Source organism: Coffea eugenioides, chromosome 1 (assembly GCF_003713205.1).
Source record: "Coffea eugenioides isolate CCC68of chromosome 1, Ceug_1.0, whole genome shotgun sequence".
Classification (NCBI taxonomy): Eukaryota; Viridiplantae; Streptophyta; class Magnoliopsida; order Gentianales; family Rubiaceae; genus Coffea; species Coffea eugenioides.
In genome coordinates, this window is record NC_040035.1 from 25712854 (window position 1) to 25784942 (window position 72089).

The 72089-nt window shown below is 37.7% G+C and overlaps 2 protein-coding genes across 2 annotated transcripts; both read left to right on the forward strand.

Moving 5' to 3' along the window:
* Nucleotides 1-17449: 17449 nt before the first annotated feature.
* Nucleotides 17450-19565, forward strand: LOC113769370. Its single transcript, XM_027313829.1, has 4 exons — nucleotides 17450-17623; nucleotides 17888-18013; nucleotides 18091-18888; nucleotides 19332-19565. The coding sequence occupies exons 1-4, from the start codon at nucleotides 17450-17452 to the stop codon at nucleotides 19563-19565; spliced, it is 1332 nt and encodes a 443-aa protein (XP_027169630.1).
* Nucleotides 19566-23293: 3728 nt separating this feature from the next.
* On the forward strand, nucleotides 23294-25176 carry LOC113777865 (premnaspirodiene oxygenase-like). Its single transcript, XM_027323121.1, has 2 exons — nucleotides 23294-24272; nucleotides 24356-25176. Exons 1-2 carry the CDS (start codon nucleotides 23370-23372, stop codon nucleotides 24965-24967), a joined length of 1515 nt encoding a protein of 504 aa, XP_027178922.1. The 5' UTR covers nucleotides 23294-23369; the 3' UTR covers nucleotides 24968-25176.
* The last annotated feature ends 46913 nt before the right edge of the window (nucleotides 25177-72089 follow it).

A 72089-nucleotide genomic window follows, 5' to 3' on the forward strand; every position in this document is an offset into this window, starting at 1 on the left:
AAGAAAACGTGGGTTCTACAATATCAATCCAAGATGGAGGTGATTTTTTGAGTTTATCATACTGGGATTTGGCTGTATTACTGAGGTTAGGGATGAAATCTACTACATAATTTAGGCAATCTAGAAATCTTTGGAGTTGCTATTTATTAAGAATTTAGTCAGGGAGTTTTTTAGCAAATTGGATTGATCTTTCAATTGAGGTAATGGTTACTTGGTGGATATAATGACCAAGAAACCTGATTTTTGTTTGGAATAGACTGATTTTTTTTAAGAAACTAGCTACATGGCCATTTTTCTTTGTAACATGGAAGATGTTTAGGTATTTGAAATGTTGATCAATGTTTTCTAAGAAGACTAGAACATCATTAATGTGGACAATGATAAAGTTGAATAAGGATTGAAAATTTTGTTCATGATCCTTTGAAACTTAAAATTCGCATTTTTGAGTCCAAAGGGCATGATATTCTATCCATAATGTTCGAACGGAATAGTGAAAGCCATTTTGTATCTATCAGAGGGATGGATTAGAATTTGTCAAAATCCTAATTTCATATCAAACTATGATAATATTTTAGCTAGGTATAACCATTGAATTTTCTATTTGGATTGGATTTCAAATCCATCTAAGGACCTCATTAAGTGCCTTGTAGTTGATCACCAGTCCTAGCACCCCTTATTCAAATTTTGGTTGGTTGTTGACATGGAATGTCGAGCAACTCTATGGTGACTTGCTAAGACTAATGTCCTTTTCTGATTGTAAATCATTTATCTTTTCTTGACAATGCTTCAAGAGTTCTTGATTCATCTGAATAGGTTTGGCCTTGGTTTGGGTATCTTTTTCATTGAAGTCCTTCTCATATGGGAGATAGACCATGTGCTATTATCGTTCCCAAAAGGCATATGGAATTTCAATATAGATTTCTTTCTGTATTTTTTATTACAGTGTTTAAATTTTTTGTTTGACGTCTGATCGTTGAAGCTGCTTTTCTATCCTTTTGAAGGAAATTTCTTCTTTCAAGAAATTGATTTGTTTTTCTCTATATGTCTGCTTTTCTTTGAGAGACAAATGGTTAAAGATTTTATGAGCTGGGGTTCTAAAGAAAGGAAGGAAAGTGTCTCCACATGTTTCCATAATGATCCCTTCATGGGTTGTTCGATGCCGAATAAGCGGAAAAAAGAATGTTGATCCAAAAATCACATGTTTGTCAAATCCTTGGCAAGAAGAAATGTTTTTGGGACGGACATGCCTAAAAACTGGACTTCTGGATTTTAGACTTCAAATTGAGTACTTAGTTTTAAGCCAATTACTCCCCAAAGTCTGTCCCTGGTTTTCTTCAAAATATTTCATTAAGATTAATGCCTTTTGGATACAACATAGGTCAGCACCTCTATCAAATAAGGCTTCTATTTCTAGGACGAAAGTCTTAGATAGTTACTGGTCTAGCTAATTTAGATAGAAATACGTTTAGGATGTCTATGTGGTTGTAGGTGTTGAGGAGTCTTGGATCTTTGACTAATGAGTTTGAAGTTGTTGAGGATTTACTCACGATTTGTTTAACTTGGTTCAGGTAGAATAATTTTTTCATAGGATAGGGAATATTTTCAATAATATCAAGAAGAAGATCCTACTCCTTATTTAATACACTAACTATTAGAAGCTCTTGTTGTTCCTCTTGCTCTTCATCTTCATCAGAGGAGGTTGAAGAAGTTAGAATATGATGCGAACATAGGACCCGATGGTTCATGTTCAAGTCATACAAGGCATTGGTCCATTAGAGTTCATCAAATCATCCATTGAAGTTGGCCAAATCTAGATCCCTTCCAGCACTTTAGTGTGTTTATGTTAGTTATTAAGTGTGTTGTTTGTGTTAAATTAATTCCAGCCGTGTGTTTAGTTAAATTCCAGCAATGTTACTTGGTTAACTAGAGTTAGCTTAGAGTTATTTGAGTTCATTGGTTAGAGACTAAATGGCTAGGTCATGTTGACCATAGTTGAGCCGAATTAGAGTTTGGGTATAGTTAAGTAAGTTCTAGTTTTGTTAGGTTTTTGAGTTTTATAAAAGCTATAAATAAGCCTTGTTCCAATGTTTTTTAATCAATGGAGATGACATAATTTCAAAACATCATTTCTTGAGAGTTGCTCTCGTAGCTCAACGAGCCTTTCTTGAACACTTAGAATCATCTAGTGATCATTCGACTTATAAATCAAGTTTACCATCCTTGATTGTTGGGCCTTCTAACGTTCCTAGGGTTCTCTATTTCATAGGATTGAGGGTCGAGATAGTATTGAGATTCCAATCATAGGGATTAAAGGGGTCCAAGTAGGAAAATTCCGCCAATTCCAAGCTTGTGATAATCACCATCAATCCGGGGTTTGTTGTCGCGAATTTCGTCATCAACAGGATTCTATCAGAATATGATCGTCTTTTAGTTGATTTGCATAGTCATTGTCTTGTTTTGATTCTCCACCACTTAACTCAATCACCAGATTAGGCAGCTAGTTTCATAACCTGTTCATCTAAGTTTAATGCCTTGGTTCTTTTGTTGAGTTTGCAGAATCTAGCAATATGCCCTAAATTATGACACTTATAGCAAACAGTATTGGGTAAGGCCAACTTAGTGTTCTAAGAAAGTTAAACTATAATAGGAAGAGGCAGTTATTTTTTTAGGTTTGTAAGAAATTTTCTCCTGATATGGAGATGAAGTGATTTTCTTGTGTTTGTAAGTAGAATGATTGGGTAGGGCTTCGTGTTTTTTTCTGGGTTTCATATGGTAACTTGGAAGACCAAATTGCTCACAGAAAGATTTTATATCCTGCATTCTTTGTGCTCTATCTTTAGCAAGTTGCCTCAGCATTTTATTTTATCTGCATACCTTCAAAGCAACTTATTGGATTGGACTTGTGAATTCTCCATAGGTGATTACTTCCTATGGGACTACTCCTTCATATTGGTTTCTGAGTTCATCTCGAACTAGGTCTCTTAAAGATTTTGAAAGACCATCCAAGAACTTCTTCTTCCAGTAGGCTTGATTTCTGCCTAACTTTGCATAAATTCTAATTAGGAATGTATTTTTATACCATTGAAAGTCTAAGAGGTTCTTGCATTTAAGATTGTTCAGCAACTCCAAGGATTTATCCCTAAATATTCTAGAATCTCCGATAAAAGTTCTTGTGATTGTAAAGATTAAGATTGCCACTACGTCTAATATGGTATCTCTGTCTCATAATATTAGTTTTCCTTCTTCGTCCAGTTTGATTGCTTCCAAAATATTATGCTTTTCTTTAGGAGTGAAGTATTCACCCGACCATCCTTTAAGTTCTTGAGTAAAGCTTGCTTCAAGAATGTGTATTGCAGTTTGATCTATTCATCCATGTGTGACTGTATGCCATGGCTACCATTGTAATCTATTGAAGGATTGTGATCATATTGTATTCAGAAACTCCATCTATGCTCCATTTATACATGTTTGCATTAGAGGCATTTTGCATGATGTTTGGTTTTTCTTCCATAAGGACATTTGGATAAGTAGCTCTAGAATAATATAGTTTTTGGGGTTTCTGTGACGCCCCCACTTCTCCCTAAGGCGAACTAAAGGGTATCCGCGGAACGCCTGCCCAGCTCTCGCCAGGACTCAAGCAATTTCCATTAAAGCTTATAACGCTACTAGAAGTCGATAACCAGAAAATATACATACAAATAGTGCGGAAGCGTTCAAGCTTAAAGATTTTAACAATAACCCAAACCTTACATCGGGTTTTCATAATACAGCCCAAAATATACAATAACCAAAAGTCTATATAAAAGAGTTGGAACCCTATTACATGAGTACACAAAAGAGAAATTCCTCCGAATCTCACTCCATGCACAAATCCTGTTAAGGAAAACAAATCTACAGGGTGAGCAAAACACTCGTGAGACCAAGAATACACATACAGGCACGTAGTTCAAGTAATACCCCCAAATTAATCAATTTACAACAATAACCATTCAATAAAGAGCACTTTACTGAAAAGTAAATAGAAACAATTCAAGAATATGGGAGCTCTCAGGAGCTATTTTCCACTTGCACGATCATGAACCTCCACACGTTGACACTCCGTCAACCGGGTAGGTTTAATTCGTAGAAACATCACTTACACTACCCCTTCTCAACCTTACATACCACACCAGGCCCGCAATACATTTATGAGGCGATACTTCAGCGAGTATGCCAAGCAAGACCTCTCAATAGGTCGAGTTTATGAAATCTCATGGTTCACTGAGGAGCTCGACCAAGCCCCTGCTGGCTCGAGTTCAAGGCTAGCCAATAAGAGAGTTCGGGCGTCCCCCACTTTTACACTTTTGTATCGAGGAGGTTCACTCCAACGACTTATGCAATCACAGCATAAATAATCACTTAAGCACTTCACATATATTCACTTAACCAATTACTTAAACAAGTAAGCACTTCACTTCACTAACTCAAGTTCACTTCGTTTAAATGAGAATGAGTGCGATAAAGTACACACTCGATTCAAAGGTTTAAAAGTCCAAATTTATATAACACTTATCAATTTGCAGATATTTCACATAATTTACACACTTGACACTCACCAGTATAAGCAATGAGGAAGAAATGTCCCTCGGAGCTTTAGGCGTTCACTGTGGGATCCTCTTGATGGTCCTCGTGTGCGCCTGAGCAAATAATAGTGAATTATCATTCACACATCCCAATTATCAAGGAAGATCGTGCACGAGTACAATCTAGGGGAAATTTCATGATAATGAACCTCAAGTACTCGTAAATCGAGGTTCAAGTAGAGTTTCTTAAAGTATAAGAGCAATCGAGTCTTTTGTCTTGGAAATCAAGCATAAACGTTCAAGTACTATCGAAGGAATAAGGAGTACTTGAAAAAAACTTCATTTCCTTGAAGTGCGGAAAATTTCAGTTTTTGATATGATATTTTGAAAAAATCGTATCTCACATTTCACATGTCAAAAATTGGAAAACTTGGTACCGTTGGAAACTTCTTCCAAGGTACTAAAAGTTCCTAGAATACACTTCTCTGAGATTTCAAATGGAAAACATTCAAAAATGAGCTCAAAATCGCTGTTTTGGTTCATAAGGCAGATTTAGGTTGGTTTTTGGCCAACTTTGAAATTTTGGCAAAATTCACTTGATTGGAAATAGCCTTTAAAATTTGGAAATCTACTAGAGTTGAAATCCAAGTTTACAACAAAACAAGCGGAACGAGAAACGGAGTTTTGAGCACTAAGATACGGCAACTCAAAGTTACCAAAATTCCCTTGTAAAATAAGGATTTTCCAAACTCGAGTCATGAACTTTGGTAATTTATTTGAGCCATGAAACGGCCTCGGAATAACACCATAATTAGCAGTATAATACTACCATATAAGGGTTATCCCTCTACCAAATTTCATGGAGGAATAACTTCGGAAAGGTAGTCAACCAAACAACCAAAGTTTCGAAAAATCCTAAGGCAAAACTGCCTTGATCTTTTTGTTTTCCATTCCAAACATTTGGCCAAGGAAAATCCTTCAAACATGATTCATTTGTGTAGGATAAGCCTAAGGAACATTCATGGTACATTTGGTAAGTGTTTTAATTCCAAGAAATTCAATTGGCAAGTCCACACCAAGTCTAGCATCAATTCTGTCCAAAATTTAGGGTTTTCAAGAACAGGGCAGGTTTCGTATTTTGATCAAAAATCACTCAATTCAACTCGGAATTAAGAATGGTTGGTGGCGTTGGAAAATAAATTCATAAAAATATAATTTCACAGAAGAAATCATTTTGAAATTCAGCTCACAACTAGCTCAAATTCAAGCCTCAAGTTGTAGCTTCTGAACTTCGTTCTAGGAAAACAGAGAAACAGGACAGTCATCTTTAAACTGTTGGTACGGGGTACTCGGGTGGAATTAGGGGTTACATTTTATACCGTTGGAAAGCTGGGAATATCTTATTTCAAATACCACTGACGCCACTTGATTTTGATGTCGGAGCACAGAGTTATGGCCGAAACAAGAAGGCTGTCTGAGCATTACGGGAAAATTTTTCCATGTTTGCTAGCTTCGTGAGATTAATCCATTTGACCAACCAAACCTCAACATTTTTCGATGAAACTTTATACACCATCTATAAAACATATAAACATCATATACAAGCAATTAAAACCTCAAAATTCCGCATAAAGAGGCACGATCATAACAGGGACAGAATTGAAAATTTTTCATCCATGCACTCCTTGAAGTTTATACTAGCTATGCACCATTAATCTACCAATTTGAGCACTAAATCAACATTAAATCCATCATCAAACATCATATCAGCCATCAACCCAAGAGTGGGAGTTCATAGAGCCCACATTCAAAATTTTCTATCAATTTAAAGCTGCCCATGAGAATCAAAGAGTTCATGAGTGTAATCTATCTTCCATAAATCAAGAATTAAGTGGTTGATCATTACTTACGTTTGTTGATGAGCTAAGCAGAAATTTCAGTCCTTCCCTTGGCCAAGAAAACCGTGGTTTGCAGCTCTCCTTTGTAGCTTAATGTAATCTCCAAGTATTAAGCTAAGTGTAGTTCAATTTTGGTTGAATTTGGTGAAGGTTTGCGCAAGATTTAGAGATAAAAGTTTGAGAAACTTTGAGTTGTTTTTGCAGCTGATGGTTCAGCCACCGTGAGAGGGAAAGAGAGAGTGTGTAGTGCTGAAATAAAGCTTCTAAAGTAAGCTTAAATGTGTGGCCACAATTCACCCGAAAGTCAACTCTCTCTCGCGCGTGTATGCGCGCATTTTTGGCTCGATTCCTCTCGAGTTTATTTCACTAGTGCACTAAACCTCCAATACACTTATTTTCATATGAATATTATTCACTCTTAATTGTCCTAAAATAATGGTCTAAAGTCCCTCAATTAAATCGCGCGTGTAAAAACGCGTATCTCTAAATTAAGCGCGTTAAAGCGAAACTTTCAAAAAATTCTTATAACGATAGTACTAATAACTATCACTTAAGTATTTAAACATAAAATACCTATCTTAAGTCCATTATATGAGTCTCCAATTTTCCCAACTTATGGTATTTCCAAACCAGCTAAAATCCCAAATCGCGTATTCACTATTTTCACTTAATGAGTTTCCAAAAATTAAATTTTTAAACGAGTCACTTTAAAAATATAACGATGCTATAAATCCATGTAATTAGGTCTAAAGAGGTTAGAAAATAATAATCAGAGTAAATGGGCAATTAAATATTTAAATAAACTCGAAATGGAATTTTAAAATAATAAAAATTTTGTGAGACATCACATCCTCTCCCCCTTAAGAAAATTTCATCCTCGAAATTTACCTTGATTGATGAACAGGTCTGAATACTTTTCTCGAATTGCTTCCTCGACTTACCAAGTCGCTTCCTCTAGACCGTGGTTCCTCCAAAGAATTTTCACCAACGGTATCTATTTATTTCTCAATTTTTTCACCTTCCTATCCAAAAGTTTCACCGGTTTCTCCTCATAGGTCAGGGTTTCATCAATTTCAATACTCTCCGGTTGCAAAATGTGAGAAGGGTCTGGATGGTACTTCTTAAGCATAGATACATGGAACACATTATGAACTCGGGATAAACTCGGCGGCAACTCCAACTTGTATGCCACATTCCCCACACGTTGGATAATCTTATAAGGTCCTACATACCTCGGTTGTAACTTCTTTCCTTTCCCAGACATCAAGCTCGCTTTCAGCGGTGTGATTTTAAGAAACACTAAATCTCCAACTGAAAATTCCAAATCCTTCCTCCGATTATCTGCATAGCTCTTCTGACGACTCTGCGCGGTTTGAATCCTTTGACGTACCAATTTTACCTTCTCATTCGCTTCCTCAATCCAGGGCACTGTGGTCGGGTCTAAGATCTTCCGTTCACCTACTTCATCCCAACAGATTGGAGACCTACATTTTCGACCATAGAGCGCTTCATACAGAGCCATTTGTATAGAGGAGTGAAAACTATTATTATAGGCAAATTCCACAAGAGTCAAAAACTTACTCCAACTTTTCCCAAAATCCAAAACACAAGTCCTCAACATATCCTCAAGAGTTTGGATTGTCCTCTCAGATTGTCCATCGGTCTGAGGATGATAAGTGGTACTGAAATTCAATTTAGTCCCTAACACCTCTTGCATCTTTTGCCAAAACCTTGATACTAATCTCGGGTCTCTATCAGACACAATACTCACAAGAATTCCATGTAACCTGATGATTTCATCCATGTACAACTTAGCTAGATTCTCCAATGGGTACTTCAGATTAATCGGCAAAAAATGAGCCGATTTGGTCAGTCTATCTACTATTATCCAAATAACATCATGGCCCCTTTGTGTCCTAGGTAAATCCGATACAAAATTCATAGTAATATTTTTTCATTTCCATTCAGGTATCTCTAGGGGTTGCAAAAGTCCCGATGATTTTTGATGTTCGGCCTTAACCTATTGACAAACTAAGCAAGTCTGAATAAATTGGGCAATTTCTCTCTTCATATTCTCCCACCAATATAGACTCTTCAAGTCTTGGTATATTTTATTTCCTCCACGATGTACCGTAAACTTCGATCGGTGTGCCTCTTCTAAAATCTCCTTCTTAAGTTCCTCATCGTTTGGCACCACTATCCGATTCCGAAACTTCAAAATACCATTCGATCCCAGGTTAAAATCCGACTTTTCTCCTTTTTCAACTTTTTCTGACCATTTCTGCACTTCAGTGTCCTTTTCTTGAGATCCTTTGATACGTTCCAACAAGGTGGAATTCACTACAATATTTCCCAAAATTACTTTCCTCGGTTCCAGTTGAGGATTCCAATAGCTAACCGTTTCCAACAAATGAAGTTCCTTAATCATCAACCCCGCCATTTGCACTTGACGACTCAAAGTATCGGCCACTACATTAGCCTTTCCTGGATGGTACTTGATCGCGCAGTCATAGTCTTCCAAAAATTCCCTCCATCTACGCAGCCTCAAATTCAGCTCCTTTTGAGAAAATAAGTACTTAAGGCTTTTGTGGTCTGTAAAAACCTCAAATGTCACTCCGTACAGATAATGTCTCCATTTCTTCAAAGCAAAGACCACAACCGCTAACTCCAAGTCATGAGTCGGGTAATTCCCTTCATGCGGTTTCAATTTCCTAGAGGCATATGCTATCACTTTGTCATTTTGCATTAAAACGCATCCCAATCCTTCCCTAGATGCATCTGTGTACACAACAAAACTATCATTCCCATTGGGTAGAGCTAACACTGGGGCTTTGGTTAAACGTCTTTTCAATTCCTGGAAACTCTCTTTGCACTTAGGACTCCAAATAAACTTTCCATTTTTCTTGGTCAACTCAGTCATGGGTCCAGCAATTTTTGAAAAATCCTGGATAAATCTCCGGTAATACCCCACTAATCCAATAAAACTCCGAACCTCGGTAGGATTTTTCGGTCGTTTCCATTTCGAAACAGCTTTAACTTTAGCTGGATCCACTTTAATCCCATCCTTAGAAATTATGTGTCCCAAGAAAGTCACTTCTTTTAACCAAAACTCACACTTGCTAAACTTAGCATATAACTGGTGTTCCCTCAGGGTTTGTAAAACAATCCTCAAATGTTTCTCATGATCTTTTACATTCTTAGAATACACTAAAATGTCATCAATGAAGACCACCACAAATTGATCTAGATAAGGCTTAAAAACCCTATGCATTAGATCCATGAAAGCTGCAGGAGCATTAGTTAACCCAAATGGCATCACTGCAAATTCAAAGTGTCCGTACCTCGAGTTAAAAGCAGTCTTGGGTATGTCTTTCTCCAAAATCCTCAATTAGTAATAACCCTGTCTCAAATCCAACTTCGAAAATGCTACCGCCTCTTGCAATTGGTCAAACAATTCATCAATGTGGGGCAATGGGTACTTATTCTTAATTGTGACATCATTCAAACCTCTATAGTCCATACATAATCTTAAACTCCCATCCTTTTTCTTTACGAACAAAATCGGGGCTCCCCACGGGGAATCACTCTCTTTTATAAAATCCCTTTCCAACAAGTCCTGCAGTTGCAATTTCAACTCCTTCAATTCTGCTGGAGCCATTCGATATGGCATTTTCGAGATAGGTGTCACTCCCGGAATTACATCAATCTTAAAAGCTATTTCCCGTTGCGGGGGTAAAGACTCTAACTCTTCAGGAAAAACATCTGGAAAGTCTTTCACTACAGGCACGTCTTCCAAACTCACCTTATCACTAGGGGTGAAATAAGAAAAGCCAAATACCCTTGAGTTCCTTTGCTTAAAAATTTTCTAACTCGAATCCCTGAGATAAGTGCAGACGAAGCCAATTTACCCCTTACATCCAACTTTAGGGTTGTCTCCCCTGGAATGCACAATTCTACAATCTTTGTTCGGCAGTTTAACTGGGCATTATAACGGGTTAGCCAATCCATTCCTAAAATCACATCATATCCCTTAATTGCTAAACTTATCAGGTCGGCCAATAATTTTCGCTCCCCAACATAGACTTCACAGTCTCTATACACCAGGTTAGCAATTAAACTTTGATTTCCAATGGGTGTTTTAACCTCCAAATCATACGGTAACTTAATTGGTTTCAAATCTATCCCATTCATAAAATTAGGATTTACAAAAGAATGTGTTGCACCCGGATCAATTAAAACTCTAGCTAAACGATGAAAGATCGGAATTGTACCTTCAACCACTTCAGTCGCTTCAGGAATTTGTTGATAATCCAGTGCATAAACCCTAGCCGGTACTTTCGGTCGATTTCCTCCGGCACTGGTCTGCTTAGAGGTTGATTTTTCTGGTCTCTGAGGGTTACCTCCCAACTTTGGTGCCTTTGGACAACCTGCGAGTTGGTGATCAATACTCCCGCAATAGAGGCATTTCCCTAACTTCCTCCAGCAGTCACTCTCAGAGTGGTTAGATTTACCACAGTATCCACAAGTAACTTGAGGAGTCACAGCCGAACCAGTGGAAGGCGCCCCTCTAGCCTGAGCCGGTCCACTGCGACCTCCTCTGGATAAAGCTCCCCTAGAAGCTCCAGTGGCCCTTATTCCTCCCATTCCTCTTCCCATCTTGGAAGGGTGTGCACTTTTACTAGCCTGCCCAGACGCAGAGCTAGAAAAATTCTTCTTTCTATTGTGAAAGTCCCTCACTTGCAGTCTTGCACTTTCAACCCTTTGCGCCTTTTCTAAAGCCTCAGTAAAAGTAGAAATTTGGGCTGCAGCCAACCCCTCCTGAATTTCCACAATAAGTCCCTGTATAAACCGTCTAATCCTCTTCCGTTCATTGACTACCAGTTCAGGAGCGTACTTAGAAAGTTTAGTAAATTTCCCTTCATACTCTGCCACACTAAGGGTCCCTTGTTTTAATTTGATAAATTCATCCTCTCTCTTTTCTTGAATCAAGGGTGGAAGAAATTTTTCAGTAAACTCCCTCGTGAAATTCTCCCAAATCCAAGGGGTTTGAGTTCTTTCCCATTTTCCTTTTATCAGATCCCACCAAGCACGGGCTACTCCCTCAAATTGAAAGGTAGCAAAATTCACTCGCTTATCCTCAGTATAGTCTAGGGCGGCGAATATGTTGGTCATCCTCTCTAACCAATTCTCTGCTATTTCAGGATCGGGTTCTCCAAGAAACTTAGGCGGATTGAACTTTAAGAACCTCTCTAAGGCTCTATCCTCTCCTCTTTCCTGACCCCCAGGTTGATTGAACGGTTCAGGGCCTTGTCTATCAGCTAAGCGCTCTAAGATATCAGTCATCCTATTAATGGCAGTAGCCACTTGATTACCCTCAATATTTTCCTGACCTTGGGTCGGTCCAGTTGCCGATCCCTAGTCATCCCTTTGAGGTTGGGCCTGTCTAGTCCCTCGACCACGGCCTCGACCACGGCCTCGACCACCTCTTAGTCCTTCCATAATCTAGGCGTGCCTAGTGCAAGAAATAAATCAATTATGCAATGCAAAGTAGAAAGCAAGAACCAATCAAGGAAACATTAAAAATAACAATAATTTACATTCATTAGCATATCAAATTCATATAATTAGCAAGTCACGGGGTAGTCACAAAAATATAGCACACAGGTGCCACAAGAGTACTTTTAGTGACAGAAGACTAAAGTAAAAGCAAGTGCTTCAAAAGTAAGCCACACAGTCATGCAAGATACAATGGCCTCAGCACTTAGCATCACCCCTGCTAATTCTAGCTGTACTAGTCAAAAGGGTCAAAAGAAAGGTCAATCAATCTAGACCTAGTCCACAGTAGGACTATCAGGAGGAATCTCCTCCTCAGGATCCTCCTCCTCCTCAGGGCTCTGGACTACCTCCATCGCCTCATCCACTAGCCTAGTAGCATCAGTCAAGATATCGGAAGCCCGACTACGGACCTCCTCTCTCAGTCTAGTAAGTCGAGCCCTAGTACTCAGAAGCTCCTCACGCACCACAGCAGATGTGGCCACCTCACCCTCGAGTACCTCCTCGAGCTCCACAATCCTCTCTCCCTGAGTGCTAACCATCTGTCTAAATTCATCCACCTCAGCTTGTAAATCCCGATTAAGATCTACTAACTGACGACGCTCGTCGTCCAAAGCAAGCACGAGGTGGTTCGAGTAGGCAAAGGTCACCCTACACGAACATCGGGGATATCTGTCAGATGGGGAATAGCATACTCGAGCTCCTCCAACTAGAGCTCGGTAGAAGATAGTCCTGGGAGGCACTACAGGACCATTCGCATGGCCATTCCTGTCAGCTGCTGGAACTCCATTTCCGTTTTCCATCCCTGCAAAATAATAGCACTTTTCGGGTTAGAAATTAAATCACTATCCAATTCGGATGTCGTTTATGCATGTCTAACCCAATCATTAGTATGCCCCAAATACCTTTTAGGGTATAACTTAATTATCCGGTCTCGGATCTTAAGGGTAGAGTATCTAATATGTCTCCCATATAGATCTCTAACCTAGCGCTCTGATACCAACTGTGACGCCCCCACTTCTCCCTAAGGCGAACCAAAGGGTATCCGCGGAACGCCTGCCCAACTCTCGGCAGGACTCAAGCAATTTCCATTCAAGCTTATAACGATACTAGAAGTCGATAACCAGAAAATATACATACAAATAGTGCGGAAGCGTTCAAAATTAAAGATTTTAACAATCACCCAAACCTTACATCGGGTTTCCATAATACAGCCCAAAATATACAATAACCAAAAGTCTAGATAAAAGAGTTGGAACCCTATTACATGAGTACACAAAAGAGAAATTCCTTCGAATCTCACTCCAAGCACAAATCCTGTTAAGGAAAACAAATCTACAGGGTGAGCAAAACGCTCGTGAGGCCAAGAATACACATACACCCCTAAATTAATCAATTTACAACAATAACCATTCAATAAAGAGCACTTTACTGAAAAGTAAACAGAAACAATTCAAGGATATGGGAGCTCTCAGGAGCTATTTTCCACTTGCACGATCATGAACCTCCACGCGTTGACACTCCGTCAACCGGGTAGGTTTAATCCTTAGAAACATCACTTACACTTCCTCTTCTCAACCTTACATACCACACCGGGCCCGCAATACATTTATGAGGCGATACTTCAGCGAGTATGCCAAGCAAGACCTCTCAATAGGTCGAGTTTATGAAATCTCATGGTTCACTGAGGAGCTCGACCAAGCCCCTGCTGGCTCGAGTCCAAGGCTAGCCAATAAGAGAGTTTGGGCATCCCCCACTTTTACACTTTTGTATCGAGGAGGTTCACTCCAACGACTTATGCAATCACAGCATAAATAATCACTTAAGCACTTCACATATATTCACTTAACCAATTACTTAAACAAGTAAGCACTTCACTTCACTAACTCAAGTTCACTTCGTTTAAATGAGGATGAGTGCGATAAAGTACACACTCGACTCAAAGGTTTAAAAGTCCAAATTTATATAACACTTATCAATTTGCAGATATTTCACATAATTCACACACTTTACACTCACCAATATAAGCAATGAGGAAGAAATGTCCCTCGGAGCTTTAGACGTTCACTGTGGAATTCTCTTGAAGGTCCTCGTGTGCGCCTGAGCAAATAATAGTGAATTATCATTCACACATCCCAATTATCAAGGAAGATCGTGCACGAGTACAATCTAGGGGAAATTTCATGATAATGAACCTCAATTACTCGTAAATCGAGGTTCAAGTAGAGTTTCTTAAAGTATAAGAGCAATCGAGTCTTTTGTCTTGAAAATCAAGCATAAACGTTCAAGTACTATCGAAGGAATAAGGAGTACTTGAAAAAAACTTCATTTCCTTGATGTGCGGAAAATTTCAGTTTTTGATATGATATTTTGAAAAAATCGTATCTCACATTTCACATGTCGAAAATTGAAAAACTTGGTACCGTTGGAAACTTCTTCCAAGGTACTAAAAGTTCCTAGAATACACTTTTCTAAGATTCCAAATGGAAAACATTCAAAAATGAGCTCAAAGTCGTTGTTTTGGTTCATAAGGCAGATTTAGGTTGGTTTTTGGCCAACTTTGAAATTTCGGCAAAATTCACTTGATTGGAACTAGCCTTTGAAATTTGGAACTCTACTAGAGTTGCTATCCAAGTTTACAACAAAATAAGTGGAACGAGAAACGGAGTTTTGAGCACAAAGATACGGCAACTCAAAGTTACCAAAATTTCCTTGTGAAATAAGGATTTTCCAAACTCGAGTCATGAACTTTGGTAATTTATTTGAGCCATGAAACGGCCTCGGAATAACACCATAATTAGCAGTATAATACTACCATATAAGAGTTGTCCCTCTACCAAATTTTATGGAGAAACAACTTCGGAAAGGTAGTCAACCAAACAACCAAAGTTTCGAAAAATCCTAAGGCAAAACTGTCTTGAGCTTTTTGTTTTCCATTCCAAACATTTGGCCAAGGAAAATCCTTCAAACATGGTTCATTTGTGTAGGATAAGCCTAAGGAACATTCATGGTACAGTTGGTAAGTGTTTTAACTCCAAGAAATTCAATTGGCAAGTCCACACCAAGTCTAGCATCAATTCTGTCCAAAATTTAGGGTTTTCAAGAACAGGGCAGGTTTCGTATTTTGATCACAAATCACTCAATTCAACTCGGAATTAAGAATGGTTGGTGGCGTTGGAAAATAAATTCATAAAAATATAATTTCACAGAAGAAATCGTTCTGAAATTCAGCTCACAACTAGCTCAAATTCGAGCCTTAAGTTGTAGCTTCTGAACTTCATTCTAGGAAAACAGAGAAACAGGACAGTCATCTTTAAATGGTTGGTACGGGGTACTCGGGTGGAATTAGGGGGTTGTATTTTATACCGTTGGAAAGTTGGGAATGTCTAGTTTGGACCACTGATCTTGACGAATCACAGAGTTATGGCCGAAACAAGAAGGCTGTCTGAGCATTACGGGAAAATTTTTCCAGGTTTGCTAGCTTCGTGAGATTAATCCATTTGACCAACCAAACCTCAATATTTTTTGATGAAACTTTATACACCATCTATACAACATATAAACATCATATACAAGCCATTAAAACTCAAAATTCCCCATAAAGAGGCACGATCATAACAGGGGCAGAATTGGAAATTTTTCATCCATGCACTCCTTGAAGTTTATACTAGCTATGCAACATTAATCTACCAATTTGAGCACTAAATCAACATTAAATCCATCATCAAACATCATATCAGCCATCAACCCAAGAGTGGGAGTTCATAGAGCCCACATTCAAAATTTTCTATCAATTTAAAGCTGCCCATGAGAATCCAAGAGCTCATGAGTGTAATCTATCTTCCATAAATCAAGAATTAAGTGGTTGATCATTACTTACGTTTGTTGATGAGCTAAGCAGAAATTTTGGTCCTTCCCTTGGCCAAGAAAACCGTGGTTTGCAGCTCTCCTTTGTAGCTTAATGTGATCTCCAAGTATTAAGCTAAGTGTAGTTCAATTTTGGTTGAATTTGGTAAAGGTTTGTGCAAGATTTGGAGATGAAAATTTGAGAAACTTTGAGTTGTTTTTGCAGCTGATGGTTCGGCCAAAGTGAGAGGGAAAGAGAGAGTGTGTAGTGCTGAAATAAAGCTTCTAAAGTAAGCTTAAATGTGTGGCCACAATTCACCCGAAAGTCCACTCTCTCTCGCGCGTGTACGCTCGCATTTTGGGCTCGATTCCTCTCGAGTTTATTTCACTAGTGCACTAAACCTCCAATACACTTATTTTCATATGAATATTATTCACTCTTAATTGTCCCAAAATAATGGTGTAAAGTCCATCAATTAATCGCGCGTGTGAAAACGCGTATTTCTAATTCAAGCGCGATAAAGCGAAACTTCCAAGAAATTCTTATAACGATAGTACTAATAACTATCACTTAAGTATTTAAACATAAAATACCTATCTTAAGTCCATTATACGAGTCTCCAATTTTCCCAACTTATGGTATTTCCAAACCAGCTAAAATCCCAAATCGCGTATTCACTATTTTCACTTAATGAGCTTCCAAAAATTAAATTTTTAAACGAGTTACTTTAAAAATATAACGAAACTATAAATCCATGTAATTAGGTCTAAAGAGGTTAGAAAATAATAATCAGAGTAAATGGGCAATTAAATATTTAAATAAACTCGAAATGAAAATTTAAAATAATAAAAATTTGTGAGACATCACAGAAACCAACTCCCACAGTTGAAATTCCCCCTCCTATTACGAGGAGAACTGTTGAATCTATACTCCATGAGAGCTAGGATGTAAATGGCTTGGAAAGTGGTACACATGGAGGTGGTCAACATGATGCCCAAGCTAAAAAACAATCACAGGCAACTGATGGAGCATCTGGTGGTAGCAAGAGAGCCAAGAAAAAGTATGCTAGAAAAACAACAAGAGGGAGAAGAAAGTGGACAGCAAGAGGGGAGAAGACATTATCAGCACAGGCTGACCATAACACATCTTCACAGGCTACTCAAAATACATCACAGGCAGTTGCTAAAGAAATGGAAGAAGCTGATGATAAAGATGTGTTGCATGACAACATAATGGAAGATGACCTGCATAGCACTGATGGTTCTTCTGATGAAGATGATGAAGTGCTGAAGGGAATATAATATGTTGACTTCAATGTTGAAAAGGACATGAGAAATCCACATTTCCAGGTTGGGATGCGATTTGCATCATCAACTGAGTTCAAGGCCGCAATCTAGAATTATTCTATTGCTAATAGCAGACCTGTTTGGTACTACACTAATGAAGAACTCAGAGTAAGGGTAAGGTGCAAGGATCCATGTAACTGGGAGTGTTATGCTTCTCAAGAGAAGGCACTTGGGCCGAATGATTTGGTCATTAAGACCCTTTATGATGTACATGAAAACTGCAATCATGCCTGAAAAAATAAAATGGTGACTGCTAAATGGGTTGCTGAGAGATACAAGGACAGAATTAGGGCCAATATGAACATTCCAGTCCATTCTTTGAGGCAAACAGTGTATGAGGAGTACAAGATACAAATATCAAAAATAATAGCTAGAAATGCTAGAGGTATAGCTGTTGACAAAATCAAAGGTTGTGCAGTTGAATAGTATAAGCATATATGGGAATATTGTGAGGAGATTAAGAAGACTCACACTAATTCTGCCATGGTAGTTGAGTTCACTCCATATAGAGATCCAGGTTCGAATCCTAGGTTCATGAAGCTGTACTGTTGTTTTGGTGCATTAAAAGAAGGATTCAAAATGTGTAGACTTGTGATTGGACTTGATGGCTGCCATATAAAAGGCCCTTACCCTGGTCAACTTTTATCAGCAGTAGCAGTTGATCCCAACAATGGTTGGTAGCCTATTGCTTGGACCATAGTGGAGAAGGAAGCTATAGTCCAGTGGAAATGGTTCGTACAACTTCTCCAAGTAGATCTGGAAATAGATAAACAGTATCACTACACTTTCATCTCTGATCAACAAAAGGTAAGGATCTTATTATCCATCATTTGGTGTGAGGCTTGTGGCTACTTGAAGCAATAATTCATTTCTTTTTGGTGCAGAGATTGGACAGAGCATTATCCGAGGTGCTACCCAACTCTGAGTATAGATACTGTGTGCAGCACATGTATCGAAATTTCAAGAAGAAACATCCTGGAAAGGCACTTAAAGGGATGTTATGGTCAACAGTTAGGAGCAGCACAATTGAGATATATAAGAAAGCTGATGAGGACTTGAAAGAGTATGATAGTGAAGCATACAAGTGGATGGAGAAGGCTCCTCATCCGATGCATTGGTGTAAGGCTTACCTTTCTCCTCACACTAAATGTGACATGATTGTCAATAATCTATGCGAGTCTTTCAATTCACGTATACTAGAGGCCAGGAATAAACCAATTATATCTTTATTGCAGAAGGCTAGAGAACTGATGATGGAAAGAATTCAAAAAAGAAAGGTTGCCATGACAAGATATCCACACTCAACTGGTCCTTTGATTAGAAAAATTATTGATGACAGAATTGAAGAGTCTTTCCAATGGTTCCCACAATTCAATGGGATTGATGGTTCTCAGGTAAAGTGCCCAAGGAATTCCCAGTTTGCTGTGAATTTGAAAAAGAAGAGTTGCACTTGTCGAATTTGGGAATTATCTAGTTTACCTTGTACCCATGCCATTGCAGCAATTAAGCAAACTGAGAATGATCCACATGAAATGATTGCGGAATGTCACTACAAAAGGTTATTTTTACAGGTTTATAATAATGTCTTGCAACCCATCAATAGCCAACTACTGTGGCCTGAGTCCAGCACTCTTCAACTCGATCTTCCAATTTCCACTTTCCAACTTGGGAGGCCAAAAAAGGCAAGGAAATGAGACAAGACAGAGGGGAAGAACCATGGAAGAAAGCTTAGAAAAAAATGTCACTATGCATTGCAGAAATGTGTTAAAACAGGGCACAATGCTGCAACATGCAAAGAGGTGACTGAGCACCAAAAATCTGGTCAGCCAAAGAAGAACAAACAACCTGTGAGGATACAAACAACTTGTATTCTAAATGTCTTACATGTAGTCTCTAATCAATTCAACTTCTATTTGTACAAGGTTTCAAGAAGAAAACAGCAAGCAAAAGTAGTCTAGTCACATGGTTTAGAGACCCAACGGCAACAGCAATAGCAACAGCAAACTCCATTAGCTAACCAACCAAGCCAACCAATCGCATCTGCGACTCAGCAATCAGATCTAATGTCCCAACACCCAACTCCACCACTTCAGCAATCAATACCAGTAGCCACCTATTTCAACAGCCAATACCAGTAGTTCAGCAACCAAATCCAGCAGCTACAAGTTCTAGATATGGCATGAAATTCAACAGAAATGGTAAACAGCCCTTGACTAATGCTGACAAAAGGATGATTAACGCTAATTATGCCTATTTGGGAAAGGAACCACCCTTCAAGGTTGGCAGGTGGAAGGGTAGAAGAGGTGCAAATGCTGGTAGATCTAGATCTACAAGAGGCAGAGATGCAGCTGCAAGTTAGATGGGATTGGATAGAGTTTTAGAGATGTTGATGATGTTGACTGATATGTACATACGACTTAACTTTTGACTTATAATAGTTTATTTAAGTGGGGCTGTTAAAATAGATGCATTAAAGTTTAAGGGATCCGCTTCATGTTAATAGTGGATGGCTTTTGTTTTGTTATGGTGGATGCCTTTTATTTTTTATCCACTGTCTTTTTGCATGTTCAAAAGAAAGCTGTGTAATTCTGCAAATTGGAAACTTTTTGGTCTGTTATTGCTACAGACATTACCACCAAAAGCTGCATCCACTCAACCTTACTACTCCCATATTTTCACAATCACCCAACAACATTAACTATCCCTTGATGGCCAACATATGGTCACTCTTAATAACAGTCTTCAAATAGCAGCAGAGACAATACAGCAATACAAAAACCCATGTACCGAGAAGAGCTCTTAGGAGATAGTGCTTTTTGGTCTTGTGTTTTTCCACTTCACTCTCCAATTTTGAAACTTTAAGTTCCAATTTTTGAGCTTTAATTTCCCATCTTCTTGTTGAAGTTTCTAGTTCCTCCATACTACTTTCCATTCTATTCATTCTTTGCAGCAAACCGGGGATCACTTAAGTTGATCTTTCACACATTGTTGGATCATACCATTCCCAAAAAGTCACATCCTCATCTTGCAATTTACATTTTCCAAGACTAAATTCTCTTGTTATAACATCTCCATTACAAATCTAACATCTTACCTCTCCTAAAGTGCAGACCACATATCTTCTTGTTGGGTTCCAATTTGTCCATGAGGTCTTCATCGTTGCTGTTAATCCGCAGGAGCATCTAGGTATGGGTTCAGGAGAGCGTCTCGACATTCTTTGGCTTCTTCGATTTCTGATTGATGATTTAGGGCTCCCAATTGAGTCCCTATTTTTTACTCCACAAAAGACCAGACACACTAAACCAAGATTTTCCCTTCCCTTCTCTTCGATGGTTTAATGAAAATTGAGGTAAACGGTCAGTAAATTATTAGACAAAATTGCCCCTACACTTTGCCACGTGTAATGCTAATTTCAGAAATTAAGAGTCATTACCGACGAAATGGTCACATATTTATTGATTAAGTTGTTTAGTGGCCAATTATTGATGAACAATAGTTCGATGGTCAAAATATGATCTGGACAATAGTTCAGTGGCCGTTGAAGTTTTTTACCCTTCTTTAGAATATAGCTCCTTTAAAAAAAAAATCCATCAAATATTACTCCTTAGAATGCATGTATCCACCTGTACCCGTTGTGCGACGAGAAATATTTAATAGATTTTTTTTTAAAGTAGCCATGGTTTAAGGAATTCGCCAAGAGCCGTTTAGAATTGGAATTCAGCAATAGAAACCATGATGTAGCTTAAATTAGACCACAAGGTCTATATGTGGGGTCATAGTCCGGGTTTATCCAAATATTTGCCCTACAATTGTAGTCCAAGAAGTGCGCCCAAGCAAATTTTTTTCGTCTTACTTTCTATTTTATAATGTCTTAAAATATTTATTCGATTGAAAAAATTAAAGTATCTTTTAGATTCTCATTTTGATACAGTTCCTTCATCTAATCATATGCATGTTATCATTTAAATTTAAATTTTAAATTTATGAGAATAAAATTAAAAAAAGAAACACAAATATCAGAATCAAATTACTATTTTTAAAAGATTGGATTCCCGAAACTAAATAATTAGAATTCGTACCGTACCGATCACGTTAAAGTTATCTCAATAATGGCTGTCATAGTCATAGTGTACCTACCACGTGAAAGTTAATAAAATATCAGATGAGAGTCATGAGACAAGTCTTCTTGTCAACAAACTCTTATTCATCCCGTCGGCGGAGAAATAGAGTGATGATGGAGGGAGAGACGCGTAATAACACGAGCAAAGTGCTGCAGTTTGTGGTTAAAAAATTAACTGGCTCGTCAAAGACGCACAACGCGCCTGGCAAGGAGTGTGGCCCTTAAACATGTAAACTAAACAAACTAATAACCATTAGATAACATTAATTAAAATTAATTCAAAATAAAATAATTCAAAATCCTGGAGATAAAAATGTGTGTTAGAAATTGTGTTTGTGATGTAAGCAAATAATTTTTGACTAAATAATGGCTATTGAAACACACTTAATACCCTTGTTTTATGCAAAACACTATTCACTTCCTCGTGATTATTAACTCGTATTGATCTACAACTGACAGCTCATTCTGGAAGATCTAAGTTGATTGTCAAGTACTTTTTTTTTACTATAACGATAACATTTATATAACATAATCTATTCTACTCTACATAGAGGGGGAGTCTAAAGAGATTGTATAAAGAGTTAACAGGTTTACGGATTCGACTAGATCAAAGGGGTGCACTGGCATCTTTTTTGAATTTTTTTCATTACAGGTGAGTTTCGAAATCTCGACCTACAATCCAGAGAGGGACTTAATCCCTTTTTTTGGTGGTTGATTGTCAAGTTCTTGCTGGAGTAAATTATCTCAATTTCGATCTTAAGATCCAAGAATTCAAGTGAATGATTACTCATTAATAATAAAATAAAGACAGCCGATAATGGTCAAACCAGGCCATATTAATGCTTAGTGGGAACTCATGATCATTCTGAAATGTAAATGCGTCCGATCAAGCACTAAGACAATTAGAATTCGAGCTTCTTAATAACAATTTAACAGAAAGAATACACTCTAAATGACACTGCATAGCAGGTGATAAGCAGCACTTTTATCAAGAAGATCTTATTAAAATTATGTTCCAGCATGCCTGCGTTCACATCTTACTCTTACAAACCAGCAATTAGAATACTTTGAGGACTAACTCCACTTGATGTCTCTAAACTTGTATTACTTTTTTACTTTATATTCTAAACTTTAATTTTAAACACTTTACATCCTAAATTTTTAATTTTAGATACTTTATACTCAAAACTCTCAAGTTTGTCCCATTTAAATTTAATTAATAATTACATTCGCAAAATTAACGAGATAAAGGATGATTAAAATTAATGGAAACATACTATTTTGTTCTAACTGCAAGTTCTTAACTTTTTTGACCACTTTCAACATATTGTCATTGATTTATATGATTTTAATCACTATCATTAACAAAATTAACGAGATAAAAGATGATAGGAATTAATGACAAAGTACTATTTTATTTTTGTTATGATACTTTGACACCTTTTGATCATTTTTTGTGCATTACCATTGATACGTTCGTTCTTTATGTCATTAATTTTGCTAAATTTATCATCAATTGGATTTAATTGAAGAAACTTGAAAGTTTAAGGTACAAAGTGTCCAAAAAGTGTCCTAAATTAAGAATTTAGGACGTAAAGTATTCAAAATTAAAGTTTAGAATATAAAGTAAAAAAGTGATGCAAGTTCAAAAATGCAAAATGCAGCCAGTCCACATTTTGAAGATGCAAAAGAAAACAAAAAAGAAAAAAAAATCTTCACTGTTATATATTAGGTGAGAAACTTAAGCTGAGAGCTACATTACAATATTTAATCCTCCGTGAGTATCATTCTTGCTTTATTTTTAGTGTGGTACAGAGCTGAAGTAGAATATTTACAATAAATCCATCAAACTCAACCTGGGGCCACCACCGCATTACAAGATTATCTATATGAATTTTTTTTTTTTAAAGTAAAACTAGCCATAAAGTCTTTGGCGACCAAGTGGTTGAAATAGGATAAAACAAGAAGTTGCAGAGAGTCCAATGGCGACCAAGTAGTTGCTGAAAATACTGCAAAGATAGCATCCAACAAGAAAGCAATACAATGGAACTTCCTTTCAACTTCTTTGCTTTCTCTCTGTTCTTAGCCTTTGTTTTAACTTTGATCAAGGGAATCAAGAGATCAAAAGAACCCCAGAAACTACCACCATCTCCTTGGAAACTACCTATTATTGGTCATATGCATCATTTAATAGGCTCCCCACCACATCATGCTCTCAGAAAATTAGCTCAAAATTATGGACCCCTAATGCACATTCAGCTGGGTGAAATGTCTTCGATTGTGGTAACTTCACCGGGTTTGGCGAAGGAGATCATGAAAACTCATGATCTTGCCTTTGCAGACCGCGGAGAATTTCTATCTGGAAAGATCATATGCTACAATTGTTCAGACATCGCTTGCTGTCGATATGGTGACTACTGGAGACAAATGCGTAAAATATGCACCTTGGAACTCCTTAGTGCTAAAAGTGTCCGATCATTTGCCTCTGTTCGCCAAGATGAGGCTTTGCATCTGATATCATCGATTAAGGTTCTTGCTGGTGCTCGAGAACCAATCGATTTTACAGAAAAAGTGTCCTCATACACCAGTTCCGTGGTTTGCAGAGCAGCATTTGGGAAAGTAAGCAAAGATGATCATGTTGCATTCTTACAGCTACTCAAAGAAGTAACTCGCCTAACAAGTGCCTTCGATATTTCTGATCTGTTTCCATCATTCAAGATTCTTCATTTTCTCCTTTCAGCGGAAACTAAACTTCTTAACATCCACCACAAGGTAGATAAAGTTTTGGATAAGATAATCAATCAGCATCTTGAAAACCTATCAGAAAGAAAAACATCCACAGGTGAATACGGCCATGAAGATTTAATTGACGTCCTATTACGAGTTCAAGGAAGTGATGAACTCCAATTTCCAATTACCAACAACAATATCAAAGCTGTTATTATTGTAAGTATTCGACCAATTTTTGTCCGGTTATCACTACATCTTTTAGTCTCTAACCAAGAATTTATGCATTGAATTTGGTGCAGAATATATTTGCAGCAGGGAATGAGACTTCATCCGTAACACTGGACTGGGCGATGTCCGAAATGATTAGAAATCCAGGTGTGATGGCTAAGGCACAGAGTGAAATAAGGAATGCTTTCAGAGGAAAAAACTCAATTGAAGAAACTGATATTCAACAACTGCAATACCTAAAGTTAGTGATTAAAGAAACTCTGAGGCTACACCCTCCTGCCCCTTTGTTGCTTCCAAGAGAGTGTAGGGTGGCATGTGAAATTGATGGATACATCATCCCTGCCAGAACAAGAGTGTTGGTCAATGCCTGGGCAATTGGAAGAGACCCTGAGTATTGGGATGATCCAGAATGTTTCAAACCAGAGAGATTTGCAAACAGTTCCATTGATTTCAATGGAACTCACTTTGAGTATCTCCCATTTGGTGCAGGAAGGAGAATTTGTGCAGGGATTTCATTTGGTTTGGCCAATGTTGAGCTTCCTTTAGCTCTTTTGCTCTATCATTTCGATTGGAATCTCCCAAGTGGCCTCAATTCCAGTGATTTAGACATGAAAGAGACTGTTGGGATAGCTACATCAAGATCAGACAATCTTTGCTTGAAGGCCACTTTATATGATCCATGATATATCCTTGGTTCCACAAACCAAATTTTGTATACAAACTAAAGCTTGAATTGGTAATATCTGCAGATGCTGCCGTCCTCTTTGACAACAAGCAAGTTCAACTTGATGGTTTTGTGACTATATTATGATAATCATCTTTCGATAATATTCTTAGCCTCTTTTTTGAGCAAACTTCTTTATGATTACATATAAAACAAATACCAAGTGTGTGATCGGGTTGTGCACTCTTTTAATTATATATTTCAAATTGAGTAATCATTAAAATGTTTCTTTTCAACTACAATGGAATTCGTTACATTTTGTGAATGAGTATAATTGTGGGAAGTGAGTTCAAGTTTGAAGGGAATTTTGAAAGAGTGGTCGCTAAAAATCAAGGTTGAGTTTGATGAAGCTTAAACTTGACCTGCATTCAGGCTCGATGCATTGTCATGTTGGATTCTTAATCCAACATTGGACTTATATGTGAATAATTATGTGTTGCAAACTGTCAATTAAGGTTAAACCCAATTTAAGTGATCAAATATAGTTTGAGTTTAATGTATCTAATAGGGTGTGGGCCTTTAATGTGTAGAGATTTAAGAACTTCTATTTCTATGATGGGCTGAAATAGGGTTTCAAAGGGTAACAGGAATGCTACCTATAAATAGGGTCATGGTTCCCATGTCACACGAATTCTTATTTTGTCGTATTTTCTAGTACCACAAAATATAACTCTTCCCTGATATTCCATCGTCAGGAAAGATACCAAAGAGATACTAAGGGCTCTCTAAAATGATTGGTAAATACGTCTTGACTTGGAAGGCCATCCTAATATCTTTGGAGATTCAAATATCAGATTGTCGATATGAATACAGGTACGCTTCCGCAATTTTTACTATTGTTTTATTTCTTAATAATCGCCATATAGATTTTGGGTTTAATAGGTGATGATTTTCACCAAAGATTAAATATAAACAACCACCCTAACATGTCAAGCTTACCCAAATTAAGCTTCAGTACATAAAAATTACTGTGCAGTCAGGCTTGAATTCTATTCTGATTAACTTGAGTGGAATGAACTATCCGATATGAAAATAACTCAACTATACTCCTAATTAAAATAAAGATTAACTGTGGCTTAGAAGGAAACATTGGCGTAATGCACTTAAGAAAATATACAATCATGTACAGAATGTAAAATCAGCCCCAACTCAATAGCAATTTTATTAAAAAAAAAAGGTTTATACTTATGACTTGTATATGCACAATCGTTCACGGGTGCACTATATCAAATTAAGTGGAATATAAAGGCTGTCTTTTTTTTTTGAAGGAAAATATGTGGGCAGTCTAACATCATCCATTCTCTCTAGGTAAAGAATACTCTTATAAAATTATATGTGGCATTTGTGAATAAGATACAAAATTTGGGTTCAAAAGTTTGATAGGAGTGTTAATTTCTTAATTACATCGACGACGACAAATCTGGTTGGTTTGACAAAATCTGGTTGGACAACTTAGTAGGACCCTTTTTTCAATTTGAGGATGCCAAAATGGTTTCTTATAAAGTAAATAATCTTAATATCAATTACTCCAATGACGGTAAAACGGCCAGAGTACTAAGACTATGCATAGGCTTCAGTGCAGACATTAAGTTCTTCTTCATCTCAAGTTTACTATTATTTATTTATTAATTTCTTATTGTTATTTTTACTTATTTGCAATAAAAATTGCTTAAATAATCATTTTAAATTTGTTTTGTAGGTTTATGCCAAAAAAAAAGAGCAAAAAAAAAGGAGGAAAAATAAAAATTTAAAAATTAAAAGAAATAGTAGAGGTTTGTTTTCTTTTCTTTTCTTTTGCATCTAACCCAATAAAAAACCCAACAATGAACCCAACACTAGATCCACTCAAAACCCAATTCCTAAAACCCCAAATCAACCCACACAAAACACAACAAAAGCCCACATGAAGCCCAATAAAAACCACGAAAGAAAGAAAAATAAGAAGAGGCCCATTGGCCCGTTTCTTTTCCTTCCCTGAAAAAAAAAAAAAAAGTGCAGCTCCTCATACACATGTGCAATGCGTGCTGTTATGTCTTCATCGTCGGAACTAGGCATGTAGATGGGTCGAGTTTTACCCAAACCCAATCCAAACCCAATATATTTGAGTAGGGTTTGGATTTAATTTCTCAAATTCAAACCCTACCCAAACCTAGACCCTGTGAGAGAGTCATGGGTCTGGGTAGAGTCTGATTTTCTAGAATCCATATTCAAATTCAGATCCATACCAAACCTTACCCAGACCCATATATATTTAATTAAATAATATATATTAGTAAATTTATAAAATAATATAATATTTTATGGCTATTGGATCGAATATAGTAAGATTTTATGGCATCAGAATCTGCACTTAGTGTTGATAGTTAGGTGATTGATGAAACTCGTGCCAAATTGCTTTTAGATATGGTTGAAACATTAGTGATTACTGATGATTGAATTGAATCAAAAAAATGAGTAAGTGTTTATAAATTTTCTTATTCTATTATTTATTTGTCATCGGTCCTTAGTCAAATGACTTTATCTCATTCACTATTTTAGTACTGGATTGCTAGACATTTACCAACATTGAGGTTTAAATAAGAAAAGAGGTACAAAATTACATTTCTTTAATAAGACAAAATATTTATATATGTTATGGTTGTTTTCTTTTTTAAAAACTAATCTTAGTTGTCATTGTAATTGGTACAAACTTTTTCAAGAAAAGGAGAAAAGGTAAAGGCAAACAAATGAAATATTGGATGTAGATGCAGTTGAATCTTTGAAAATATATAGAAGTAGTTAATAATAATTCTTTCTTTCAGTTCACAATATTGCATTCAACTTGTTGAATGTTAATTTTATTATTTGAAAACAAAAATTGGATGGTATTTATATTATTTATGAACTCTATATATTTTAATTACATTTTTACTTTAGTATGTTCAGAAAATACCCATGGATACCCATTGGATACCCAGATCCATAAGGATTTGGGTATGGACTTACTTTTTCAGACCCAAAAGGGTCGGGATCTGGGTTTGGGTCTAACTAAATTAAATGGGTTTGGATCTGGATCAAAGGGATCCAATCAGACCCTACCCATTGACATGCCTAGTCGCAACAATGGACCAGGACAAGGCTTTGCGCTGGAACCTTCATGGCTTTATTTTCTTTTCTTTTCTTTATTTTTCTTTCTTTCTTTTCTCTTTCTTTCTCTCCAAGGCTTTGTTAGTACAAAGACAGCTCACCACATTTCAAATCCTATCCTTTAAACACTAAACAAAAATTGATCAAAGGGTAAGAAAAAAAAAAACATCAACCCATTTCATCCTATCTCTCATTTCTAGGTTTTAGGGTTTTTGTTTCATATAAATACATGAATAAGGGACATTTTAGGGTAGAGGAGGTAGAGACTCACTAGTTTTGAGCCACTGGAGAGAGATTAAAAGCAAAAAGAGAGAGAAAGAAAAAAAATTTTCAGCAAACCAGAAAAGCAGGGTTGATCGGCCAACCTTGTTTGATGCGTTTTTCTCCTTCGTTATAGATCTATTTGGGGTGATTCTTTTTTCTGCATTTTCTAGGGATATACTTTTATGTTGAAGTCTTTTGCTGGTAATCATTAAAGCCCTTCAAAATCGTGCTTGAACTTGGTCCCTTCTCAACTCTTGAAGCTCCTGATTTCTTCAAGGAAAGGAAGAGCCACCTTCATTCACCCTCCACATCCGATTGCTTGCTTCTACAACATTCAAGAGACAGTTAGTTTCTGGTGTAAACGGACCAAGATTTCTTTTGTAAGTTTTGTGAAATGATGAGTAAAAGAACAAGTTTAGGTTCACGACTATGGAGTTTTGTTTATGCAAATGTGATGATTTTGGGTTTATATAAAGGTAAGGGACATGCTTACCAAGTGTAAGAATATTGTTTTCTGAAAAATTTTGTTAAAAAAAAAAAGCAAATAAAGAGGATACTGTTGGTTCATGCTGTTGGAAGATTTTAGTGGTTTTTTATTTCGAATAGGTCATAAGAAATTTGCATTTTTGGCCCTTAATATTTGCATAATTATGATATGGCTCAAAAATTGTGAAAATGAATAAATTTCTTCCTTTTAAAATCTTGATCTCTATTTATATGTTTTATGCATCTTTTGGGTGAATTAATTCTGATTTTGTTAAGTATAATTGGGGTTTAAATAAATTTGTTAAATTTAGATTTTCAATTTGGCAACTTTAGAAATTAATGCAAATAGTTTTTGGTCTCAAAATCATTTTTGGTGGTTGATTAGTTCAAATCTGATTATATTATGAATAATAGGGTAGTAAAAATTATTTTGGCAGAATTTTCATTTTGGCCCCAAATTTTTAATAAATTCATGCTTTTCCCCCAATAACTTTTGATTTTCTGATTTTAGTCCCTAAGAATCTTTGTTGCTTTTATTATTAAGATTCCCCATGGCTCTTTGAATCTTTATGCATTGCTTGGAGTGTTAATTTATTAGATTAAGTTTTTTTATCTTTAATAATTAATTGTCAATTAAATTGGTTTATTGACCCGTTTGTTGATTTTGAAAAAGTAGACAACTCTCCTTTCCCCTCACTTAGCTGCTAATTTAAATGGGAAATATCCCTATTATCCTTTAAATTCTTTTTATGTGCTCCTATTTGTTTATATGTGTTACGTGTTTTTCTTTTATTTATTTATTTTAAGTTTTTATTCATTTTTTGTTTGTTTAATTTAAGTCTTATGATTGTTTGGAGGGTATTTAAATGCTCAAATTGTAATAGATAGGTTATATCCTCTTATGCAAGAAATGTAATTAGATAGACAATGTAATAGATAGGTTTTATTTTTGCAAGAAATGTAATTAGTTAGATAAATGTAATAAATAAGTTAAATAGGTTTATTATCTTACATTTTTCCTGTAGACACCAAAATTTTTTTTAAAATAATTTTTTATCCTATTTTTATTTTTGTTTTAGTAATAATTCTTTTCTATTTTTTAATTTCATGATTTTAGTTTTTAGACTTTTAGCATTTGTATAGCATTTTAGATTACTATTATTATCTATCATTTTATTTTAGTTTTAGTTTTATTTCTGTATTCGTTTTTGCCCTTTTGGCTATTTATCTTTATTTTTAAGACTTTTAGCATGAAATTTGTCAAAAGAGAAAAATATTCACAAAAAATAAATAATGTTTTATTTCTTTTTTTACTGTTTATTAATTGAAAAAATAGAGGGGAAATCATTAAGCAAACATAGAAAAAATCTCAGCCTTTTGTTTTATCTTTTGGTCCTAGTTTTTGTTCATTTTTATTCAAGTTTTTATTTAAATTGTTATTTTTGGTTATTGGTGTTTAAATGATTCATGAAAAAATGGAAAAAGAGAGCTCATGCACCCGAGCTACACAGGATCCGTGCCCATTTCTTCATATAACATTTCAAGCAGAAAATGAGAAACGGAAAAATTATCAGGAAGCCACCGCAACTCCTTGTTCTTCTTTATTCACCATCGGATGATCCACAAAACTAATGACTTGGCTTCCATCAGAACCCTTTAGAGGAGGGTTTAGTGTTGTTGTTTGTTATAAAAGGAGGAAGCCGAGAGTTTGGAAAAAAAAACTAGAGAGCTAGAAAGGTTGACGGCGGGATAGCTGAGAGAGAAACAGAGAGGGGGTGGCGGCTGGGTAGAGAGATCAGAAGCAAGAGGAAAAGGAAAAACCCGACGGCAAGATAGGAGAGAAATGACGGCTAGGAGGAGGTCTAGGTAGCTAGAAAAATCTGAGATAGAGATGCGGGTGGTTTACGGAAAAAGCAGAGGGGGAAAAGAACGAGAGGAGAAACTAAGAGAAAAGGGGAGGACCTTTGCTCGAGGAAGGCTACGGGGAGATTCCTTCATCAAAGACTGGAGTTGATTTCTCCATCAAGCTCAAGCGTAGGCTTCAAATCCAAAGGAGGTAAAACAGATCCCATTACCCCTTTTGCAGCCGTTTCCTTGCATATTGTTTGCATTGCACAGTCCAAAGTTGCTTTCTTTAGTTGCTTATGGGCGCCGTTTGGCTATCCGATGGTTCTGCGTTTGCCTTCATGTCGATTGATGTTTATTTTTGCTGATGATGTTACATAGAATTCTCTTGTCCTGCCTACGGGTGGAGGAATTACTTGATGCCTTACTTTGCTGTAAATGATGAATAACATTTGCATGAGCCTGATTCGGGTGATATCTTGATTCCCTTATTGTTTCATGGTAAGGCAATAGCGATTCCGTTTTGATGATATGTCATGCCTAAGGAAAGCTGTTGTTGTTGTTAACTATCTTGGTCATGTTTTCTAGTTTAGAAGTGTCCAGTCAAATCCTTGCTTGAAAAATGTAGTCTTGCTTGAAATTGTTCTCCGAGGTTGTAGGGTTCTCATGAAAAGTAAACAGCAGATCACTAGTTGGTTCTTATGCGCTGTTTCTACTCGTTGTTTGGCCATTTTTTATATAAGCATAAGTCATGCCCAGAATACATGTAACAAGAGTGAGCTGTTTGGTTTTTTTAGAGGCACTTCTCCATTCCTTGGTTGATTTCCTTGCATATCCTTGTTCTGGAAAAATCTGTTTGCAAAAGTTGGGTGGTAGTTTGATGTGGGGTTGGTCGGAAAATGATGTTTTACTGTCTGAAGTGGTCATAGCTGAAAGTTGCAATTTCTGTTTCAGATGTGTGGGTCCTGCTTCTCTGATTTCTTATCGCTTAAGTGTAAGAATTTCGTGGTTAAGAGGTAGAAAAGTGTTTAAAAATCTTGTTGCTTTAATCCAAATGTTGATTGTTTAAGTAATTAGTTGCAGCTGGATAAAAAGAAGCTACATCAGATATCATAAAAGTGGCGCTGCGAGCTTACTACCGAACCATCTTGCATGAAGTTTTTGTTAGTATTTGCATTATTTCCTTCTGTGTTGTTGCTTGCTTGAATTGCGGTAGCTATGTAGCCCAAAGCTTTGATGTTTGGTGAAAATACCCAACTCCCCCTCGGTTGCCGAAGCTTCAAAGCTTAGGAAGGAAATTGCAGAAAACTTGCGGCACTTTTTCCTTTTTCTTCTATTGCTGTTTTGCTGTTTACTTTTATCCTTGATGGTCAGCTTCATTTCCTTTGCTTCAATCCTGCAATGAAGTTGCATGTTTATCCGATGATGGATAGGTAGAATCCTGGTATTTGATAAACCTGTTTGCATGATGAAACGGATAGAGTCGCGGCTGGAAAATTGCTGCAAGGCAGCAAGCTTCATTTTTTTTTAGTTGCAGAAGTTTAAGCCTTCTACGTAGTTGCATGCATGAACAAGAAGGGAAAATTACACTTCACTCCCCTTAGCTTCTACTGATGCTGCACAAGCCCAATTATGTTCCAATTTCTTGCAATTAGGTCCTAAAATAATTGCAATTTGAACCATTACTTGACCCCTTCTTTGCTCTTGGACCTATGAATTTCCCAAAATGAGTTAATTGGGCTTGAGTGATTGGTTAATATTTGCAATTGGGTCCTTGGTGGTTTTTCTATTTTAGAAATTTGATCAATGATTTACCTTCCATGGAAATTATGCATTATTTGATTTCATTTAAGTTGTAATTGGAGGGATTTGGTGGTTTTATTTATACTTTATTATTTAATTGGTGCCTTGACCCTTTTATTGTTTTGAAGCTATTTTTCCTTCATTTGAATACCAACTCAAGGGAGGTACACCTTATCCTTTATTTTTGACTTTATTTGACCCTACGTGCGTATATGTGTCTTATGTGTGCAATTGCATGATTTTAAGTGTTTATTTCATTTTCACTTTATTTATTTCTCTAGTTGCTTAGTTTTTGCTTTAATTTTAGTTCAATTTCATCATTTGGGAGGCACTCGAATGCCAAAATTGTAATAGTTAGGAATTTAATTGTTTTATTCCTTCTTATTTCCCCTTTTAGATTGTAGTAGGCTTCCCCCTCCTGATGTAATAGTTAGGGTTTCTTTGTTTTTCTTTGTGTGATTTGCATGCGTATGTGCTATGTGTTTAATTGCTTTCTTAGGGTTTGGCATCTAGATATGCATGCTTATGTGTTATGTGTTATGTGAATTACGTGCTCACATGCCTACTCGCTTTAATTATGCACATTTATTTATGTATGTATGATGGATGCAAAATGCACGAAACCGTGGCTAGTCCAACGCTAGTCATGGTCTTCCCCTCAAACTCTTACAAGTCCAATGCTTGTGAGAGAGCGCTAGTGAAGGACTAGTCCAATGCTAGATCCAATAGAACCGTCCCTCGCTAGTACATTCGCATGCCTTCATCTCATGATCATGCATTTTTTTTTTCTTTTTAGTATTTTTACATCTTTGCATAACCCTTCTCCCTTTTCCCGCATTTGAAGTATGATCATAGGGTTTTTGCATTTCGTTCTAGTTACTAAGCTTATTTGCGTGCGTAGGTTAGGGTCACCCCTTGGATATGGGATATGGACGAGTTTGACTTTTCTAGCCTTAGCACGCTCGTATTCCCTCTATTAAAAGGGAAAATTGAGTCACGAACATTAGTCTCCTGCACCCATTATGATGCATTCCTTTAGGACATACACATTTGTATATTATTATTTTCTTTACTTTTTCTCTCTTTCGAGTCTCACGACTCGCATTATTCGTGACCTCTCCAAAAAATCATTATTGGGCATCACAATTAATGTAATTGGTACCATTCAAGCTTTGAAGAGAAATTTTGCCCCCCGATGCCCCCTAGGTCTAGGGTTTGCATTCATATAGTACATCCAAATGTGATAAATTTTTAGGTTAAAACAAGAAAATCTTTGACTAAATCACGCAACTAGCCTTGGCTAGGTCGAAGGGGTGCCTTGGATTTTTATCCTTGCCTTCCCCTTCGTCAAATGTGACTCCCGAACCTTTTCTTTGATTTTCGTAGACTAGGAGTCGTTTAAAAGGGATTTTTCTACTTTTTCCTTTGAAAACTCATTTTAGGTGACTTGGTACACCTTAACTCAATACCAAGTGGCGACTCCGATTTTTATTTCAAAACCCTTTTTAAACTTATTTTGGGTCAAAATCGTCGCATTTCAAAGTCCCATTTAGGCCCATTTCATTTTCTTTACTCATTTTCTTTTAAGTCAAAAATTTATTTTTTCAAATCAAATTGAAATTCACTTTTTTAAACCATTTATCTATTTATTTTTCTTATAAAAAATGGGGCGCAACAGCTGAGCGACTCCATTGGGGACTTAGAGACTCCGAGCATTTGATTTAGTCGATTGTTTTTTTCTTTTAACCTTCTTATCTATTACATTTGGATGTTTATGATTGCATTCCTCTTTCCCTTTTTCTCTTTTTAGTGATTTTGCATCTATCGCGCGCCTAATCGCTATTTGCACACTATTTATGTGATGAATGGATGGTTCATTTATTTGTTACTTTTACTTGTTTCGCTATTGCATTTTAGGATGGGGGGTAGTCACCCTAGAACCTCCGTCCGCATTTATGGTACAATCCCTCCCCTCAATAAGAAAGCACCTCATACGTGCATGCATAGTCTTATTTACCCTATTTTTTTCTTTTTTTGGTGGGCATTTCCCACACCTCCTTGTAGGATTAGGATCGATTGCCTTGGGTAGGCGGATGGTATGCTCTGCGCCCATAGCGTTACCTAAGGGATCACTCGAGCCACCGATCAAAGGCCCTGGGAGTGATGACCCTTCGCCTTTAGGTCTGAAGGCTTGGGAGCCGAAGCCTTATCGAGTCTAGATGCATTAGTGAACCAAATCTCATGCATCCATAATAGAATTGCCTAGGGTAGAGTCGACCTTATCCTGAATTAGGGACACTAGGCACGAGGGGAGGCATTCCAACCCTCTTTCCTTATTTTTGCTTTCTATATTTTATTATTTTAATTGCCTCAACGTGTTATGTGATTATTTACTGAACTAACATTTCTTTGTTTTCTTGTCTTTTGCATTCACAAACGCTAGGAATTAAGAGATCTGGCATGATCCACTTTTAGAACTTACCCTCTTAGATAGGTTATTGCATGTTTAAGATTCCAATGAATTGCATTTATAGATTGAAAATTGAACATCATTCTAGGCCCACCCTGGCAAATAAAGGGTCCCTTAGGTCATGTTTCATTTCAAATTGCATATTTTACTGCTTTAATAAACTGGCATCACGCATAAACCATAGAAAGGGAATGCCATTCAGAGGATCCCACGTTAGGAATAAACCGCCCTGTGTTTCGGATATTTAATCCAAGGAGACTTGCACGTTTATATTTTTGTACCATTCAAAGGGGTAGTGCACAAGGTAAGGTAGGATTCGATCCTTTCCATGACCCTGGGGCGATCTTTGGTACGTTAGAATATGAGCATCTAACGATCATTCTTTGGCCATTTTTAACATAGTTGGTAAAAATCCCTTGCTTAAAGGACATTAACTTGAAGAAATTCGCAAATAATTCCTCATTATTGAGATGGTAAATTTATTGAGGCCAAATCTTGATTGTAGGAGGCTCATAGACTAATGCATCGTAATGCATTTTTGAAACTACCAATGGGGGGATAATTCCATCGATTTTTGAATAAACCATCAATTCCATTCAATTCATTTGATCAAATTATTTATCAATTTCATTCACTTTTGGACAATTTAGTCAATAATTCATCAATTCTATTCAAACAATTTGACCAATTTACTCATCAGTCTTATCCAGTCCATTTTATCAATTTATACATTTTTAGGGCAACCTAGTCGATTTTAAATTTATTTGGCTCGTTTACCCATTTTAGGGCAATCTAGTCGATTTTGAATAGATCACCAATTTCATTCAATTCATTTGATTAGTACTTAGGGCAATCTTATTGATTTTGAATAAATCATCAATTTCGTCCGATCCATTTGATCAGTTTACCTATTTTTAGGACAATTCGGTCGATTCGGAATAAATCATCATTTCATTCGATCTGTTTGATCAATTGATTCCATGCAATTCATTTGATTAGTTTAATTCATTTTCAGGGTTATCCATTCAATTTTGAATAAATAATCAATTTCATTAAATTCATTTGACCAGTTTACCCCTTTTAGGGCGATCCGGTCAATTTTGGATAAATTTTCAATTTCATTCGATTCATTTGATCCATTTACTTTTTTAGGGTAATCCGGTCGATTTTAAATAAATTGTCAATTTCATTCAACCCATTTGACCAATTAGGGTTTCAATGTCGAATTTCAAATTGGAAAACCTAACCGATTTTGAGAAAATCATCCATTGCATCCAGCCATTTGGTCAGTTGGGGTTTCGACCCACGCTTCACTAAGAAAATTTGTCAACAAATATCAATCTCTCCGATAGGAAGTTCGTCAAAGTCAAATCAGTGAGCTTTTACAAAATTCTTGTATCAATCAAAATGATCAATCCATTCGGATGTTGTCCTCATTTTGACAAATGTCTCTTGTCACCAAAATTGACCAAATTTTTCAAATTATTTTTTTTACTCAATATGTTGATCGGATTCATCAGGTATTGTATAGTGCCTACCCTAGAGGATTGCATTTTCATACTAGGCCAACCATTGGCATAAAAAGGGTTCCCCCATAGGACATGCATATCGATTTTACAATTTTGCTTACTAACTCTGGGTATTTTTCTTTTTCTTTTACTTTTCCACTCCCCTGCATCTATAAAAAGGTTTTAATAAGGTAAAAATATTCTTTATATCTGACGACGATTTTGTCTAATAAAGTGTGAAAATTGCAAGTATTACTTGATTCTTGCGCATTTTATACAATGTAAATTTGAAGAGTTCATCTGAAAGTGCTAGTGTAAAACATTTAAGAGATTTCATGACTTGATTGCTCAAAAAGAAAAAGCTATTGAGCGAGAAAAGTGTGTATACATGTGTAAAAGATCTCTTTAGAATTTTTCTTTTCTCACATGTATTATATTTGAAAGAAAATTTTTCAAACATTTTCAATAATGAAACTTTTGTTTAAACAATTATTGTTTTGTATATATTCATGTACATTTCATTCTTTATTTTTGCTCATTGAGAGATTTCATGATGAATTTTAAGAAATAAGACTAAATTGAAATTTTTTAACCTCTTGCCTGAAATTCACACTAGATTGGTGATCCGAACTATACAATAAGAGTGTTCGAAATTAAAAAAGATCACTCAAACTGATGGGTCTGTTTCGAAGGATCCAGTACAATACCTTTTCTCCTTCACCATACAATTCATATTTTGTCCACTTCCATTGGCCCTCAGAAATTGATCACATTGATTGACAAACCGCAAATTAGGGCAATCTTTGTTGAAAAATGCCCACTGGTCTAATCAAATTCAATCACATCTAAGTGAAAGCAAAAAATGTACGTTATTCTTGTTTGTTTTGAAAATTTGGAATGATACTTCAAGCGTTCATTTCTCTATCTATACAAATTTTATCATTTGCTCTCCCATTTGAGCCTTTAAAAGAATAATTTCATTTCAAGTAAGAGCCTTAATGATCACTACCCTGCATTTGGAAAGTTTCAAAAGGGAGTGGATTCTTAGTGAGATATTTTTACTTGGGTTGTCATGAGGCGTAAGAATGATACTTTGGCCATCGTTTCTGCAACCTAAACACTGATTACTCCCTTGCATCCTCAGTTGAGCCAAAATAGGTGGTTCTTTTCGAATGCACTTATGGTCGCACCCCACATTGAGGAAGGAGATTGGAGAATTTTACAAAAAAAAAAAAAAAAAGGGGGGGGGGGGGTGAACCGCAAATTGGAGAAATTTGATTCTACCTGGGTTTCAACTTTGAAAAGAAAGGAAAAGGAAAGAGAAAAAGGATGGGTTTTGTCCGGCGGATCACTTATGTTTCATAGATATGGATGAACAAGAGTCTTCCTCAGTCAATTAATTCAGATACATGCAAGAAATTTCTTATTAATGAAAGTTTCCTTTCAAAATTAATGTAAGGAACGGAATAAAAGTCAAGCCATTTTCCTTTCCAATCAAACATTCTATTCCTAGCTATCCCTTTTGAACCTTCAGAATAAACTATTTCGTTTGGCAACCTCTGAGAATCGCAAACCCCACATTGGGGTAAATTGAGTTTTGAAAAAGAAGAAAGAAAGAAAACCCTAAACTGGGGCAAATTTAATTTTTGAAGGAAGGCCGAAAGAAAAGAAAATGAAAGAAAAAGAAAACCTCGGTGAATGAAACGACTGAATATGACGCCCCCACTTCTCCCTAAGGCGAACCAAAGGGTATCTGCAGGACGCCTGCCCAGCTTTCGCCAGGACTCACGCAAAACATTCAAACTTATTACCAATCTAACGTCACAAGTACAATAACATAAATACAAAGATGCGGAAGCGTTCAAGTTTAACCATAGTCATCCATTATCCAACCCGTACATCGGGTGTTCAAAATACAACTTTAAACCCAAAATATCTTATGCCCAAATACTACATTCCAATTACAAAAGTACAACCCAAAACCAAGAGGCATAGTCAAAATATGATAGAAACCCTAAACAAAAGTACATCAGGAGGGTTTCTCCAATACGTCTCCGAATCCAGTCCTGTTAAGGAAAACAAATCTACAGGGTGAGCAAAATGCTCGTGAGGCCAAGAACACACATGCAAACACATTACTCAAATAACAATCCCAATTTACAAGTCAAGCAATCATATTTTAATAATTAACAATTTACTGGAAAGATAACCAGAAACAATTCAAGGATACTGGAGCTCTCAGGAGCTATATTCCACTTGCACATTCAATAACCTCCACGAATTGACACTCCGTCAATCGGGTAGGTTTAGTCCGTAGAACTCCACTTAACCTGTCCCCTTTCACCTTACATACCCCTGTATCGGGCCCGCCTGTCATTTGTTTGTGGCGATACTACTCGAGTATGCCAAGCAAGACCTCTCATTAAGTCAAGCTTATACATCTCATGGCTCGCCAAGGTTCCCGACCAAGCCCATGCCGGCTCGAGTCCAAGGTCGGCCAATGAGATTTGGGCGTCCCCATGTGCACTTGTGTGTCGAGGAGATTCACTCCAACGACGTATGCAGCTAGCATACCATTACATTTCATTCATTCAATGCATTTCAATCATTCATTCAATGCATTTCAATCATTCATTCAATGCATTTCAATCATTAAAATTTCATTTCTAATGAGAACGAGTGTGGTAAAGTACACACTCGACTCCACTTTCAAGATTTCCAATCATTAATAACAATTAAACATGTAACAGTTTACATACACCTGACACTCACCAAGTATTAGGTGTAAGTAAGGTCAAGGGAAGTTCAAGCGTCCACCGTGGGATCCTCTTGAAAGTTCTCGTGTGCGCCTGAGCAAATAATAGTGAATTATCATTCATATCCCAATTATCGAGGAATAATTCGTTCACTAGTATTAATTTAGGGAATTCCGTGAAAATGAACCTCAATTACTCGTAAATCGAGGTTCGAGTGGGGTTTGATAACGTTCAAAAGTATTTAAGTCTTTATCTAGGAAATCGGGGATAAAACGTTTAGATAATATCAAAAGAATAAAGAGTTCTTGAAAAACTCTATTTCCTTGAAAGTTGGAAATTTTCAGTTTTGTTATGAATCTTTGAAAAATCGTAACTCACTCGGCATAAGTCGAGAATTGGAAAACTTTATACCGTTGGAAACCTCTTAGAAAGTACTACAAGTTCCTAGAAGACACTTTTCCATGAATCGAAGTGGAAAGTGTTCAAAAATGAGCTTGAAGGTACTGACTCGGTTCACAAGGCAAAATTAAGTTGGATTTTGGCCAACTTTGAAAATTCGGCACGATTCACACGTTGCGAATCGGCCCCTGAAATTTGTAACTCAATTAGAGTTGCAAGTGAGGTTTATAGCAGAGCAAGCGGATCAAGAATCGGAGTTTCGAGTACCGAGATACGGTAGCTCGAAGTTGGGGAAAATTCAAGACTGGAGAAGAATTTCCAGATTTGAACTTCCAACACTAGAAGTTTAGTTAGGTATCGAAACGAACTTGGATTGGTACCAAAATTGGCAGTATTTTACTCTTATATGAAGGGTATCTCTCTATCATTTTTCACAGAAAAATACCTTCGGAAAGGTAGTCAACGAACCAACTAAAGTTGGAAAAATTCTTAAGGCAATCTGCCTTTAATCCCTTTTCTTTCCAAATCCAATCGTTTGGCTAAGAAAATCCTCCAATCATGGTTCATATGTGAAAGGAAAGTCTAAGGAACATTCATGGTACATTTAGTAGGTGTTTAACACCAAGAATTTCATTTAGTAAGACCACAACAAGTCTCATCTCAAATCTGTCCAAAACTAGGTTTTTCCAAAACAGAGCAGTGTTCTTGTTTTGATCACAACTCAGTCGACTTAACTCGGAATTGAGCATAGTTTATGGCGTTGGAAAATAAATTCATAGGGTTAAAAATTCACAGAAGAAAACTTTCTGAAATTTGGCAAACAACCAGCTCGAAATTGAGCCTCAAGTTGCTGCCTCTACAAATCATTCCAGCAGAACAGAGAAACAGGACAGCTATCTTAAAATGAATGGTTCGGCTCCTACACATGGAATCAGAATGTAAATTTTATACCGTTGGAAAGGTATGGATGTCTAGTTTCAAATGCCACTGACGGCACTCGATTTCGACGTCGGAGGACAAAGTTATGGTCGAACTGCTACCGCTGGTCAGTGCATTACGGGACAGTTTTCCAGATTGCTAGCTCTAGGAGAAAAATTCATTTGACCAACCAAACCTCAATATTTTTCAATGAAAATTTTTACACAACTAATATAACATGTAAACAACACAATCAACCCATTAGAACCTCAAAATATTGCATTAAAGTGGCCGAACAAGTCAGGGGCAAAATGGTCAGATTTGGCCTTTTGCTCTCCTTGAAGTTTCCACTAATTATGCACCAATAATCCAACATTTTAAACACTAATCCAACATTATAAATATCATCAACCCAAAATCAGTCCTCATCACAAAGGTGGGAGTTCATAGAGCCCACCCATTTCATCTTACACCATAAACAACTAACTAAGTGCATGCATGAGCTTAATCTTGCTATATAACCTCCAAAAGATAAGAATCCATGGATTGATCATTACCTACTCCTTTGGTGTGCAAGATCAGAATTTTTCGGCCCTCTTGAAGCTCCAAGAAACCGTGAAAGCTCCCCTCTTTCTTGTAGACACCAAATTTTTAGTATTTAGTTTTTGTTTGTCGTGTTAGTTTTATTCACTTTTTAGTTTTTAGTTTTTTTAGTTTTTCATGTTATTATTTTTATTTTTAAGTTTTTAGCATAGAATTTCTCGAAAAGAAAGAAAAAGCATTCAAAAAATATGCTTTAATTTTTTTTGATTTAAATTCAATGTTTTCTTAAAAATAAAAAAATAAAAAAACACAAACCGCGGCATGCAAGCTGCGTATTTTCGCAGCTTGCAAGGGAGGACCTGGGCAGCTCCTTTAGCTGCAATTTAGAGGAAGTGGCTGGGGGTTTTAGGGTTGAGTGCCTCATATAAATAGAATAGGAAACAGCCGCAGCTGGGGAGATTTTGGGAACGGCTGGAAAAATCTGGAAAGGCCGAGAGAGAAAAACGGCGGATGAAAACTATAGGGACAGATAGAGAGTAGCGGCGGGGGATAGTTAGAGGGATCCGAGAGATAGAAACACAGAAAAAGGGAAAGAAAAGAGGACGGGCGGAAGTCTGAGAAAAAGGGAAAGGTCAGAGGATTGCTTCAGGTGGCGACTGTGGATTGACGAAAGAACGAAACAGGAGAGGACGGCTGAGGATAGCAAATAGGTGTGACGGCTAGGGTATTAGTGGAGAGCTGCCGTAAGAGAGAAAGGAGGTTTTGGAGAGCAAGAGAAAGAAACCAAGGGGCAGAGTGACGGTGGAAAAATCTAGAGAGATGAGAGAGCTGGAGTAGCGGCGGCAGAGCTAAAAAGAAAAAGAAAAGAAAGACCAGAGAGGGTGAGCTAAGAACCAGAGATTTTAGACGGCTGAACAGAAAGAGGCAAGAGCTTTGGAGGGGAAAACAGTGAGAGCAACAAAGCCTTGCAGCGGAGAAAAAGAAAACTGCAAAGAGGAGCGAAAAGAACCAGGGTTGCCGGATCTCTGGGCTTTCACTTGCGGTCTCCTGCAAAGAGGTTGCAGCAGGTTTCGTTGGTCTACTGAGAAGCTCAATCATTTCTCAAGGTAGCCTATTCTTTTATCCTTTTCCGCGACCAAGAGTTCCGCTACTTGTTTTTGTTCCCATAGTCTATGTTTCTATTTTCGGTCCTAGATAAAAACCAGCAATAAAAAATGCAAGCTTTGACCCGGCTGTATTGTTTCTGTTATTAAATGATTATGGCCATGATTTGCTAAGTTCAATCTGCACTTTGTTGCAAATAGGAAGACCAGATGTGAAGCACGATTAGATTCAGGCTCCTTAGTTACGCTTGTTTGTCGTCCTCGTTGTTTCCACTTCTGTTTTGTCATGTTCACTGTTTTGTCCGAGAGGCTGTTGTCTTCAAATTGAGGTCATGGGTTGTTATTGATATTTTGGATGATTTTGCTATGAGCCTTAATTGAATCTTGACTTGTTTGCTTTGGTTTTTCTCACGGTGACAAATTTGCAAATGGTTGGCTGGTTGAATGAAATGTTTTAGGGAACCAGAAAAAGTTTTTCAAAGCATTGCGAAATTGCCGAAATGAAACCAGTTATGAGGGAAGGTAGATGATGGCGTTTTGGTGAGGATAATGACATTGGGTTGTTAAATTAGTGAAGTTTGTTTGAGTTCTCATGCCCAAACATATCTAGGCCCAAGTAGAAAAAGCTGCTGCATTTCTTATGTCTTTGCTGTTTTCTTTTGCACAACAGCTCATCAAGGGAGTTTTGCCATATAATGGGCTAGTCAATCTTGTTTCGAAAAGGGAAATTAGAGGAGTGGTGTTGAGTTTGCATGGTTGTGTCCAAAAAATACTTGAGCTGGTCGAATGTTTGCTGAAAAGAAACAAGTCAGGATTGCCGAACCTTTTTGCATAGAATTTTCCAGCCTTTGCATGATTTTTCTTCTGTGTTTTGGTTTCTTTGAATGTTGAAATGGTAGGTTATGATGCTTAGATTGGTTTTGGGTGTTTGGGTCTAAAAGTACTTGAGATGTGATTGAATGTCTGCAGGCCACATAGACAATAAGTAGCCGAACCACTTTGCGTGAAAGTTTCCAAGAAGGTGGCATCAGCTCTTGTTATGTTTCTTGCCTGTTAGCTGTTAAAGTTTTGGCCTTGTGGTTTAGTTTCACACTATGATTTTGGTTAACATTTTCTGTTTTGAACAAAGCTGTCCTTGTGGGTCTGAAATCTGCGTTTGGAAATGAAAGTCACAATTAGTTTTATTGCCAAAAGGCTTCACCCGTTGCCAAAGCTTCCGAATTGCAGCAATCTTTTTCCATTTTGCATAAAGGTTTGCATAATTTCCTTCCATGTTTTGCTTGTTAGATGTGGGATTTGTTTGTTTTGCTGCTCAACACAATGTTTGGATAGATGAAAGAGTTTTAGTCAAAGATGCTTGGAATTTGCTTATGAAATGGAAAGGCAGCCAGCGGTCTTTAGTTGCAGAAGATGTTCATTGCAGAAAATTTTGTTTCCTACGTATGCATGCATGGAAATTTTTTGGAATTTTCGGTCTAACCCCTCAAGTCTCCTTTTATGCCACTATGACCTGGGAAATTGGGACAATTAATCAATTGGGTCCCTGTAATTTTTGCAGCAATGCTACAAGGACTCAATTGAGTTCTATTTTCTTGCAAATAGGTCTTAGAATAATTGAATTTTGAGCCATTACTTGCCTTTTCTTTGCGCTTGGACCTTGAAGCTCCCAAAATGTTCCGTTTGGACTTGAATGATTGATTAAGGGTTGCTTTTGAGTTCCTAGTATTTGCTATATTTGGGAATTTGATGGGTCATTCCACTTTTCTTATGCACTACGTGATTTCATTTGAGTTGCAATTGTGGGAATTTTAGTGATTTTGTTTATATTATTAGTTAATTGGTACCTTGACCTTTTTATTGTTTTGAAGCTAATATCTCATTTACTCGATTTCCATTGCAAGGGAGGTAACTTCTATATTCTTGAGTTTATTTTTCCTACGTGCTCCTACGTGTTATGTGAATATGCATGTCTACTTTGCTTTCCTTGTCTTTCCTTAATTCTTTCATTTATTTTATTTACTTTTGCTTTTTATTTAAGTTATTCTTTATGGGGTATGTGTACACCTCTTGGCTTGTAATAGATAGGGCCCGGCGAGCATTTTTGTCCCTTTTTCCCCTTCCCTTTTTGTTTTAGTTAGCAAATGTAATAGGTTCATTAGATTGACTGTTTGCCTTTGTTGCTACGTGTTAATTTGCTTTATTAGACTCTCGCATCTAGTCGAGCATGCTAAATGTTATGTGCTATGTGTTTATAGGCGATTGGCATGTCTACTTGCTTTCTATAGTCATAGATGAATGTAATGGATGAATGCACGTCACCACACTAGTCCAACGCTAGTTGTGGTTCATTGTCCCGTTTTTCGCTAGTCCAACGCTAGTAGGAATTCATAGATGGGCTAGTCCAACGCTAGACCCTTAGGGATTTCCCTCGCTAGTTCATACTTGCATGTTTCACTACATTTCATGCATTTTTCTTAGTTTCTTTTTTAGCATTTGGCATGACCCTCCAACCCTTCCCCCTTCATTTTAGGCTTTTTGCATTTTCATGCTAGTTATAGGGTACATTTGCTTGAGGGTCCCCTTTCGATAAGGGAAACGAGCGAGTGTGGCTACAAAATAAGCCTTAGCACGCTAGTCTTTCCTTCCAATCAAAGGAAAAATCAAAGTCGTGAAATTAGGAGTCATTCCCGTACCCGACTTGATGCATTCCTCTAGGTTCATGCATTCTCATTCTTATTTCACTTTCTCACTCTTTTATCTCCATTTTCTCACTACTTACATTTTTCTCAAATACAAATGCCATGTTCACCCATTTTTCTTCCTTTATCTTTTATTTTCTACCTCACAAATTGCACTCGATTGCACTTATATATATCTACTATTTTACTTTCATTCACTAGCACACAAACACTTTTATTTTCTCAAAATTGCACACATGCACGTTTTCTTACATTTTCACACTTGCACTCATACTTGAGTCTTCATTTGCACCACTCGCGACCTCTACGAGGACTTTTCTTATTGGCCACCACAATTCATGTGGTTGGGACCAAAAAGCCTCGTAAGAGACATCTTAGATTTAGGATTGCATTTCCTTTTCATATCCATTAGTCATATCCGACATGCAAAACATACTTTGGGTAGAAAAATTTGGAAAAGAAGGGCTAAGTCACGCAACTAGCTTTGGCTAGGGTAAGGGAGTGCCTTAGGCTTTGCCTTTGCCTTCTCCCTTATCAAATGTGACCCCCGATCCCTTTCTTTGGTTACGTAGACCTAAAAGTTCTTAAAAAGGGGTTTGTTTACTTTGTTTTCCAAAAAATCACTTTTTGGGTGACTTGGTACACCCTAACTCTATACCAAGTGGCGACTCCATTTTTTTAAAAAAAAACCCTTTTTGAACTTTGTTTGGTCAAATCGTCGCATTTTCATGTCCCATGGCCTTTTATTTTCATTTACACACGTTCACATATTCCACACTACTCACACCGTTTCAAAAAGTGGGGCGCGACAGTTGGCGACTCTACTGGGGACTTCCTAAGTGGGTCCAAGCATTTGATTTGGTTATTCTTTTCCCTTTTCTACCCTTTTTATGTATAGCATTTGGATATTAGGGTTGCATTTTTCCTTTTTAGGACTTTTTACCTCGCGCGCGTATCAAACTAATCCCTCACTCACGTATGTACGATTGGTTGTTTGGATGTATGTTGTACTTGTTTTATTTCGCGCTTTGCATTGCATTTGGGGGGGGGTGTGTGTCCCCTTTAGAGTCTCGCGTTGGTTCTCAACCCTTTCCCTCAAAATAGGGAACACTTCATACGTGCACGTTTACTTATTGTTATCCCATTTTATTTTATTTTCGTGGGCTCTTTCCCACACCGCCTTGTAGGACTAGGAATGGTTTCTCTAGGTATGTGGATGGTGTGCTCTGCGCCCATAGCAATACCTAGGGGACCGCTCGAGCCACCGACCGAGGGTCTTGGGATTGATGACCCATTCCCTTAGGTCTGAAGGTTTGGGGACCTTTTTAAACCTTATCGAGTCTAGTCGCATTAGTGAACCCCAACCTCATGCATCCATGTTAAAGTTTTCCTAGGTTAGAGTCAGCCTCACCCTTGATAAGCACATTAGGCACGAGGGAAGGGGTTCCACCCCTTTTACTTGTTTTTATCGTATTTCTTTTCTTAATTGCTCCCAATATGTTATGTGTACTATCAATTGTACTAACCATTTCATTATTTTCTTGGCCTGCATTCATGTGCCTTAGCAGTAAGAGGCCTCTTTGGCACTCTTTCAGTGACTTACCCACTAGATGACTCACATGTTTAAATTTCAGTTATTACACTTAATTTTCAATAAGTACATTTCATTTTAGACATTTTCCCCCCGATGCATTATTTATGTCCCTAAGGTCATATTTGTCACATATTTACATCGCTTTAATAAACTGGCATCATGCATAAACCCTAGAAGGGAATGCCATTTAGGGGATCCCGTGTTAGGAATAAGCCATCTTGTGTCTCGGATACTTAATCCAAGGAGACTTGCACGTTTACATTTTGTACCATCCAAAGGGGTAGAGCACAAGGTAAGGTAGGATCCGATCATTTCCGAAAGCGATCTTTGGAATATGAGCGTCTAATAATCAGTTTTTTGCCATTTTATCAAATTGGTAAAAATCCTTTGCAAAAAGGACATTAATTTGAAGAAATTCACAAACAATTCCTCGCTATTGAGACGATAAATAAACTGAGGCCGAAATTTGATTTTAGGAGGCTCATAGACTAATGCATCTCAATAATTTTGAAATCACCAATGGCCGGACAATTCAATCAATCCATTTTGCCAATTCATTCATTTTAAGACAATATAGTTGATTTTGAATAAATCGTTAGTTCCGTTCAATTTCATTTGACCAGTTTACCCTTTTTAGGGTGATCTAGTCAATTTTTAAATCGTCCGATCCATTTGACCAGTTTACCTATTTTTAGGGCAATTCGGTCGATTTTGAATAAATCATCATTTCACTCGATCTGTTTGACCAATTGATTTCATTCAATTCATTTGAGTAGTTGAATGCATTTCTAGGGTTATCCATTCAATTTTTATAAATAAACAAATTTCATTCAATGCATTTGACCATTTTACCCCTTTTGACACATCATGCGTCAATCAAAATAAGCAATTTATTCGGAATTTGTTCTCATTTTTTAGGACGAATGTTTCTTCTCACTCCCGATGGGCCAAATTTTTCAAATCATTTTTCACTCAATCAATTGATCGGATTCATCAGGTATGGTATGGTGCCTACCCTGGAGGATTGCATTTTCATTCTAGGCCTACCCTTGGCACAAAAAGGTTTCCCCCATAGGACATGCATGCCGATTTTATAGTCTTGATTACTAACTCTGGGTATTTTTCTTTTATTTTTCCCCCTTCCCCCTGCATTCATAAAAATATTCCAATAAGGTGAAAATATTTTTCTGTATCTGATGATAATTTTGATCTAATAAAATTTGAAAATTACAAGTATTACTTGATTCTTGGGCAGGCCCTACAATATGAATTTGAAAGTGCATTTGAAAGCGCTCGTGCAAAGCATCTAAGGGATTTCATTGCTCAAAGGAAGAGGGGATATGTGTATACATGTGCAAAGGAGTTTTGTAGAATTTTTCTCATATGCGTTGCTTTAAAGTTTTTTAAACATTGGCATTAATGAAGCTTTTGTTCAGACAATTATTTGTTTTGTATAATACCCGTGTACATTTCATTCTTTATTGAGCTCATTAAGAGATTTCATGATGAATTTTAAGAAATAAGACCGAATTGGGATTTTTTTTTTCAACCTCTTGCCTGAAAACTCACGAATGTATACACCAGATCGGTGATCCGAGCTATGCAATAAGAGTGTTCAGAACTGAAAGAGGTCACTCAAAGGACCCAATACGATACCTTTTTCTCTTTCACTGTACAATTGATATTTTGCCCACTTTTCTTAACCCCAAATAAAAATCAGTCACATTGATTGATTGGGGCAACCTTTGCTTGGAGATGTTCACTGTGTCTAATCCAGTTGAATCCACATCTAAGTGAAAGCAAAACGCGCATTATTCTTATTTGTTTGGAAAATTTGGAATGATACTTCAAGCGTTCATATCATTTGCTCTCCTATTTGAGCCTTTAAAAGAATAATTTCGTTTCAAATAAGAGCCTTGATGATCACTACCCTACATTGGGAAGATTTTCAAAAAAAAATGGATTTGCAATGACCATTTCGTTACTTTGGTTGTCATGAGGTGTAAGAATGATGCTCTGGCCGTCGTTTTCTACTACCTAAACACTGATCATCCCTTGCATCCTCATTTGAGCTAAAATTGGTGGTTCTTTTCAAAGCACTTATGATCGCACCCCACATTGGGGAGGGAGATTGGAGAATTTTTCAAAAAAAAAAAAAAAAAAAAAGGGAAAAGCAAAAATGCTAGAATAAAGAGGGAACCGCAAATTGGGGAAATTTGATTCTACTTGGGTTTCAATTTTGAAAGAAAAGAAAAGAAAAGAGAGAAAGAGAAAAAGAAAGAAGGGTTGTCCGGCGGATTCTCTATGTTTCACGGATATGGACGAACGGAAGTCATCCTCGGCCAATTGATTCAGATGCATGCAAGAAATTGCACATTAATGAAAGTTTCCTTTCAGAGTTAATGTAGGGAACGGAATAAAAGTCAGGCCTTCTTCTTGTTCAAACGGACATTCTATACCTAATTATCCCTTTTGAGCCTTCAGAATAAATCATTTCGTTTGGCAACCCCTGAGAATCGCAAACCCCACACTGGGGCAAGTTTGAGTTGAAAAAGGAAAATTTCAAGAAGTGGAAAAAGTGAAAAGCCACAAAATCAAAAGACAAAGGAAGAAAAGAGAACCTCAGCTCAAAAATAAACTGGGGCAAATTTTGTGAAAAGTTCAAAAATGGCAGAAGGCCGAAAAATAAAAAAAAAAGAAAGAAAATGAAAGAGAAAAAGCCTCAAGTGAGCATAAACTGGGGCAAATTTTGATTTAGCCCTCAAATAGGGTTGGCGCAATAATGCGATCTCAGATTTTTCAAACCACTTTTGAAATTCGTTTTCAAGCCTTAACTTTTCTAAGCACCCCACCTGACCCCATTACAAAAGTCGAAAGTCCTGACTTCTGTTTTTTGCAATATCTCTGTCAAGAAATTTTCTAATTGGCAAGTGATGCTCATGTACTGATGCCTAGAAATTTTTTAGATGTATTTCTGAATTGATTAAATGAGTTTGACACTGCTCATCATGTGACAATCCGCGAGGGCATCTTTGAAAAATGGAGAAAAAGGGAAGAAGATGAGAGGGAAAAGCGAGTGAAATAAATGCAAAGGAAATGAAAATTCGATGCTGAAATCCCTATTGAGTGATCAAACAAGGTTCAGAATCTTCGAGTTCAAAATAGGGGCAATTTTGGAAAATTGCGATCTGTGGTGCAATGTTCTTGAAAGTCTTATTTTTAACTATCGTTTCAAGTCACATTACAAGCTAATAAAGTCCATCGTTGACTTATTTCTTCATAACAACCCAAAGTGAGGATTATGCTCATAAGAAATCCATCGATCACACATGATCATAAGGGTATAACCAGTTTTTGCATGTTTAGCTATCGTTTCTACCCATTTATGGCAAGCTTAAAGCTTATATGTTGACTCAATTTTCTTAAGAAATAGGGGTGACATACTATTTGCTTTCACTAAGATGTGGTATTGAAGGGATTACATACCATTTGGGCACAAGAATAAGACAAATCTTGACCTCCCATTTCCAAATCAGACATAACACCCATTACCCAAAGCATCGATGCTAAAAGTGAGGAAGAAATCTTTTGTAGTTTGGCATTATTTTGAGAAATTCATCATGAAATTTTCTGTGTGATTTCTTCACATTATATAGGAAACACAGTTTCTTACTTTGTTCAAATAAATGGAGAGGCATCCAAACCAATTTTTGCAATCAAATGGGCCCATACTGTGGCAAAATTCTTTTATTTGTAAGATTTCACAAAATAGGCCCACACTGGGGCAAATTTTTTATAGTTCGTTTGAGGACTTCGTCAAAGAGCCAAGTAATGTACTTTCAAATCAATCACGCTGCTCTTCCCATGAGTAGTAGTGGCATTAATTTTTAAAATAATTCAAGTGCATGTCATACTTTGGCAAGCCCCCTGTGCAGGTATTCATAGTCATCAATGAAAGAGCTTCTGAGTTGTGGAAGGCCGATGCCGAAGAAAGAGAAGAAAGAAGGGAAAAGGGCCCTAAACTGGGGCAAATTATTTCGACAAGTCTCTCTCAGTCAGGAAAAGTCAAAAAATCAAAAAAAAAATCAAAAAAAATCAAAAAATCAAAAATTCAAATCAAGTTCATCACGGCAGGCTCGGGTTTGATCCCACTGTCCGATTGTCAAGACATTTTCATCGCTACTGGAGCATGGGTTAGTCCCGCCAGTAAGCATTTCATTTTATCGCCGCTGGAGCGTGAGGTTAGTCCCGCCAGTGTGCATTTCATTTTCACAGCCACTGGAGCATGGGTTAATCCCGCCAGTAAGCATTTCATTTTTCACAGCTACTGGAGCGTGGGTTTGTCCCGCCAGTAAGCACTTCATTTATATCACGTTGGAATTGGGTTTTATCCCGCCAACCTCGGCAGAGCTGGGTTCTATCCCGCTGACCGCTTTAATCACGTTGGAACTGGGTTTTATCCCGCCAACCTCGGCAGAACTGGGTTCTATCCCGCTGACCGCTTTAATCACGCTGGAACTGGGTTTTATCCCGCCAACATCGGCAGAGCTGGGTTCTATCCCGCTGACCGCTTTTATTTTCGGCAGGCTCGGGTTTTATCCCACTGACCGCTTTTATTCTCGGCAGGCTCGGGTTTTATCCCACTGACCGCTTTTATTTTCGGCAGGCTCACTGACCGCTTTCATTCTCGGCAGGCTCGGATTTTATCCCGCTGACCGCTTTAATCACGTTGGAACTGAGTTTTATCCCGCCAACCTCGGCAGAACTGGGTTCTATCCCGCTGACCGCTTTAATCACGTTGGAACTGGGTTTTATCCCGCCAACATCGGCAGAGCTGGGTTCTATCCCGCTGACCGCTTTTATCTTCGGTAGGCTTGGTTTTATCCCTGACCGCTTTTATCTTCGGCAGCTGGGTTTTATCCCGCCAACCTCCCGCCAACCTCGGCAGAACTGGGTTCTATCCCGCTGACCGTTTACATCGCTACTGGAGCGTGGGTTAGTCCCACCAGTAAGCCTTTCACTTTCATTGCCACTAGCCGTGGGTTAGTCCCACTAGTGAGCCTTTCATTTTGCTTCGCCACTAGCCGTGGGTCAGTCCCACTAGTGCGCATTTCATTTTGCATCGCCACTAGCCGTGGGTCAGTCCCACTAGTGAGCATTTCATTTTCACCGCCACTGGAACGTGGGTCAGTCCCGCCAGTGAGTATTTCATTTTCACAGCCACTGGAAAGTGGGTCAGTCCCCCCAGTGAGCATTTCACTTCTTTCATTTGCATCACCAATAAACATGGGTCAATCCCACCAACACTCCATTTCACTTCAATTCATATGATTTTAAATTTTGTTCGGGTCAGTCCCGCTTTTAAATTTTTTGTTCGGGTCAGTCCCAATTTTAATTCCCTGTCTCGGGTCAGTCCCGATATTAAATTTTCTTGTCTGGGTCAATCCCATTTTAAATTTTGTCAAAAGGGGTCAGTCCCCATTTCTAAAGCTTTCATCATTCGAGACGTTCACCGCTGAATAACGCAGGTAAGTATTGGGTGTCTACTTCTTTGTCTTAAGTTTTTTCAAAACTCAGACAAAGAGGGGCAAACTGTAGACAACAAATTTTTAGTATTTAGTTTTTGTTTGTCATGTTAGTTTTATTCACTTTTTAGTTTTTAGTTTTTTTAGTTTTTCATGTTATTATTTTTATTTTTAAGTTTTTAGCATAGAATTTCTCGAAAAGAAAGAAAAAGCATTCAAAAAATATGCTTTAATTGTTTTTATTTAAATTCAATGTTTTCTTAAAAATAAAAAAATAAAAAAACACAAACCGCGGCATGCAAGCTGCGTATTTTCGCAGCTTGCAAGGGAGGACCTGGGCAGCTCCTTTAGCTGCAATTTAGAGGAAGTGGCTGGGGGTTTTAGGGTTGAGTGCCTCATATAAATAGAATAGGAAACAGCCGCAGCTGGGGAGATTTTGGGAACGGCTGGAAAAATCTGGAAAGGCCGAGAGAGAAAAACGGCGGATGAAAACTATAGGGACAGATAGAGAGTAGCGGCGGGGGATAGTTAGAGGGATCCGAGAGATAGAAACACAGAAAAAGGGAAAGAAAAGAGGACGGGCGGAAGTCTGAGAAAAAGGGAAAGGTCAGAGGATTGCTTCAGGTGGCGACTGTGGATTGACGAAAGAACGAAACAGGAGAGGACGGCTGAGGATAGCAAATAGGTGTGACGGCTAGGGTATTAGTGGAGAGCTGCCGTAAGAGAGAAAGGAGGTTTTGGAGAGCAAGAGAAAGAAACCAAGGGGCAGAGTGACGGTGGAAAAATCTAGAGAGATGAGAGAGCTGGAGTAGCGGCGGCAGAGCTAAAAAGAAAAAGAAAAGAAAGACCAGAGAGGGTGAGCTAAGAACCAGAGATTTTAGACGGCTGAACAGAAAGAGGCAAGAGCTTTGGAGGGGAAAACAGTGAGAGCAACAAAGCCTTGCAGCGGAGAAAAAGAAAACTGCAAAGAGGAGCGAAAAGAACCAGGGTTGCCGGATCTCTGGGCTTTCACTTGCGGTCTCCTGCAAAGAGGTTGCAGCAGGTTTCGTTGGTCTACTGAGAAGCTCAATCATTTCTCAAGGTAGCCTATTCTTTTATCCTTTTCCGCGACCAAGAGTTCCGCTACTTGTTTTTGTTCCCATAGTCTATGTTTCTATTTTCGGTCCTAGATAAAAACCAGCAATAAAAAATGCAAGCTTTGACCCGGCTGTATTGTTTCTGTTATTAAATGATTATGGCCATGATTTGCTAAGTTCAATCTGCACTTTGTTGCAAATAGGAAGACCAGATGTGAAGCACGATTAGATTCAGGCTCCTTAGTTACGCTTGTTTGTCGTCCTCGTTGTTTCCACTTCTGTTTTGTCATGTTCACTGTTTTGTCCGAGAGGCTGTTGTCTTCAAATTGAGGCCATGGGTTGTTATTGATATTTTGGATGATTTTGCTATGAGCCTTAATTGAATCTTGACTTGTTTGCTTTGGTTTTTCTCACGGTGACAAATTTGCAAATGGTTGGCTGGTTGAATGAAATGTTTTAGGGAACCAGAAAAAGTTTTTCAAAGCATTGCGAAATTGCCGAAATGAAACCAGTTATGAGGGAAGGTAGATGATGGCGTTTTGGTGAGGATAATGACATTGGGTTGTTAAATTAGTGAAGTTTGTTTGAGTTCTCATGCCCAAACATATCTAGGCCCAAGTAGAAAAAGCTGCTGCATTTCTTATGTCTTTGCTGTTTTCTTTTGCACAACAGCTCATCAAGGGAGTTTTGCCATATAATGGGCTAGTCAATCTTGTTTCGAAAAGGGAAATTAGAGGAGTGGTGTTGAGTTTGCATGGTTGTGTCCAAAAAATACTTGAGCTGGTCGAATGTTTGCTGAAAAGAAACAAGTCAGGATTGCCGAACCTTTTTGCATAGAATTTTCCAGCCTTTGCATGATTTTTCTTCTGTGTTTTGGTTTCTTTGAATGTTGAAATGGTAGGTTATGATGCTTAGATTGGTTTTGGGTGTTTGGGTCTAAAAGTACTTGAGATGTGATTGAATGTCTGCAGGCCACATAGACAATAAGTAGCCGAACCACTTTGCGTGAAAGTTTCCAAGAAGGTGGCATCAGCTCTTGTTATGTTTCTTGCCTGTTAGCTGTTAAAGTTTTGGCCTTGTGGTTTAGTTTCACACTATGATTTTGGTTAACATTTTCTGTTTTGAACAAAGCTGTCCTTGTGGGTCTGAAATCTGCGTTTGGAAATGAAAGTCACAATTAGTTTTATTGCCAAAAGGCTTCACCCGTTGCCAAAGCTTCCGAATTGCAGCAATCTTTTTCCATTTTGCATAAAGGTTTGCATAATTTCCTTCCATGTTTTGCTTGTTAGATGTGGGATTTGTTTGTTTTGCTGCTCAACACAATGTTTGGATAGATGAAAGAGTTTTAGTCAAAGATGCTTGGAATTTGCTTATGAAATGGAAAGGCAGCCAGCGGTCTTTAGTTGCAGAAGATGTTCATTGCAGAAAATTTTGTTTCCTACGTATGCATGCATGGAAATTTTTTGGAATTTTCGGTCTAACCCCTCAAGTCTCCTTTTATGCCACTATGACCTGGGAAATTGGGACAATTAATCAATTGGGTCCCTGTAATTTTTGCAGCAATGCTACAAGGACTCAATTGAGTTCTATTTTCTTGCAAATAGGTCTTAGAATAATTGAATTTTGAGCCATTACTTGCCTTTTCTTTGCGCTTGGACCTTGAAGCTCCCAAAATGTTCCGTTTGGACTTGAATGATTGATTAAGGGTTGCTTTTGAGTTCCTAGTATTTGCTATATTTGGGAATTTGATGGGTCATTCCACTTTTCTTATGCACTACGTGATTTCATTTGAGTTGCAATTGTGGGAATTTTAGTGATTTTGTTTATATTATTAGTTAATTGGTACCTTGACCTTTTTATTGTTTTGAAGCTAATATCTCATTTACTCGATTTCCATTGCAAGGGAGGTAACTTCTATATTCTTGAGTTTATTTTTCCTACGTGCTCCTACGTGTTATGTGAATATGCATGTCTACTTTGCTTTCCTTGTCTTTCCTTAATTCTTTCATTTATTTTATTTACTTTTGCTTTTTATTTAAGTTATTCTTTATGGGGTATGTGTACACCTCTTGGCTTGTAATAGATAGGGCCCGGCGAGCATTTTTGTCCCTTTTTCCCCTTCCCTTTTTGTTTTAGTTAGCAAATGTAATAGGTTCATTAGATTGACTGTTTGCCTTTGTTGCTACGTGTTAATTTGCTTTATTAGACTCTCGCATCTAGTCGAGCATGCTAAATGTTATGTGCTATGTGTTTATAGGCGATTGGCATGTCTACTTGCTTTCTATAGTCATAGATGAATGTAATGGATGAATGCACGTCACCACACTAGTCCAACGCTAGTTGTGGTTCATTGTCCCGTTTTTCGCTAGTCCAACGCTAGTAGGAATTCATAGATGGGCTAGTCCAACGCTAGACCCTTAGGGATTTCCCTCGCTAGTTCATACTTGCATGTTTCACTACATTTCATGCATTTTTCTTAGTTTCTTTTTTAGCATTTGGCATGACCCTCCAACCCTTCCCCCTTCATTTTAGGCTTTTTGCATTTTCATGCTAGTTATAGGGTACATTTGCTTGAGGGTCCCCTTTCGATAAGGGAAACGAGCGAGTGTGGCTACAAAATAAGCCTTAGCACGCTAGTCTTTCCTTCCAATCAAAGGAAAAATCAAAGTCGTGAAATTAGGAGTCATTCCCGTACCCGACTTGATGCATTCCTCTAGGTTCATGCATTCTCATTCTTATTTCACTTTCTCACTCTTTTATCTCCATTTTCTCACTACTTACATTTTTCTCAAATACAAATGCCATGTTCACCCATTTTTCTTCCTTTATCTTTTATTTTCTACCTCACAAATTGCACTCGATTGCACTTATATATATCTACTATTTTACTTTCATTCACTAGCACACAAACACTTTTATTTTCTCAAAATTGCACACATGCACGTTTTCTTACATTTTCACACTTGCACTCATACTTGAGTCTTCATTTGCACCACTCGCGACCTCTACGAGGACTTTTCTTATTGGCCACCACAATTCATGTGGTTGGGACCAAAAAGCCTCGTAAGAGACATCTTAGATTTAGGATTGCATTTCCTTTTCATATCCATTAGTCATATCCGACATGCAAAACATACTTTGGGTAGAAAAATTTGGAAAAGAAGGGCTAAGTCACGCAACTAGCTTTGGCTAGGGTAAGGGAGTGCCTTAGGCTTTGCCTTTGCCTTCTCCCTTATCAAATGTGACCCCCGATCCCTTTCTTTGGTTACGTAGACCTAAAAGTTCTTAAAAAGGGGTTTGTTTACTTTGTTTTCCAAAAAATCACTTTTTGGGTGACTTGGTACACCCTAACTCTATACCAAGTGGCGACTCCATTTTTTTAAAAAAAAACCCTTTTTGAACTTTGTTTGGTCAAATCGTCGCATTTTCATGTCCCATGGCCTTTTATTTTCATTTACACACGTTCACATATTCCACACTACTCACACCGTTTCAAAAAGTGGGGCGCGACAGTTGGCGACTCTACTGGGGACTTCCTAAGTGGGTCCAAGCATTTGATTTGGTTATTCTTTTCCCTTTTCTACCCTTTTTATGTATAGCATTTGGATATTAGGGTTGCATTTTTCCTTTTTAGGACTTTTTACCTCGCGCGCGTATCAAACTAATCCCTCACTCACGTATGTACGATTGGTTGTTTGGATGTATGTTGTACTTGTTTTATTTCGCGCTTTGCATTGCATTTGGGGGGGGGTGTGTGTCCCCTTTAGAGTCTCGCGTTGGTTCTCAACCCTTTCCCTCAAAATAGGGAACACTTCATACGTGCACGTTTACTTATTGTTATCCCATTTTATTTTATTTTCGTGGGCTCTTTCCCACACCGCCTTGTAGGACTAGGAATGGTTTCTCTAGGTATGTGGATGGTGTGCTCTGCGCCCATAGCAATACCTAGGGGACCGCTCGAGCCACCGACCGAGGGTCTTGGGATTGATGACCCATTCCCTTAGGTCTGAAGGTTTGGGGACCTTTTTAAATCTTATCGAGTCTAGTCGCATTAGTGAACCCCAACCTCATGCATCCATGTTAAAGTTTTCCTAGGTTAGAGTCAGCCTCACCCTTGATAAGCACATTAGGCACGAGGGAAGGGGTTCCACCCCTTTTACTTGTTTTTATCGTATTTCTTTTCTTAATTGCTCCCAATATGTTATGTGTACTATCAATTGTACTAACCATTTCATTATTTTCTTGGCCTGCATTCATGTGCCTTAGCAGTAAGAGGCCTCTTTGGCACTCTTTCAGTGACTTACCCACTAGATGACTCACATGTTTAAATTTCAGTTATTACACTTAATTTTCAATAAGTACATTTCATTTTAGACATTTTCCCCCCGATGCATTATTTATGTCCCTAAGGTCATATTTGTCACATATTTACATCGCTTTAATAAACTGGCATCATGCATAAACCCTAGAAGGGAATGCCATTTAGGGGATCCCGTGTTAGGAATAAGCCATCTTGTGTCTCGGATACTTAATCCAAGGAGACTTGCACGTTTACATTTTGTACCATCCAAAGGGGTAGAGCACAAGGTAAGGTAGGATCCGATCATTTCCGAAAGCGATCTTTGGAATATGAGCGTCTAATAATCAGTTTTTTGCCATTTTATCAAATTGGTAAAAATCCTTTGCAAAAAGGACATTAATTTGAAGAAATTCACAAACAATTCCTCGCTATTGAGACGATAAATAAACTGAGGCCGAAATTTGATTTTAGGAGGCTCATAGACTAATGCATCTCAATAATTTTGAAATCACCAATGGCCGGACAATTCAATCAATCCATTTTGCCAATTCATTCATTTTAAGACAATATAGTTGATTTTGAATAAATCGTTAGTTCCGTTCAATTTCATTTGACCAGTTTACCCTTTTTAGGGTGATCTAGTCAATTTTTAAATCGTCCGATCCATTTGACCAGTTTACCTATTTTTAGGGCAATTCGGTCGATTTTGAATAAATCATCATTTCACTCGATCTGTTTGACCAATTGATTTCATTCAATTCATTTGAGTAGTTGAATGCATTTCTAGGGTTATCCATTCAATTTTTATAAATAAACAAATTTCATTCAATGCATTTGACCATTTTACCCCTTTTGACACATCATGCGTCAATCAAAATAAGCAATTTATTCGGAATTTGTTCTCATTTTTTAGGACGAATGTTTCTTCTCACTCCCGATGGGCCAAATTTTTCAAATCATTTTTCACTCAATCAATTGATCGGATTCATCAGGTATGGTATGGTGCCTACCCTGGAGGATTGCATTTTCATTCTAGGCCTACCCTTGGCACAAAAAGGTTTCCCCCATAGGACATGCATGCCGATTTTATAGTCTTGATTACTAACTCTGGGTATTTTTCTTTTATTTTTCCCCCTTCCCCCTGCATTCATAAAAATATTCCAATAAGGTGAAAATATTTTTCTGTATCTGATGATAATTTTGATCTAATAAAATTTGAAAATTACAAGTATTACTTGATTCTTGGGCAGGCCCTACAATATGAATTTGAAAGTGCATTTGAAAGCGCTCGTGCAAAGCATCTAAGGGATTTCATTGCTCAAAGGAAGAGGGGATATGTGTATACATGTGCAAAGGAGTTTTGTAGAATTTTTCTCATATGCGTTGCTTTAAAGTTTTTTAAACATTGGCATTAATGAAGCTTTTGTTCAGACAATTATTTGTTTTGTATAATACCCGTGTACATTTCATTCTTTATTGAGCTCATTAAGAGATTTCATGATGAATTTTAAGAAATAAGACCGAATTGGGATTTTTTTTTTCAACCTCTTGCCTGAAAACTCACGAATGTATACACCAGATCGGTGATCCGAGCTATGCAATAAGAGTGTTCAGAACTGAAAGAGGTCACTCAAAGGACCCAATACGATACCTTTTTCTCTTTCACTGTACAATTGATATTTTGCCCACTTTTCTTAACCCCAAATAAAAATCAGTCACATTGATTGATTGGGGCAACCTTTGCTTGGAGATGTTCACTGTGTCTAATCCAGTTGAATCCACATCTAAGTGAAAGCAAAACGCGCATTATTCTTATTTGTTTGGAAAATTTGGAATGATACTTCAAGCGTTCATATCATTTGCTCTCCTATTTGAGCCTTTAAAAGAATAATTTCGTTTCAAATAAGAGCCTTGATGATCACTACCCTACATTGGGAAGATTTTCAAAAAAAAATGGATTTGCAATGACCATTTCGTTACTTTGGTTGTCATGAGGTGTAAGAATGATGCTCTGGCCGTCGTTTTCTACTACCTAAACACTGATCATCCCTTGCATCCTCATTTGAGCTAAAATTGGTGGTTCTTTTCAAAGCACTTATGATCGCACCCCACATTGGGGAGGGAGATTGGAGAATTTTTCAAAAAAAAAAAAAAAAAAAAAAAAGGAAAAGCAAAAATGCTAGAATAAAGAGGGAACCGCAAATTGGGGAAATTTGATTCTACTTGGGTTTCAATTTTGAAAGAAAAGAAAAGAAAAGAGAAAAAGAAAGAAGGGTTGTCCGGCGGATTCTCTATGTTTCACGGATATGGACGAACGGAAGTCATCCTCGGCCAATTGATTCAGATGCATGCAAGAAATTGCACATTAATGAAAGTTTCCTTTCAGAGTTAATGTAGGGAACGGAATAAAAGTCAGGCCTTCTTCTTGTTCAAACGGACATTCTATACCTAATTATCCCTTTTGAGCCTTCAGAATAAATCATTTCGTTTGGCAACCCCTGAGAATCGCAAACCCCACACTGGGGCAAGTTTGAGTTGAAAAAGGAAAATTTCAAGAAGTGGAAAAAGTGAAAAGCCACAAAATCAAAAGACAAAGGAAGAAAAGAGAACCTCAGCTCAAAAATAAACTGGGGCAAATTTTGTGAAAAGTTCAAAAATGGCAGAAGGCCGAAAAATAAAAAAAAAAGAAAGAAAATGAAAGAGAAAAAGCCTCAAGTGAGCATAAACTGGGGCAAATTTTGATTTAGCCCTCAAATAGGGTTGGCGCAATAATGCGATCTCAGATTTTTCAAACCACTTTTGAAATTCGTTTTCAAGCCTTAACTTTTCTAAGCACCCCACCTGACCCCATTACAAAAGTCGAAAGTCCTGACTTCTGTTTTTTGCAATATCTCTGTCAAGAAATTTTCTAATTGGCAAGTGATGCTCATGTACTGATGCCTAGAAATTTTTTAGATGTATTTCTGAATTGATTAAATGAGTTTGACACTGCTCATCATGTGACAATCCGCGAGGGCATCTTTGAAAAATGGAGAAAAAGGGAAGAAGATGAGAGGGAAAAGCGAGTGAAATAAATGCAAAGGAAATGAAAATTCGATGCTGAAATCCCTATTGAGTGATCAAACAAGGTTCAGAATCTTCGAGTTCAAAATAGGGGCAATTTTGGAAAATTGCGATCTGTGGTGCAATGTTCTTGAAAGTCTTATTTTTAACTATCGTTTCAAGTCACATTACAAGCTAATAAAGTCCATCGTTGACTTATTTCTTCATAACAACCCAAAGTGAGGATTATGCTCATAAGAAATCCATCGATCACACATGATCATAAGGGTATAACCAGTTTTTGCATGTTTAGCTATCGTTTCTACCCATTTATGGCAAGCTTAAAGCTTATATGTTGACTCAATTTTCTTAAGAAATAGGGGTGACATACTATTTGCTTTCACTAAGATGTGGTATTGAAGGGATTACATACCATTTGGGCACAAGAATAAGACAAATCTTGACCTCCCATTTCCAAATCAGACATAACACCCATTACCCAAAGCATCGATGCTAAAAGTGAGGAAGAAATCTTTTGTAGTTTGGCATTATTTTGAGAAATTCATCATGAAATTTTCTGTGTGATTTCTTCACATTATATAGGAAACACAGTTTCTTACTTTGTTCAAATAAATGGAGAGGCATCCAAACCAATTTTTGCAATCAAATGGGCCCATACTGTGGCAAAATTCTTTTATTTGTAAGATTTCACAAAATAGGCCCACACTGGGGCAAATTTTTTATAGTTCGTTTGAGGACTTCGTCAAAGAGCCAAGTAATGTACTTTCAAATCAATCACGCTGCTCTTCCCATGAGTAGTAGTGGCATTAATTTTTAAAATAATTCAAGTGCATGTCATACTTTGGCAAGCCCCCTGTGCAGGTATTCATAGTCATCAATGAAAGAGCTTCTGAGTTGTGGAAGGCCGATGCCGAAGAAAGAGAAGAAAGAAGGGAAAAGGGCCCTAAACTGGGGCAAATTATTTCGACAAGTCTCTCTCAGTCAGGAAAAGTCAAAAAATCAAAAAAAAAATCAAAAAAAATCAAAAAATCAAAAATTCAAATCAAGTTCATCACGGCAGGCTCGGGTTTGATCCCACTGTCCGATTGTCAAGACATTTTCATCGCTACTGGAGCATGGGTTAGTCCCGCCAGTAAGCATTTCATTTTATCGCCGCTGGAGCGTGAGGTTAGTCCCGCCAGTGTGCATTTCATTTTCACAGCCACTGGAGCATGGGTTAATCCCGCCAGTAAGCATTTCATTTTTCACAGCTACTGGAGCGTGGGTTTGTCCCGCCAGTAAGCACTTCATTTATATCACGTTGGAATTGGGTTTTATCCCGCCAACCTCGGCAGAGCTGGGTTCTATCCCGCTGACCGCTTTAATCACGTTGGAACTGGGTTTTATCCCGCCAACCTCGGCAGAACTGGGTTCTATCCCGCTGACCGCTTTAATCACGCTGGAACTGGGTTTTATCCCGCCAACATCGGCAGAGCTGGGTTCTATCCCGCTGACCGCTTTTATTTTCGGCAGGCTCGGGTTTTATCCCACTGACCGCTTTTATTCTCGGCAGGCTCGGGTTTTATCCCACTGACCGCTTTTATTTTCGGCAGGCTCACTGACCGCTTTCATTCTCGGCAGGCTCGGATTTTATCCCGCTGACCGCTTTAATCACGTTGAACTGAGGTTTTATCCCGAAGGCCTCAACCTCCGCAGAACTGCACCGGTTCTATCCGCTGACCGCCTTTAATCACGTGTGGACTGACGGTTTTATCCCAGCCAACATGGCAGACCAAGCTCGGGTCTCTATCCCGCTGAACCGCTTTTATCATTCCGGCGCCAGGCTTGGGTTTGATCCCAGCTGACCGCTTTCATCTTCGGCAGGCTCGACGGTTTGATGCTCCACCTGACCCGCCTTATCACGTTGGAGCTGGGTTTTATCCCGCCAACCTCGGCAGAACTGGGTTCTATCCCGCTGACCGTTTACATCGCTACTGGAGCGTGGGTTAGTCCCACCAGTAAGCCTTTCACTTTCATTGCCACTAGCCGTGGGTTAGTCCCACTAGTGAGCCTTTCATTTTGCTTCGCCACTAGCCGTGGGTCAGTCCCACTAGTGCGCATTTCATTTTGCATCGCCACTAGCCGTGGGTCAGTCCCACTAGTGAGCATTTCATTTTCACCGCCACTGGAACGTGGGTCAGTCCCGCCAGTGAGTATTTCATTTTCACAGCCACTGGAAAGTGGGTCAGTCCCCCCAGTGAGCATTTCACTTCTTTCATTTGCATCACCAATAAACATGGGTCAATCCCACCAACACTCCATTTCACTTCAATTCATATGATTTTAAATTTTGTTCGGGTCAGTCCCGCTTTTAAATTTTTTGTTCGGGTCAGTCCCAATTTTAATTCCCTGTCTCGGGTCAGTCCCGATATTAAATTTTCTTGTCTGGGTCAATCCCATTTTAAATTTTGTCAAAAGGGGTCAGTCCCCATTTCTAAAGCTTTCATCATTCGAGACGTTCACCGCTGAATAACGCAGGTAAGTATTGGGTGTCTACTTCTTTGTCTTAAGTTTTTTCAAAACTCAGACAAAGAGGGGCAAACTGTAGACAACAAATTTTTAGTATTTAGTTTTTGTTTGTCATGTTAGTTTTATTCACTTTTTAGTTTTTAGTTTTTTTAGTTTTTCATGTTATTATTTTTATTTTTAAGTTTTTAGCATAGAATTTCTCGAAAAGAAAGAAAAAGCATTCAAAAAATATGCTTTAATTGTTTTTATTTAAATTCAATGTTTTCTTAAAAATAAAAAAATAAAAAAACACAAACCGCGGCATGCAAGCTGCGTATTTTCGCAGCTTGCAAGGGAGGACCTGGGCAGCTCCTTTAGCTGCAATTTAGAGGAAGTGGCTGGGGGTTTTAGGGTTGAGTGCCTCATATAAATAGAATAGGAAACAGCCGCAGCTGGGGAGATTTTGGGAACGGCTGGAAAAATCTGGAAAGGCCGAGAGAGAAAAACGGCGGATGAAAACTATAGGGACAGATAGAGAGTAGCGGCGGGGGATAGTTAGAGGGATCCGAGAGATAGAAACACAGAAAAAGGGAAAGAAAAGAGGACGGGCGGAAGTCTGAGAAAAAGGGAAAGGTCAGAGGATTGCTTCAGGTGGCGACTGTGGATTGACGAAAGAACGAAACAGGAGAGGACGGCTGAGGATAGCAAATAGGTGTGACGGCTAGGGTATTAGTGGAGAGCTGCCGTAAGAGAGAAAGGAGGTTTTGGAGAGCAAGAGAAAGAAACCAAGGGGCAGAGTGACGGTGGAAAAATCTAGAGAGATGAGAGAGCTGGAGTAGCGGCGGCAGAGCTAAAAAGAAAAAGAAAAGAAAGACCAGAGAGGGTGAGCTAAGAACCAGAGATTTTAGACGGCTGAACAGAAAGAGGCAAGAGCTTTGGAGGGGAAAACAGTGAGAGCAACAAAGCCTTGCAGCGGAGAAAAAGAAAACTGCAAAGAGGAGCGAAAAGAACCAGGGTTGCCGGATCTCTGGGCTTTCACTTGCGGTCTCCTGCAAAGAGGTTGCAGCAGGTTTCGTTGGTCTACTGAGAAGCTCAATCATTTCTCAAGGTAGCCTATTCTTTTATCCTTTTCCGCGACCAAGAGTTCCGCTACTTGTTTTTGTTCCCATAGTCTATGTTTCTATTTTCGGTCCTAGATAAAAACCAGCAATAAAAAATGCAAGCTTTGACCCGGCTGTATTGTTTCTGTTATTAAATGATTATGGCCATGATTTGCTAAGTTCAATCTGCACTTTGTTGCAAATAGGAAGACCAGATATGAAGCACGATTAGATTCAGGCTCCTTAGTTACGCTTGTTTGTCGTCCTCGTTGTTTCCACTTCTGTTTTGTCATGTTCACTGTTTTGTCCGAGAGGCTGTTGTCTTCAAATTGAGGTCATGGGTTGTTATTGATATTTTGGATGATTTTGCTATGAGCCTTAATTGAATCTTGACTTGTTTGCTTTGGTTTTTCTCACGGTGACAAATTTGCAAATGGTTGGCTGGTTGAATGAAATGTTTTAGGGAACCAGAAAAAGTTTTTCAAAGCATTGCGAAATTGCCGAAATGAAACCAGTTATGAGGGAAGGTAGATGATGGCGTTTTGGTGAGGATAATGACATTGGGTTGTTAAATTAGTGAAGTTTGTTTGAGTTCTCATGCCCAAACATATCTAGGCCCAAGTAGAAAAAGCTGCTGCATTTCTTATGTCTTTGCTGTTTTCTTTTGCACAACAGCTCATCAAGGGAGTTTTGCCATATAATGGGCTAGTCAATCTTGTTTCGAAAAGGGAAATTAGAGGAGTGGTGTTGAGTTTGCATGGTTGTGTCCAAAAAATACTTGAGCTGGTCGAATGTTTGCTGAAAAGAAACAAGTCAGGATTGCCGAACCTTTTTGCATAGAATTTTCCAGCCTTTGCATGATTTTTCTTCTGTGTTTTGGTTTCTTTGAATGTTGAAATGGTAGGTTATGATGCTTAGATTGGTTTTGGGTGTTTGGGTCTAAAAGTACTTGAGATGTGATTGAATGTCTGCAGGCCACATAGACAATAAGTAGCCGAACCACTTTGCGTGAAAGTTTCCAAGAAGGTGGCATCAGCTCTTGTTATGTTTCTTGCCTGTTAGCTGTTAAAGTTTTGGCCTTGTGGTTTAGTTTCACACTATGATTTTGGTTAACATTTTCTGTTTTGAACAAAGCTGTCCTTGTGGGTCTGAAATCTGCGTTTGGAAATGAAAGTCACAATTAGTTTTATTGCCAAAAGGCTTCACCCGTTGCCAAAGCCTCCGAATTGCAGCAATCTTTTTCCATTTTGCATAAAGGTTTGCATAATTTCCTTCCATGTTTTGCTTGTTAGATGTGGGATTTGTTTGTTTTGCTGCTCAACACAATGTTTGGATAGATGAAAGAGTTTTAGTCAAAGATGCTTGGAATTTGCTTATGAAATGGAAAGGCAGCCAGCGGTCTTTAGTTGCAGAAGATGTTCATTGCAGAAAATTTTGTTTCCTACGTATGCATGCATGGAAATTTTTTGGAATTTTCGGTCTAACCCCTCAAGTCTCCTTTTATGCCACTATGACCTGGGAAATTGGGACAATTAATCAATTGGGTCCCTGTAATTTTTGCAGCAATGCTACAAGGACTCAATTGAGTTCTATTTTCTTGCAAATAGGTCTTAGAATAATTGAATTTTGAGCCATTACTTGCCTTTTCTTTGCGCTTGGACCTTGAAGCTCCCAAAATGTTCCGTTTGGACTTGAATGATTGATTAAGGGTTGCTTTTGAGTTCCTAGTATTTGCTATATTTGGGAATTTGATGGGTCATTCCACTTTTCTTATGCACTACGTGATTTCATTTGAGTTGCAATTGTGGGAATTTTAGTGATTTTGTTTATATTATTAGTTAATTGGTACCTTGACCTTTTTATTGTTTTGAAGCTAATATCTCATTTACTCGATTTCCATTGCAAGGGAGGTAACTTCTATATTCTTGAGTTTATTTTTCCTACGTGCTCCTACGTGTTATGTGAATATGCATGTCTACTTTGCTTTCCTTGTCTTTCCTTAATTCTTTCATTTATTTTATTTACTTTTGCTTTTTATTTAAGTTATTCTTTATGGGGTATGTGTACACCTCTTGGCTTGTAATAGATAGGGCCCGGCGAGCATTTTTGTCCCTTTTTCCCCTTCCCTTTTTGTTTTAGTTAGCAAATGTAATAGGTTCATTAGATTGACTGCTTGCCTTTGTTGCTACGTGTTAATTTGCTTTATTAGGCTCTCGCATCTAGTCGAGCATGCTAAATGTTATGTGCTATGTGTTTATAGGCGATTGGCATGTCTACTTGCTTTCTATAGTCATAGATGAATGTAATGGATGAATGCACGTCACCACACTAGTCCAACGCTAGTTGTGGTTCATTGTCCCGTTTTTCGCTAGTCCAACGCTAGTAGGAATTCATAGATGGGCTAGTCCAACGCTAGACCCTTAGGGATTTCCCTCGCTAGTTCATACTTGCATGTTTCACTACATTTCATGCATTTTTCTTAGTTTCTTTTTTAGCATTTGGCATGACCCTCCAACCCTTCCCCCTTCATTTTAGGCTTTTTGCATTTTCATGCTAGTTATAGGGTACATTTGCTTGAGGGTCCCCTTTCGATAAGGGAAACGAGCGAGTGTGGCTACAAAATAAGCCTTAGCACGCTAGTCTTTCCTTCCAATCAAAGGAAAAATCAAAGTCGTGAAATTAGGAGTCATTCCCGTACCCGACTTGATGCATTCCTCTAGGTTCATGCATTCTCATTCTTATTTCACTTTCTCACTCTTTTATCTCCATTTTCTCACTACTTACATTTTTCTCAAATACAAATGCCATGTTCACCCATTTTTCTTCCTTTATCTTTTATTTTCTACCTCACAAATTGCACTCGATTGCACTTATATATATCTACTATTTTACTTTCATTCACTAGCACACAAACACTTTTATTTTCTCAAAATTGCACACATGCACGTTTTCTTACATTTTCACACTTGCACTCATACTTGAGTCTTCATTTGCACCACTCGCGACCTCTACGAGGACTTTTCTTATTGGCCACCACAATTCATGTGGTTGGGACCAAAAAGCCTCGTAAGAGACATCTTAGATTTAGGATTGCATTTCCTTTTCATATCCATTAGTCATATCCGACATGCAAAACATACTTTGGGTAGAAAAATTTGGAAAAGAAGGGCTAAGTCACGCAACTAGCTTTGGCTAGGGTAAGGGAGTGCCTTAGGCTTTGCCTTTGCCTTCTCCCTTATCAAATGTGACCCCCGATCCCTTTCTTTGGTTACGTAGACCTAAAAGTTCTTAAAAAGGGGTTTGTTTACTTTGTTTTCCAAAAAATCACTTTTTGGGTGACTTGGTACACCCTAACTCTATACCAAGTGGCGACTCCATTTTTTTAAAAAAAAACCCTTTTTGAACTTTGTTTGGTCAAATCGTCGCATTTTCATGTCCCATGGCCTTTTATTTTCATTTACACACGTTCACATATTCCACACTACTCACACCGTTTCAAAAAGTGGGGCGCGACAGTTGGCGACTCTACTGGGGACTTCCTAAGTGGGTCCAAGCATTTGATTTGGTTATTCTTTTCCCTTTTCTACCCTTTTTATGTATAGCATTTGGATATTAGGGTTGCATTTTTCCTTTTTAGGACTTTTTACCTCGCGCGCGTATCAAACTAATCCCTCACTCACGTATGTACGATTGGTTGTTTGGATGTATGTTGTACTTGTTTTATTTCGCGCTTTGCATTGCATTTGGGGGGGGGTGTGTGTCCCCTTTAGAGTCTCGCGTTGGTTCTCAACCCTTTCCCTCAAAATAGGGAACACTTCATACGTGCACGTTTACTTATTGTTATCCCATTTTATTTTATTTTCGTGGGCTCTTTCCCACACCGCCTTGTAGGACTAGGAATGGTTTCTCTAGGTATGTGGATGGTGTGCTCTGCGCCCATAGCAATACCTAGGGGACCGCTCGAGCCACCGACCGAGGGTCTTGGGATTGATGACCCATTCCCTTAGGTCTGAAGGTTTGGGGACCTTTTTAAACCTTATCGAGTCTAGTCGCATTAGTGAACCCCAACCTCATGCATCCATGTTAAAGTTTTCCTAGGTTAGAGTCAGCCTCACCCTTGATAAGCACATTAGGCACGAGGGAAGGGGTTCCACCCCTTTTACTTGTTTTTATCGTATTTCTTTTCTTAATTGCTCCCAATATGTTATGTGTACTATCAATTGTACTAACCATTTCATTATTTTCTTGGCCTGCATTCATGTGCCTTAGCAGTAAGAGGCCTCTTTGGCACTCTTTCAGTGACTTACCCACTAGATGACTCACATGTTTAAATTTCAGTTATTACACTTAATTTTCAATAAGTACATTTCATTTTAGACATTTTCCCCCCGATGCATTATTTATGTCCCTAAGGTCATATTTGTCACATATTTACATCGCTTTAATAAACTGGCATCATGCATAAACCCTAGAAGGGAATGCCATTTAGGGGATCCCGTGTTAGGAATAAGCCATCTTGTGTCTCGGATACTTAATCCAAGGAGACTTGCACGTTTACATTTTGTACCATCCAAAGGGGTAGAGCACAAGGTAAGGTAGGATCCGATCATTTCCGAAAGCGATCTTTGGAATATGAGCGTCTAATAATCAGTTTTTTGCCATTTTATCAAATTGGTAAAAATCCTTTGCAAAAAGGACATTAATTTGAAGAAATTCACAAACAATTCCTCGCTATTGAGACGATAAATAAACTGAGGCCGAAATTTGATTTTAGGAGGCTCATAGACTAATGCATCTCAATAATTTTGAAATCACCAATGGCCGGACAATTCAATCAATCCATTTTGCCAATTCATTCATTTTAAGACAATATAGTTGATTTTGAATAAATCGTTAGTTCCGTTCAATTTCATTTGACCAGTTTACCCTTTTTAGGGTGATCTAGTCAATTTTTAAATCGTCCGATCCATTTGACCAGTTTACCTATTTTTAGGGCAATTCGGTCGATTTTGAATAAATCATCATTTCACTCGATCTGTTTGACCAATTGATTTCATTCAATTCATTTGAGTAGTTGAATGCATTTCTAGGGTTATCCATTCAATTTTTATAAATAAACAAATTTCATTCAATGCATTTGACCATTTTACCCCTTTTGACACATCATGCGTCAATCAAAATAAGCAATTTATTCGGAATTTGTTCTCATTTTTTAGGACGAATGTTTCTTCTCACTCCCGATGGGCCAAATTTTTCAAATCATTTTTCACTCAATCAATTGATCGGATTCATCAGGTATGGTATGGTGCCTACCCTGGAGGATTGCATTTTCATTCTAGGCCTACCCTTGGCACAAAAAGGTTTCCCCCATAGGACATGCATGCCGATTTTATAGTCTTGATTACTAACTCTGGGTATTTTTCTTTTATTTTTCCCCCTTCCCCCTGCATTCATAAAAATATTCCAATAAGGTGAAAATATTTTTCTGTATCTGATGATAATTTTGATCTAATAAAATTTGAAAATTACAAGTATTACTTGATTCTTGGGCAGGCCCTACAATATGAATTTGAAAGTGCATTTGAAAGCGCTCGTGCAAAGCATCTAAGGGATTTCATTGCTCAAAGGAAGAGGGGATATGTGTATACATGTGCAAAGGAGTTTTGTAGAATTTTTCTCATATGCGTTGCTTTAAAGTTTTTTAAACATTGGCATTAATGAAGCTTTTGTTCAGACAATTATTTGTTTTGTATAATACCCGTGTACATTTCATTCTTTATTGAGCTCATTAAGAGATTTCATGATGAATTTTAAGAAATAAGACCGAATTGGGATTTTTTTTTTCAACCTCTTGCCTGAAAACTCACGAATGTATACACCAGATCGGTGATCCGAGCTATGCAATAAGAGTGTTCAGAACTGAAAGAGGTCACTCAAAGGACCCAATACGATACCTTTTTCTCTTTCACTGTACAATTGATATTTTGCCCACTTTTCTTAACCCCAAATAAAAATCAGTCACATTGATTGATTGGGGCAACCTTTGCTTGGAGATGTTCACTGTGTCTAATCCAGTTGAATCCACATCTAAGTGAAAGCAAAACGCGCATTATTCTTATTTGTTTGGAAAATTTGGAATGATACTTCAAGCGTTCATATCATTTGCTCTCCTATTTGAGCCTTTAAAAGAATAATTTCGTTTCAAATAAGAGCCTTGATGATCACTACCCTACATTGGGAAGATTTTCAAAAAAAAATGGATTTGCAATGACCATTTCGTTACTTTGGTTGTCATGAGGTGTAAGAATGATGCTCTGGCCGTCGTTTTCTACTACCTAAACACTGATCATCCCTTGCATCCTCATTTGAGCTAAAATTGGTGGTTCTTTTCAAAGCACTTATGATCGCACCCCACATTGGGGAGGGAGATTGGAGAATTTTTCAAAAAAAAAAAAAAAAAAAAAAAGGAAAAGCAAAAATGCTAGAATAAAGAGGGAACCGCAAATTGGGGAAATTTGATTCTACTTGGGTTTCAATTTTGAAAGAAAAGAAAAGAAAAGAGAAAAAGAAAGAAGGGTTGTCCGGCGGATTCTCTATGTTTCACGGATATGGACGAACGGAAGTCATCCTCGGCCAATTGATTCAGATGCATGCAAGAAATTGCACATTAATGAAAGTTTCCTTTCAGAGTTAATGTAGGGAACGGAATAAAAGTCAGGCCTTCTTCTTGTTCAAACGGACATTCTATACCTAATTATCCCTTTTGAGCCTTCAGAATAAATCATTTCGTTTGGCAACCCCTGAGAATCGCAAACCCCACACTGGGGCAAGTTTGAGTTGAAAAAGGAAAATTTCAAGAAGTGGAAAAAGTGAAAAGCCACAAAATCAAAAGACAAAGGAAGAAAAGAGAACCTCAGCTCAAAAATAAACTGGGGCAAATTTTGTGAAAAGTTCAAAAATGGCAGAAGGCCGAAAAATAAAAAAAAAAGAAAGAAAATGAAAGAGAAAAAGCCTCAAGTGAGCATAAACTGGGGCAAATTTTGATTTAGCCCTCAAATAGGGTTGGCGCAATAATGCGATCTCAGATTTTTCAAACCACTTTTGAAATTCGTTTTCAAGCCTTAACTTTTCTAAGCACCCCACCTGACCCCATTACAAAAGTCGAAAGTCCTGACTTCTGTTTTTTGCAATATCTCTGTCAAGAAATTTTCTAATTGGCAAGTGATGCTCATGTACTGATGCCTAGAAATTTTTTAGATGTATTTCTGAATTGATTAAATGAGTTTGACACTGCTCATCATGTGACAATCCGCGAGGGCATCTTTGAAAAATGGAGAAAAAGGGAAGAAGATGAGAGGGAAAAGCGAGTGAAATAAATGCAAAGGAAATGAAAATTCGATGCTGAAATCCCTATTGGGTGATCAAACAAGGTTCAGAATCTTCGAGTTCAAAATAGGGGCAATTTTGGAAAAATGCGATCTGTGGTGCAATGTTCTTGAAAGTCTTATTTTTAACTATCGTTTCAAGTCACATTACAAGCTAATAAAGTCCATCGTTGACTTATTTCTTCATGACAACCCAAAGTGAGGATTATGCTCATAAGAAATCCATCGATCACTCATGATCATAAGGGTATAACCAGTTTTTGCATGTTTAGCTATCGTTTCTACCCATTTATGGCAAGCTTAAAGCTTATATGTTGACTCAATTTTCTTAAGAAATAGGGGTGACATACTATTTGCTTTCACTAAGATGTGGTATTGAAGGGATTACATACCATTTGGGCACAAGAATAAGACAAATCTTGACCTCCCATTTTCAAATCAGACATAACACCCATTACCCAAAGCATCGATGCTAAAAGTGAGGAAGAAATCTTTTGTAGTTTGGCATTATTTTGAGAAATTCATCATGAAATTTTCTGTGTGATTTCTTCACATTATATAGGAAACACAGTTTCTTACTTTTTTCAAATAAATGGAGAGGCATCCAAACCAATTTTTGCAATCAAATGGG

Coding starts and splice junctions, on each gene's coding strand:
- LOC113769370 (XM_027313829.1), top strand. CDS start 17,450: ATGGTGACTGCTAAATGGGTTGCTGAGAGATACAAGGACAGAATTAGG. Junction 18,014..18,090: donor TCATCTCTGATCAACAAAAG/GTAAGGATCTTA, acceptor TTTTTGGTGCAG/AGATTGGACAGAGCATTATC. Junction 18,889..19,331: donor AACTTGGGAGGCCAAAAAAG/GCAAGGAAATGA, acceptor CTATTTCAACAG/CCAATACCAGTAGTTCAGCA.
- LOC113777865 (XM_027323121.1), top strand. CDS start 23,370: ATGGAACTTCCTTTCAACTTCTTTGCTTTCTCTCTGTTCTTAGCCTTT. Junction 24,273..24,355: donor ATATCAAAGCTGTTATTATT/GTAAGTATTCGA, acceptor AATTTGGTGCAG/AATATATTTGCAGCAGGGAA.